Here is a 72,089-nt window from a genome sequence, read left to right on the forward strand (position 1 = left end):
CTGCTGCTATTTAATAAAGCAAAAATAAACTTAAGTTATCAAAACAGAGCAAATATTTTTTGAACTTTAATTGAATTTTATTAACGTGAAGGTAGAATTTCGTCTTTAGATTAATTTATATTGCAGAAGATATGTGCTTATGTTGCTGGTCAAACTGTAACGCGTATCGTTCGCGAAAAAGTTTAACCACCTCAACAGAGAAAGTAGTTTTATGGTGTAGACGTCATAAGGTTGTTTACCGCGTGGCAGATCCCTTACACCATTTTCCGGTTAAACTTTGAAGTTATTGTTAGATCCCTTTTCTTTATAGATGATCTAGAGTTTGGAGCTGCCAAGGTCCAAACTGTAGATCATCTATAAAGAAAAGGGATTCTACTATTTTCATTTTTACCATGTTTGTCCGTTTAATGTCTTTGTATTTTCTTTCTGTATGTCACAAACATTGAAGTATATTCTAACCGTAATGTTAAACAAAATGCTGTTCAGTAAGTAAGAGTTGTACAGTAAGATGAGACTCGTCTTCATCTTGCTGCTCGTTAACCTATCTATAATGATAAAATTACGCACTATTTTATGCTGATCTGCAAATAAGTTTGAATGCTTATTTCAGATTACTGACTGCATTTAATAAATTTCTTGTATGATATCGCATTATTTTGCATAAACCATCGTAAACCATTTTCTCCATAGCAACGTATGATATGAACCAACATGTATTATAGTCAAGAAGCTTAAATTTAGGGAGTTGTGTATTACAATAATGTGTTATAAATTTAAACAAGTGAAAAAATTAACACTTTTTTTTGTTTCGCAGATTTTATTAAAGAAATTGCCACATTTATTTATGCTTGATTAGTAATTTCCTAATTAATGCTGTTCTACAACTCGGTGATGAAACTGTAGCTGTAATCGTACCTTTTACTGAATTGTATGCAAACAAATATTCGATATCTCGAAGTTACTTTATTGCGGTTGAATGGCTCCTGCTTTTAGGTTATGATTGGGGTGTGTAATGTTGTTAACTTGAAAGATTGTGAAATATGACTGACGACGACGAAGATGTTATACATTGGGAGGCAGAAGCAAATGCAGTTATCGAAGATATAAATTCATTTGTGAGAGAAATTTCTATTGCTAGAAATGTACCCTTTACAGAAAATAAGATTTATCTTAACCTTAAAACTATGGAGAATGAACTTTTTTGTATAGAATTAAGTTATTTGGGTTTTAGGGTGGTTGGTAAATCTTTTGATGAAATTTCTAGCGTTTCTGATAGTAGTAGGTGGTATGAAACGCCATATTCATTGTTAACTGCGTTAAGTCCTAGCTACAACGCTTCCTTTGGAAATAAACTGATTGAAAAATTGAAAGCCGTGCAGAGTAACTCATAGTTAAATTTGCAAAATCAGCTGATTACTTAACAATTATTACTACTATGTCGTGTTATTTGTTGAAGTGAGGTATATAATATTTAATTAATTACAGGAAATTAAAGGTAACTAGGTTGAGTACTGAAATGAGGGTATTATAATATTGCTGATTATTAAAAAGGAATGTTATGTGTAAAGTAGGAATATAAGAATATAACAAATGTCTTTGTGGCTATGTAATATTTTTTTTTAAAGCTTCGGATTTCATTATGAAAATAATTGGAGAAGTGTATCAGTTGATAGATAATAAAGTGATAATATTTGAGGTGTTGGTTATTGTAATATTTAAAAAATAAATTAAATGGTAGCCATTGTTATTTGTAAGTTTTAATTTTATTTTTATTATAAAAGTATTTTCACTACCAGAATAGAATATTAATTCTAATATAAAAATTAGCCTGAATTACATCCACTTTATCTAGAGAGTGATGTCTGTAAAATTTTTTGTCATCTTAATAACATTAATGTACACATCATTAATATTGATAATGCACTCTAAAATGTTATGGTATGTTGGAAGTGGGAAACGTATCAAAGTTTTAATTAGTTTTTTGTGTGGTTTTTCACGTAATGTGTTTTATTTACTATTTGGTTGTATAAATTGACAATACTATTCACTTTAATTTACAAGTGGAAACTGAATGAGCATTTACTTAACCAATATAGTGATGTTTGCTAATTTATTTTATATATTATATATTATTGTTAATAGATAAGTGCCTTAATATCTACAGATAATGATTGAAAATTTTAATTTGCATCAGTTACAGAGTTATATTTTTTGTAATCATGAGTATCCCCTTTTTTATTCTATTTGTATTTCAATAACCTAAGTATAACTCTTTTTTTTTTCTATTGAATAAACAGTTAGTTTAATTTTTATAAGAATTGGGCAGCTATAACAATAGCTTGGTGCATGGATAAAGCAATGAAGTTACTAAAAGATTTGAGGGCATAATAGCAGCCCATAAAACTGGAACAAGTTTAATATTACCCACTGTTATTTTGGTTGAAACTAGGAATGAATAGATGGATTCACACTATACCATTGCTAGAGGAAAAAATCAGTTAGGAAGTAATAAGTAGTGAACAAAGGTAATGAAGGAGGTATGAAAGGTATGATAATCAGGAGTTAAATATTAGATAGTGACACAGTTTATTGGAATCTGTTACTAACTTACTGTAATATGTATTTCATTATTTAAATTGAGATTAAACATATTATGTATGATCCTGTCTGAGGAAAAATTATTTGGAAATGATTGTCCGATTTAGTAATAAAAATAAAAATTTTGCCTGTTTAAACTCTTGTTGGTGTCTTCACTCTGGCTGATTAAAATTATGAAATCCATAGCCAAATTGTTTAAAATTTTGAAGCATTATTTGTCAATATTTTATGGATTCTCAAGTTTGTGTTTTTTCCTTTCTTTATGCTTATTATGAAATTGCCATATCTTTGCAAGTTATGTCATAAAGATATGGGAAAATCTGTGTTGGCTTTATTATGAATTCATTGCTATAAATTAACTAATGGTTTGGAAGTTACAATGGGAATAAGTTTATTACAGTTTTAAAAATTTTTTTTAAAAATTCTCTTCCTTTCTCAAACCAACTGCATAATAATAAAAAAAAAATTAATAAAGAATCTGCTCATCAGTCTTAACCTCTCTGTTTATTCCATTACATCAGTTTATATAATTAAGCCATCATAGTATTTTCCATAATTCTATGAGTTGTAGTTGCAGAGATTTCACATCTTCATAAAAATGCTATAAGTTTGAGATCAACATATACATTTCAAATAGTTTTGCAAATAATGCTTCAAAATTTGAAACAATCTATTATAGATTTTATGACTTATGACTAGTCAAAGTAAGAGGTTTGGAATTGGAGCTGTAAAAACAGGTCGTTTTTGAGTCGCTTAATAAAAAGACCTGTCCTTAAAGTTTTGGTAAATTTTTAAAGTGTACAAATGTACACTCTTTAGGCTAAATTATTGCTTATATTTCATGAAAATCTGAATGGTCCAATGTATTTGTCATGTACTATACAGAATGCTTAATATGATAGTGAACAATAAATTAGAATTGGTAAGTAAAGCATAGAAGATATCGAAAGCAGATTGACTAATGTCAGGAGAGCTTTTATGTAGAAACGAAACCTGCTGGTATCACAGTTTTTAAAATTAGAAAGAAATCCTTAATAGTATTTGCATGGAGTTTTGTATTTGTTAGCAGTGAAAACTTGGATAACAGGAAAGCAAAAAAAAAAAAAATTAGCGGCCTGTATATTATATTTTTAAGTAAGAATTTGAAAAATTAGCTGAGAAGATGTACAAAATAGAGATTTTTAAGAGGAATTTGGGAGAAGTTTACAGCAGTCTTATGGAAAGGAAAGTTTTGATTTGCTGTGTTTTAAAGCTTCCTGTGATAGGAAATTAGGATCTGGAAGAAACTGTAAAGGAAAACAAAGATTAGAATATACAAAACAGATAACTGAGAATGCTTGATGTAAGTAATATTTAGATAGTAAAAGATGATGCTGAATAGAAACCTAACCATTAAATGATGTGTGACAAATATAGTTTAAATAATTAGTTAACTAATTGTTTGGTGTCTTATCATCCTTCTTTCTTTTCCAAACATTATATATCCAGGGGGTTGGCTAATGTACATTTACTAATTCTGGTCACAGTAATATATGTTAGTAACTCTTTTTCATACATTTTTTGAAATGGGAGTGACATACCATTATATTTGAAAAAGAAATTGAGATTTTTTTTAATTACTTAAAATTGTATTTAGTTTTTCACTAATTAATGGTATATTACTTTAGTCCTTACCTGTTTGAAAATTGATAATAAATCTTTATATATATTTGAAATGATAATATTTGGAAGAGTTGCTTCTGTCTTAAAAAAGTGTATTCTACATTGATGCTAATATTGTTTGTCTGTGAAAAGAAATTAATTGTTACATGGAACAAAAGTTAATATTTTTTTCCCTTAACATTTTGCTAGCTTAATATAAAAATTATGATTTATGATGTCATCCTGTATTTAATTCGATAATTTTAATAGTTAGTATTTGTAATATCTCTCAATAATTTACTGTTTTAAATTATTTTGTAAATTATTTTGTCGCTTAATTACACTGATCAACATGATTTTTGTCTCACAAGTAACAATAGGTGTACTTAATGCATCTTTTATCCGTTTTTCAAATATGTATTTGGAATTTCTCAATCACCCATAGTTTTTTATTTTAATTTTTAAAAATATTTTAAAACCCTTTTTCATCCATTTGTCCATTGTGAAGTAAAAGCTAGAGCATTGTAATTATGATTGAACCAAATGAGCTAACTCAAAAAGTAATGTTGCTACTGTTGTGCACTGCATACTGTGTACTGTATGCGTGCAGTTACATACTGTTGTTACGTGTATAGACATGTACAAATGTGATCTAGTGTAGCACACATTCATCACAATGATGCCAGTTGTGAGATATTAGTGAACCAGTAAACTGGTAATTGTGAATGCTTTGTGTCTGAATTATTGTGTATTTCATATCTACATCTTTATTTTTTTAAATTAGTTAGTTAAAAAATGCCTAGAGTTTGTTTAAATCATCCTAACAATTTTTGTTATGTATGTGTGAATTGATGCTCAAGTCCTAAAAATGAAACCTTACTCCATTAGGAAAAGAGTGTTATGAATTTTATTTTGGGTGTAAAGTCAGGGACCAAACAAGGGCCCCACATATCTTTTTGTTCTCGTGTTCTAGGCTTCTCACTCCATAGAAAAATGGCACACGTCATTTGCTATCCCTATGATTTGGAGGGAAAGATCACTCTTATGACTGTTGTTTGCGTTTAACAAACAATAAAGGATTACATCAAAATCAAAACATATAGTGATGTACTCTAACTTGCAATCTGCAATAAGACCAGTTCCACACTGCAAAGAATTGCCCATACCAAAAAGTATGTCACATGTTGTGCCTCCACAACATGTGACATGTTGTGCCTCCACAACATGTGACATCAGATGAAGAGAGCTCAGAATTTGATGGAAGTAAGGAAGAAAAAGAAACAGATTCTGGTGATACAACTTTTTTTAAACAAAGCAGTTCATCTGAGCCTCATTTACTGACTCATGAAAATCATAATGATCTCGTATGAGATTTAAAGTTACCCCAAAAAACAGTCTGAAATACTTGCTTCCTGGCTGAAAGTATGGAATCTTCCTGAAAAGAATACAGATATATACTTATTATAATTGTCATTCTGAATTTAAATAATATTTTTCTGAAGAAAATGGCTTACTGTTTTGTAATGACATTTCTTCTCTTATGGAGACAATTTGTAATGAACATAACCCAACAGAATGGCACTTGTTAATTGATTCCTCTAAAGTTAGTTTAAAAGCTGTGCTTCTGCCTAATTGAAATAAATTACCGTCAGTATCTGTGGCTCATTCTGCTAGTATGAAAGAAACATATGGAAACTTTAGATTTATGTTGTAAAGCTTCAATATGTAGTCTGTGAATGAATATTTGTTGTGATTTGAAGGTAATTGAACCTATTCTTTGTCTGTAGCTTGGTTACACAAAGTACTGTTGTTTTTTGTGTGAGTGGGGTAGTCAGGACAGAAAAACCATTTCATTAGAAAAGAATGGCCTAAACGCAAATCATTCATTTCTGAACAGAAAAATGTGAAACATGACCCATTGTGTAATCCTAAAAATGTGTATCATCTCTGTTACATATCAAACTAGGATTAATGAAGAATTTTGTCAAGGCCATGGAGAATACTCCTGGTTTCATGTACCTAAAACAAGTTTCCTAAAATTAGTGTTGTAAAAACTAAAGAAGGAATATTTATAGTATGGGTCCACAAATATGATCACTAAATGCATAAAGAAAAGTTTGAGGAACTATTGAATCCACTGGAGGAAGCAGCTTTGCAAGCATTCAAAAATGTTACTCCAGCTTTTTGGGAAAATCAAAAGGTGGAAAATTACCATGATATTTTCAACGATCTTATAACATGTTATAAAAATTTGGGTTGTAATAACTCCTTAAAAGTACACTTCTTGAACTTGCACCTAGATTTCTTCTTGGAAAAACTGTTTCAACAGGAGATTTCAGTATGGAAAAGAGGTATCAAGGCAAATGGAATTCTAATATGCTGGCTAATTATTGTTGGACCATCAAGAGAGATGCTCCACAGGTGAAATATAACAGAAAATCGTCATTTCTTACTTTCTCAGTATGTCAGATGTTTGAATATTGTGTAATTAAGAATGCAGAAAGTATTAAAATGTTTGAAATTATAAATGCCAGCCTTTCAGAAACTTTGCATGATGGGGAAAATCGATATCATATTTAAATTCAGGAGAAAAAAATACTAACTGTATTACGCATCTTTCTTCCTGAGACAAAAAAAATTATTTTTTTGTTCAGCAGTGTTAGTAATAAAATAAATCTTATATAAAATTTAATATTGCAATCCTTGTTCATTTTAGGGGACAAATGGCCTTGACTTCAAGCTCTTTTCCTGGAAGTAATTGTATTTTTTCTGAATGTAAAATGCATTTTGAAAAATAAACATTTGAATTTTAACGTATTTAAATATTTTTGGAAGTATTTAAACTTATGTAAGGGTGGTTAATCTGTGAGATTGTTTGGTTAGTCTAAAATTTCTTCAGCTATTGAATGCTTCTCATCGCATAGAATCAAATTCTAAAGTTTAGTTGACGTGCGATGACATTTTTTTCACAATCAGATTTTTTAAAAATTCATATGTTATCTATCACAAAAGGAGCAAAATTTTGGGGTGTATGGGAGGAGAGGGATTTTTTAATTAATATATAGCTTATGACACTAATAAAAAAGTTAATTTTAAAGGATTTTTCATATCTCTTCATTAGTTCTTGAGATAACCTTGAAGAAATAAAGTTTATGACTATTGTATAGATATAACAAGGAATATCCTTCACATTACATTGATAAAAATAGTTGATAATTTATATTATATCAATTAAGTTTTTTTTTTTGTAATTATTTCAGAAACTGAATATTTTTATTATCCAGAAGTTAATGAATGCTGATATACAAAGTGCATTTTTACCTCCTTGGCCTGAGTGGGATGATGCAAAAATTAATGCTGAAAAGTGGGGAAGTGAAGTTGGAACAGCAGTGGATTCTGCCAAACAAAAAAAAGAGGCGGCTGAGGTATGAATAAGTTGTATAAATATTGTGGTAATATACAATAACAAGAGATAGCTAGAATGAAGAGGAATGGTCTCTTTTTAGACAGCTGAGAATGCTAGCTTTTTCAATGACAGGTTTAGGAACCAGATAGAACCAGTAAGTTAAATAATGATGCTGTTTGTATGTGGTGAAGCATAGAAATTCACACAGAAAAGTGAATTTTGAATACTGAGTACTTCGTAACATGCAGTAATTTGGTTTAAGTAATAAATTTACTTTGAAGAAGTGTGATTGCTATAAATTATACACTTGCAATAAAGAATAATTTTGCAATAAATGTAGAACTAAATTGGTATTTTGTTATAAATAGTTAGGTATTTATCTTCATTAAAATACTAGTACTATTCATCTAAAATGTCATTACCCACTACTTAGATACAGGCATACTATGAACAAATTAACATACGAGGGTTATTTTTTTTCAAGGTCCGATCGGTCACGAAATTAAAACCACAGTGAAAATAAAAAAAAATTTATTTGTAACAAGTGGTTACATAGTTACGCTATTTCTCTACATAGTCGCCACTCCGATTTAGACATTCGTCGTAGCGTGGTACCTACCAACTTTCCAGTACCCTCGTCATAGAACGGAGCCGCCTGTGTTTTCAGCCATGTTTCTACGCTGGTCTGCAGCTAGATGTCTGTGCCAAAATGCTGTCCTCCTAGCCAACGTTTTATGTGAGCAAAGAGGCAAAATAGGATGGAGCCAAGTCCGGGCTGTATGGTGGGTGATCAAACACTTCCCAATGAAAACACTGCAGGAGCTTCTTTGTTACAGCTGCAGTGTGCGGCCGAGCATTGTCATGGAGAAAGACAATGCCTGATGACAACATTCCTCTCCGCTTATTCTGAATTGCCTTCGTGTAGATGTTGAAGAATCACGCAGTATGAGGCTGCAGTGATGGTCGATTTTCTCGAATTGCCTCATCCACTCGCTTCCTTCCCTGACCGCCTGCATCATGAACATCTGTACGTCCTGCTTTAAAGTTCCTGCACCATTGTCGCACTTTGCTGTCACTCATTGAAGTTTTACCGTTCACATTACTTATTCGTCGATGAATTTCAGCTGCATTACACCCCTCAGCCTGAAGAAATCGAATTACCGCACGTACTTCACATTTGGCGGGAGATGCTATTGTTGTAGACATGTTTACGTGCTAGCTGCATGTTAGCTTCACAACGCTAGCTGCAATCTAGCGTCACAACGAAGTGACGCGGCGTGATTGAAGACCATACTAGAGACGCTGCGCAACACATATGCGCAAAGGTTCATCCGATTTTTACGCGGGTTTTTATTTCGCGACCGATCGGACCTTGAAAAAAAACTCGTATTTTAGAAATCCATTCTACAGAATGACCATGAAGTCTCTTTTCATACCAATAAATAAATATGTTTTATATTCATTAGTTTTATTATGTTTTTACACATAAAAATTACCTTAAATCTGTGTATACTTCTCCAGAGTTCACACACAGTTTTGTTAGTCACCATGTGCGTTAGACATTCTCTTCCATATTGAAGGATAAAATCATAAAAACAATCTTTGATAGTTGTTTTCATCAACATTCCTTAGTTGTCAAAGGTAGTTTTTTTTTTTATTATATCCAAAAGGGAGTTGTCATAAGGTGTTGTGTTTGGAATTCTTGGTGGCCCCTGAATTTTGAAACCCTTACTTAATCCATTGCCTTTCAGAATGTTAATTTAAAACTTTCCTTACTGATTGAGAAAAATGAGCTGGAGCTCCATTTTGCTGTTAAGATTGCAGTTAATACCAATTAATCTAAGCTGAAGAATAAAATAATTTTTAAGGAATTTGTATGAATTCTGTTAATACTTCCTTCAAAAAAGTGTGGAATTTTGTTTAGTAACTTGGTTATTTGTTTAGTAAATGAAAGCAGCTGATTAATCTTCACAGTCAGCTGATGACATATAGTGTTTCCAATGTGTACGTTATATCATGGAAAGGGACTTTGTTATCATCTCTGTAGAGATCAAATCAAAGAATCAAAGATCACAATTATAGTTAAATTTTTAGTTATGATTACCTGAAGACATTGCTCAAATATTTTTTTAAATGTAAGCTAAGACAGCCACATTTCTGAGAGTAAAGCTTTGCTGTTGGTATTTAACAACATAAAAGCCAATAATCCAAAAAAAATAAAAAAAATACTGTCAAGTTTGATATAAACAGATTTCATTACTTTTATTTAAAAAATCACAAAATCCGTAGAGGACTAATTTTGAGTGAAGTCATGTGAATTCAATGGAAATTAAAAGTTTAAAAAAAAATACACCTACTGTAACTGAACAATTATGGTTGTATGTAACAAAAAAAAAAAAAAATCACCATTACTCACATTTGAAAAAAATTATTGCAATAGTATGGGTAAGGAAATCAGACAATGGTAATTTTTCTTCAAATTTTTGGAGTACAGTATGACCGGGAAGTCACTGTATCCATAAACTTAACAAAAAATATGAGTTTAGAATATACTAAACACATAATAGGATATGTGTGTTGAACATACAGTATTTTTGATGGGGACGGTTGGCAGCAGTTTTTTACATCATGCACTCTGAGTAAAAGACAGTTGTGCTAAAACGGCTGGCACGAATAGTTACAGCATCGAGGAGTGGTTGGTCACAAGTGTATGTGTTCATGAACGACAACGTACAAATCAATCAATGAAGCTAATTAGTGATATGTCTTGGAACACCTTAGTAAGTTGCCACCATGAAAAGCAACAATGTTGACAACGTGCACAATGCACGGAAAAACGTGCATTTGAATTAGGGCAGTGTTAAAGGTAGGTTGCAGACTGGACGAAGGTAAACGCGGTTAAAAACATTTGCTGCTGTTGCAGTATACAGTTTCTCTCTGGGCATGGTGCCTTTCAGGTGAGTTTGGCTAGGTTTCATATGGTGGATTCGAGTCAATGCCCGGTTTGTGTGGGACTGATGATACAGTAGATCACATCCTCTACGACTGTCCCCGATACGAGGTCGAACGTTCACGGGCTATTAGGGAACGTGAGAGAATACATTCCTTTCTAGATCTCTGTATTAACTGAATGATCCGCGAGGAGTGGTCTATAGTGGCTGGTTTTCTTCGCGCCCTTGCGGTGCATAGGGCTGCAGAGGGAGTTTAATCGAGGAACTCGATCTTAGTAGGATCCCAGGTGGCTAGGGTTCTGTCCTAGGCATTAGATTGGTTGAAAGTAGGCGCATTGCCCCTCAGGGCTCGGAACGGAGGGAGTGGTGTGGCGACCAGTAACGTCACAAGGTAGGTGTCTTCGCCTACTGGGTTGGGATGCTGTTGCAGTATCCATTAAACAGTCCTCAATGACATCAACTCGTAAACCATCAGCTGAATTTCGTATACTTTGAATGACAATGCAAGACCCGAAAATTGAAAAAGGACTCGAAAATTTGGCCATTTCGTTCGATGTTCATCAATGAATTGTCAGATGGAACCATGGGTATCACTAGTATCTGATTTTCTCTTCCCATTTTTTCTTCCTCTTTAACCCAAGCGATAAATAGTTAAATTATCTTTCTCACTTCTACCATCCATCAGGTCTATCGTCACCATCCGTATTTGAGATTATACATGTCCCTCCTTATATCACAAATGGCATCCTGTGTTAACTTGATCATACAGCTGATCCTATTTAGTTTCTCCAATAGTATAGTTGGGGGCGTCATCTGAAAAAAACACTTAGTCATTAAATGTTAGTTCACCTTAGTTATAAGCTCTTCTCCAATAATCATTCACTAAATATCAGTAGTGGATGCCAAATTTTTCAGAAAGCCAAGAATCTTCAAATTCTTCTGACACCTTCTATTTGACAAGATACTCAATAGTCCCACGATTATTTTGATGAGTTTTATATAATCTGGCCCATCAGGTTCAGTAATCATCACTTCTACTACCAACTCATCTGTCACTTCACAGTCAGTAGTAGTTAAAACACAGTCATCTGTGAGATCGATCAAGGAAGGATCAGCCTCTGGAACAAGTTGCACGTCATAGCAGCCTACATGTTCTGTACATTCAAATCCTACCATCTTCTATAGTTACGCTCAAATTCATCAATTAATATAAACTCAGCTGTTCTATCCTTATCCACTCCGCATTCTTCTAACACAAACCTTCCCACTTTACTAAGCAGTACATTACTCTGAGATGACTTGTTCTGTTGAGGGTTCCTTCAATATCAGCTTCATTAAAGCTTTCAGTCAGCTTGAAGATTTGCTTAAATTTGTTGACAGTGTAAAAGTACTGAGAGCTCACCAAAACAGTCTTCAAGCTCTACATATGTCACACTGTATTCTGTTTCAATTGAAGAATGAGTTTTATAAAACCACAAAATCGCATATCCGCAAAAGTGTGATAAGAATATTTCAGCAGCATTATTGTAGTCAGCAGTTGTTCAAGCATTTTCGACCATAATCTATGCTATGTATTAAATAGCAATTCACATAAACGATCGATTGGTGTCATAAATTCATCTTCATATTTCCTTCTCTTATTATGTTCGCACCTATAATCTTCCAAAATGGTGGAGAGGCTGCGGCTGTTTAATGAGAATAGGTTTCACCATATACAGTCCGATCAATCTTTAGGACCTCGTTCACTCATATATAGTAGCCAGATATGAATTGGAAATTTCAGTTTATCTGCAGAGAGATTTATTTTACATAACAAGTACTTCTTTTAACTGTACATCGTTTGATATATTTCTTAGTGCTTGTAGCATAGAATATCCGACTAAGGTCAATGACATCTTGTGAATATTGGGCTGCATGTGTTTCTGTGAAATCATTTTCTCATCATATATAGCCATAGCTGCCATAATAAAATCCTCGACCTGCAATAAAATCATGAATTAGCATGTAGCAAATGCAAACTTATAAACTTACATAGATCCAAACACCTCCCTCACCATTTTATACCAATTAATGATGGCCTGGGGAATCAATACGCATTAACATTACGCACTGGTTTAAGGTGTTTTTAGTTTAATGTAAGTGTGCGCATAGTGTTTATGTTAAATGTTAGATGTGTAGTGTTAGTGCGTAGATATTATGTTGTTCATAATCATATTGATGGCATCACACATGGACTATAGTGTGGAAGTCGTAGATGATGTAGATGAGGTCTTTCCACTACATGATAGAACATGATTTAATGTTTTAAAATGCTATTGTTTTACATTTTGTGAATCAAATATTTCATTTGTCTTTGAAGCAGATTATTGTTTTCAATTTGATATTAAACTTTATTGTTATTTTAGATTTGTTAACAGAAATTTCCAAAATGTTAGTTGTCATAAACTGTTAACAGTTGTAGGCACCCTGATGTGAATCCAAACTCTTTCAAAAATGAGATAACGATTACCATGAATAACACACATTTTATATGAAGTCTTACCAGGAAAAGTAGGGAGAAAGTGATTTGTTTACTGTTGCCTTCACTGAGCCGAGAATACTACTGCATATCACCATGCATAGCCTCTGAAATGCTGGTGATAATTCCTACAAGTATAAGGACAACCTTCACTCTCCTCGTTAGGGAGTGACAGTATAGTGAACATTATTACTTTTAGAGAAAGCAACTGGAATTTATTGTCAATGTTCGTTCAACATTACCATAAACTGAGGAAAACTGATAATGAAAAAGAAAAAAATTAATGCATTCTTCCAACAGTGAACAATGGATTATAAATATTTCTTTGCCAATAGGAGAAATTTTCAAAATAAAATAACAGTCTGATTTTGTTTTAAAATAGTGAAGTTTGTACAGGCAATGAGGTGAGGTGGTTTTGAAGAGACACACTTATTTTTGAATAAATTTCAAAATTTTGGTTGTTACACATTAATGTTTTATTGCCATTAGAGATAATATATCAAAACATAAGAAAAAAATACTTAGCTGTGAAAAATCACTTCAGTTAGGTGGCGTCCATTTTTGTTGTAGCATTTTTGTAGATGAATGGTGAAATTACCCATACTCCTTTTTTCTTTCTTTTTCCTGTTTAGCCTCCGGTAATTACCTTTCAGATAATACTTCAGAGGATGATATGTATGAGTGTAAATGAAGTCTAGTCTTGTACAGTCTCAGTTCGACCATTCCTGGATGTGTGATTAATTGAAACCCACCCACTAAAGAATACCGGTATCCACGATCTAGTATTCAAATCCGTGTAAAAATAACTGACTTTACTAGGACTTGAACGCTGGAACTGTCAACTTCCAAATCAGCTGATTTGGGAAGACGTGTTCACCACTAGACCAACCCAGTGGGTTTATTCATACTTCTAAGCATGGCATACAGAACCCTTTGAATTTCTATGTTATGGAATCTGAAGTGGCTTTTAAGAGTACGTAGTTTATGTAAACTTGAGCTTTTAGGTAGCCCCCATAAGAAATAGTCACAAGGTGACAGGTCTGGTGATCAACGAGGCCAACTGTGATACCCACGCAAAAAAATCAGGCATCCAGGAAAATGTCTCAATAAAGCCATATTTTTTTATAGCCGCCTTACGTGGATCAAACGCATTAGAGACTTAAAATCAAAATGTTCCAAACTTTTAGATATGCTGAGGACCCTTAACAATACCAATGGGGTGCCGATCGGTCGTGTATGATATTGCGTTTTTACTATTGCTTAGTTTGATTCTGTTTAGATAATGGTTGTGCCGCCTACTCTTCGGCATAATACCGTGCTTAAAATGCTGGGTGCTGTACATCATGTTTTCTTTCAGCTTGCTATAGGTGCCTTTAGATAAAGTCCTGTCGTAAGCATCCTTGTTGACTGCGGTGAGTCATCACTTTAGAATAGACGGGATTAGGTTTAAGCATCTTATTTTACTCGTCTTAAAGGACAGCCAAATCACCCGCTCTTTTAACGCAGTCCTTAGAAATCCTTATTTTTGAAGGTATGAGGACTATCCACGTTATACTGCGCCTGTAGGTATTCGTGCCCAACGTTTACTATACCTTATAAACGTTGACGCGGCTTCTGTTTTTCCAGTTTATCAGTGTTCATATCCTCCATTGAGAATCAACCTTATAAATTGTATGTTTGATCTCGCAATATACAATAAAGAATCAATATCACCTTTTTTCTTTTGGCAAATGTTTCACAATATTCTCTTCAAGACAAACCTAGACGCAGTAGTATACACGTATGGATCGAAACAGAACGTTACCGTTGGATGCGCATTTATTGTTAATGGCCGAACTTATACGTTTGGTCTACCTGGTGTTACGATTGTCTTTACTGCTGAACTATACGCTATAAATAAGGCTTTGAGTTTCATTAACCCTAAGTACCATCATATCCTTAATTGTAGCGACTAGTGTAGTGCTCTACAAGCCTTAGAAAATTCGTCGTGAGGAAGTGGACCTTTACCGATTGCGGATAAAACAGACGAGGGCTACTCACGAGTATCCGATGTTAATAGTAAACGCACCAGTATGCTTACGATGCAACTGCTGCTTAACTGTGCGCCACATTCTTATGAAATGAATACGTTATGCGAGCTTGCATCGTAAATTTAAATTTCCCAGGAATTTTCATCAAGAGAAAATCGTTGAAAAGGTCCATGACATGATTCTTGCTGATCGCCGAACGAAAGTGCGCGAAGTAGCAGAGGTTGTAGGTGTGTCGTACGGAACGGCAATAATCATTTTACACAATAAGTAATGTATGAGAAAGCTGTCAGCCCGATGATGCCGCGATTGCTCGTTTCGGACAACAAGCGGATACGGCTGCAACTTTGAAACAGTGTTTCGACCTCCTTAAGCGAAATCCGCAGGAGTTTTTTACGTCGAATCGTTACCATTGATGAAACTTGGATATATTACTATACGCCAGAGACCTAACGACAATCAAAACAATGGGTTTATCCAGGCGAATCCGCACCAAAGAAAGCCAAGGTCCGGTGGGCCTGAAAGGTAATGGCTATTATTTTCTTGGGATGCGAAGGGAATAATCCTCATAATCTTTCTGAAAAAGAAAGCACATCCCAACTCCGTAGGGGGGACCTTGTGACGTTACCGGTCGCCACACCACCCCCTCCGTTCCGAACCCTGAGCGGCTTTACCGACGGTCGTCTTTAGACCCTCTAACTGATTACATCTCACAGTCATCAGCCAGGCCTCGGTCGGGATACCACCGATGTAAACGCCTCAGCAGACATTTACAACAGTAAAATACAAATCAAATTTCGCCTTCATGTAGGCCTCAAACAGACATCTTCACATCCAACCTAACATGATTCCCTCAACTAACTGACCGAAAACGCGGAAGCGCGAACCCCGCGACTAGTCCGTATTTGACAGCACAGTTCGTGATTGTGAATGCCTCAGAAAACGAAGGAGCTTAAAGTTAAATTAGAAATTCAGACTTGCACCCAAATAAGTCTACCGATTGAGGTCAACAAGGGGAACGTAACCTCATTCCGGTCCACGCGGGAGCCGGGGACAAACCTCGCACACCATCCGGTCCCATCGTGGTGTCTCGCGTGGCATTACAAGTCACGATCAGGACCGCCGGAGGAGGGAAGCCACGCCCCCGGTCGCACGGGTTACAATACTCCGGCGGCGCGGCCTCCCCCACCAGCGGAGCCCCAAAGTGAATTACAAACAATAATAATATAACCGTGGGAAGATGCCAATGTGCCTACTTCCAACCAGTCCAATGCCTAAGCCGGAACCATAGCCAGAAGGAAGCACAATCATGGGCAATACTACAATGAACTATTGGACTGATTTAACGAGAAATTGAACAGAAACGGCCCCACTTTGCAAAGAAAACAGTGCTGTTTCATCACGACAACGCAGTGGAACTGTCGCAGCCAAATTGCATGAATTGCACTATGAATTATTGTACTATGTCGCATCCACCGTACTCGTTTGACCTAACTCCCTGTGACCTCTTTCTGTTCCCCAACATGAAAGCATGGCTCGCGAGAAAAAAGTTTCAGCTTAAACAGAGAGGTCACAGTCGAGACAGAAGCCTATTTTGAAGATTTTGACAAATCATATTTTTAGAGTATTTAAAAAAAAATGGCTGGTACATTATGAAAAGCATATCTTCCTAAAAGTAGATGATGTTGAAAAATAAAAAAAAAATTCTGAAAAACTTGCAATTTCATTCCTAACACAGGAACTTACTGATCCATCTTTGGTGAACCACATTGTATACATTCAGTGTACAAATACTATCAAGTGTTTGTAGCCAAACATTTTTATTTAACTAATATTTAAGAGTGCACTAATTTTTGTGTGAAGTAGGGATTCCATAATTATAATTACTTGCCATATTAGTGGTTCAGAACTATGAAGCCAATTAGAAGATAGGAAAACAAGGTGATTGATATATTTCACATGACAAATGCTCTTATTTTTTACAGGAAATTTGGGCCCTTTAAACTATAAATAAACTAGCTGATTCAATTCATAATTCCAAAGCTAATGAAAGCATGTTTTTGGTCTTGGTTATTTTGAAATGTATTTTTAAGAAAGATTTGGTTCCGGTTCTACAAACTATATTATTTTTAAGAGTAGATTGCCTAGTGGTTCTTCCTGTAACTTTCTGTAGTGAATGTATCGAGAATAGACTTTTCTGAGTCCTTGAGATCATTAAAGTTAAAATATGAATATTGTATCGGTAGTATTGTATAATTACATCCTGTGAATAGGGTTTAACATTTAGTGTTTGTATTATTTGTGATGTGCAGTGAATTTATCATTTTTATTTATTTGATCTGTTTCTGGTCTGTCTTGTTGGTTGATAATATCATCAAATAATTAATGTAGTCTGAAGCAGTCGGAGGTTACTAAAAATTAAACTTATATTGTTCATTATCAAAATTGTTTTTCTAAAAAAAAATATTACATGGTACATCAAATAAGTCTTTAAGCATTTACTCAATTTAGTAATTTTATTTATATTTAGTAATAGTTCTTGTTCTGAGGGTAATATTTAAGTGTCTCTCAAATTGCATTCCATATAGTACAAGGTAAATTTATAGAAGTAATTTTTTTATTTTTTATGCAATTTCATTAAAATGAATATGGATCGTGTAACATGCAGATTATATGAATTTTTGTGGATCTCCTGCAACTCAGAACTACTAAAAGCAAGTATCCCCATAGGCAAACACCATGAAAATTATTGTCCAAAAATGTTACTGAAAGTCCATGTTGTAATACGGATTATCTTCTGAGCCCTTGTACCTGGTGAGTTAAGTTCGAATGACCCGTCTGTGTCATGTGCTTATATCTGGAGGATTGTAGATGTAGGTATATTAGATGATATAAAATTATAAATCATAATGCTCTTAATTATTTTATGTTTTAGCAGTATTATTTAAATGCAAAGATTATTTATGTCAGATTCCTTTATTGATTTGAATATTGAGATTTGAGTACACTCACCTCACACGATTCTAGAAATAAATTTTGTTGAACAGAATTGTTCAGTTGGTGGGGTAGAAATGAATTGCATTCTCCAATATTAATTAAGATGTTGTTGATTTGTTCAGAGATCAGCATAATCTATCTTATATTTTTCATTTGCGTAATTACATTTTACCAAAAAAAGAGATTATTTTTTACTGTTTGTAACTCGAAAATTAAATGTGTCTGTTTAATAAATGTGGGTTTATTACGATTATTTTAATTAACAGAATACATCTGTAAGATTACCACTAACCTCCTGGAACAGTGTAGATTATTTGTTTATAAATCTGTATGGTCTTGTACTTTAAGATCTAATAATTATATTGCATTTTTTAAGACTTTTAGTTTTATATATTTTTAAAATTTAGAGATTTTAATTTTATTTGAAAAATATTGTAACAAAAAATATTAATTTTATGTAGCGCATGAATGTAAATTACACCATGTTTGAACAACAATTTTTATCAAATGTAAGAGTTTATGTTACAGTTCTAGAGATATTAATACTTTTTTTACAGTAAAAAAAACTAATACAAACACTCATCACAATGAAAAATATTTCCTTATTACACCTATCAGAATTACATTTGTAACCACCCATTATTATTATTATGTTTCATTTATATTTATGGTAGAATTTTTGCTACTTTTTATTCCTTGCTCATCAGTTTGTTTTTTTTTCTATATGTTTTGTATTCTGTTATTTTATTTTAATAATCTCCATATCTTGAAGTGGGTCGAAATTTTCCACCAGCTGTCACTGTATGAATACAGTTGAATTTTAATAATGTTTAATTTATATTATGTTAAACAGGTTCTAAATATCATGATCCTTTATAAATACAATCATGGATTAATAAATTTAGAGCATAAAAACCAGTGATTATAAACCATCATAATTAAAATAAACCAATGCAGAATAAAATTTTAAGAAAGGCACCTTGATATTATTTTCTTGTGTTATTTTTTACCTGTTTCAAATAAAACATAACAGGAAAGAAAAAAAAATTGTTAAAACATTCACAAAAGCTTATTTGTGAATACAATATGAGAATTTAATGAATAAAACTACTACAGGTAACACAAATTGGAAAACTGGATTAGTGTCTGTACAACAGAAAAGTACTGAATTTTAAAATAAGAAAATATAAATTATTGCAATTAAAACATTATACATATATAATAAATTATATTAATCTGATTAACCCAAGTACAGAATTAATAAAATAAAATAGAATTGTATGACACCTTCCTTATTCCATAATTTAAGCAAGAGCGCTTTCGCTACTACTTTGCATCATCAGTTGCTCTATAATTTTTCAAATCTTTGATTGCAAATTACACATTAAAATTAAAATTGTACGTTGCAAATTGCACATTAAAATTAAAATTGACACATAACTTTGGCTAGCTAGTCTACATGGATTTCTATTTTATTTTTATTATTAATTTTAATTTTTAATTTAATTTTTTTATTAATGACTTCCTATTTTGTATATATGCAATTTTTAATTTTAATTTACAGTTTAAAACTTTGAATAAAAAAAAATAGTTCTATTTCTGTATTTCTGTTTTGATTTATTGGAAAAGGATCTTTGAACAATTTTAAATCTCAATTTTAATTTTAATGTATAATTTGCAATGAAAGATATGAAAAATTATAGACCAACTGGTGATGTGAGGTACTCGCAAAAGTGTTCTTGCTTGGATTATGGAATAAGGTGTAGGTGACATCCTATTCGATTTTATTTTATTAATTTTGTACTTGGGTTGATCAAATTAGTGTAATTTGTATAGTGCAGAGAAATATGATTCCCAAAAGGATCGATTTTAGAAAAATAATATCTAATAAAATGTTGCATTTTTATGTATTTATTATCTCTTCTTTTTCTTCTAATTAAAATATTGTCTCATTTCTTACTGATACATGTTAAATCTGGGAAGTGGAATTTATTTTTTTTTTATTACAGGTGAAATCTTTTTTTGAAGATCCTTCTGGACATGGCGTACTACCTAAACTTGTTACAACTGAGTGGAGACGTCCCAAAGAAATAAATCCTAATATAAACTACACCGTTAGTTCAAGTAGTGATTTGCCAGACATATTTTCAAAAAATACTCACATACTTGGGTCAGATGTAAGTTAAATATTCTAAAATGTGGGTATCAAATTTACACAGTTTATGTAGACTACTATACATTTTAGGGCATATGAGCTCAGGAGGTGGAACACTCTGTGCAGGTAGTTTAATGCTACGGAACATGGTAAATACTTCTGCATTCTCTCATGGTTTTACAGAGTTTGATTATTTTCTTTTATAGTGACTTCTGATGTACGGATTTTTCTTTTCATAATTTTGTTCATTAATATGTTTTTTTTGATTACATCATTAAAAAATATGATTGTTGCACAATCAGTATTTCATGATGTAAACTAATGTATTTGCATAGAATTAACATAGTAAACTACAGATCAGCATTTGTGTTAAGTTTCAGTGGATAGTGGATAGTGTTCTTATAAAATATGTCTCACCAAAAATATATCTTGAAGTTTTATCAATGTGTGACTGATAAAATCAACATTCATGAAGATATTGAAGATTTGCTCTGAGGAGAAAAATAAGAGAAAACTTCATTTTGTAGCCAAAAATGTTTGTGATATTTTCTAAAAGATCCATAGGGTTATCCACCCTGAATTGGGCTGATCTTTTAAGACATCTGTGTTTTATAAACAGATTTGCAGAGTAACATGCTGCTCAATGACATTCAGATCTCATAGAATACAGATTAATTCTTATCAGGATATTTTGTTGAGAGTGCAAGATATGTTGTTACTGTCTGTGTTTGAGTGTACAAACCTATTGAGATATGGTCACTGTTATATCAAAAATTAAACTTATTAATGTTACAGCAATTGGATGCAAGCCTTCAAATGATGAAAAAAAAGCTGCTAATGTTATTTCCGGATGCTCACAAGAGTTTACTTGAAAAATGTTTTAGGGATATGGCAGGGTAGGCGGGATCAATCCTCTGCAATATATATAGACCTGGGAATTTGTGCTTCCAAGAACCTTTTAATAGTAGAGGGCTGTGCTGAAAATCATAAAAGGAGATTTCCAAAGAAAGCTTTATGAAGGAAAAAGCTGTGAACATCATTGATGCAAATGCTTACTGAGACATTTAATAGAAAACTTCATGTCTTTAATGGCTTGAAATGATGGAGACTGTGCTAATTAGTATAGTCACATGGTGGATACCTCTTTGTGGTATTAGAATGCTTCATTAATATGATGTTAGAAAATTACAGTAAGGCTATTATGCTAATGCACTTTTCGCCTTTGAATTTTTTTCTTAATATTTATTATTTATTAAAAGTATTTTTTCATATTTAATCATTTTGTTTATATTATGATTTTATTGTTTTTAGAATGCTTCATTAATATGATGTTAGAAAATTACAGTAAGGCTATTATGCTAATGCACTTTTCGCCTTTGAATTTTTTTCTTAATATTTATTATTTATTAAAAGTATTTTTTCATATTTAATCATTTTGTTTATATTATGATTTTATTGTTTAAGATTGATTTTTTTAAAACAATTGCATTTATAAATGATTTTACTAATAAATTTAACAACCTACAGTTACTGTAAATAATAAAATACTAAGATTATAAGTTTGTTGAAATTTTATTATCAACATATTTTAAATAAAGATTAAACGTTTTTTTAATTTCTTTGTTTTTTTCTGTCAGCCTTTTCATTTGATGGTCTCGCCATTCTCTGCCATATATAATACTTAATCTCACAATGTCTATGACATAGACCTTAATATATGTCCCACATCTTCATCTATGATGAAAATATCATAGTTATGTTATTGATAAATTAATTATTAAACTTTATGTATGAGTGGACACATTCAGTTTCTTTCAGTTTGTTCTGTCTGTATTCATCAATTGCATTTTTTCCTTTTGAGCTTTATCTAGCTATTTCATTGTGTATCGCATCTTACCTGCTTTTTACGATCATTTTTTCATTGTAAAAGGATCCCAGGACATGAGAGCAGTAGTATAAATCAGTTTAATTTTGGTTTTTATGAATATTTAATCTGCACTTGTGATTGAAATGTATTTTGATTTACTTTGATTCTGAGGTAACCTAGTTAAATGGTTCTTGAAATACTGCCAAGTGCTATTTGGTAAGGTGAAATTATGGTTATATTTAGACGCTTATTTAAAAGATATATTTCATCTAAATTTTATTTAGATTTTCCTGCATCATTTCTTAAATTGACTATAGAATTAATTTACAATTAAAAGCACTTATAGTATTACAAAGAAATTAAATTAGAAGGCTCAGTTGTTTAATTTCACATATTTTTTTAATGTAAAATATCCATATGTTAGAGTAAGATTTTCTTTAATTTTTAATTAAGTTTGAGTTTAATTTTCCTTTCATTTGTTATTGTCACACAACAAAATATAAAATAAAATTTTAGCTTCCTAGGCCTGAAGATTTTTTGGTTCCTTTTGATGATTTATAGGTAGTTACGTAGGCCAGTCTTCTTTAGTAAGGTAAGGGTTTGTAGCACTGAAACCCAGTCTTAAAAATTGGTCGTAAAAATTTTATCACAAGTAAATTTCAGTTTTTATTTTTTTCATACAGGAGTTAAGACAGTTTTACTGGAGTCTTTTAAAATACTGAAAGGCAATATCATTTTAAGATGAAAATGAATATGTTTTTTTGAAAAGTTTGAATTAAGTGAACTTAATCCACTAACTTGTAATAGGTATGTGCTTATTATAAATGTACAATTTTGTTATAAGTAAAAAAACATTCCTTAAAAAGACTGGACACCTAATATGCGATTTGTTTTCTAGGAACTTCAAGCCATAATGCTGTGCATTCTATTTCTAGATAAGGTAGCACAAACATCTCCATTTCCGATTGAGTTTCAGAGTGCAAAATTTAGTTTTCCTGATGGTATACCATGGAAGCCATGGCATCATATTTATTCAAACTGCAAAATTGTTAAAGGTGCTGTCCATAAGCCTGAATACAACAATTATGGGAAGTATATTGTCAGGTTGTTTTTCCTTGTAAGTAAATATTTTCCTCATTTTCTGTTTTATTTTGTTTAATGTTAATGAAGAATAAACTCTTTGATAAGTTGTACATTGACAATTTTTTTGGTATTTTCAGGTGTAGTAATGACATACTTATATACTCAGACGTTTCTGCAATCCAAACTCCTGTATTTTAATGAAAGTTATTGTTATACTATAGGAATAGTTATTTTAATCTGAATCCAACGAGAAAAAAATAACATTTTGATTTGAATTACCATAGGCAGAATATATCTCAATGAAAAAACATTTGAAACTAAAAGAAATGAAAAATTCATGGTAAAGCAGTAACTACTTAATGAAGAAGTAAACTAATTTTACCCACGTTTTGGGCAAAATGGCTAGTGGGAACTACAAATGTAACACATGGCATTTCAAAATGTCATTCTTTTAAAAGAATTTAACAAGTGGATAATGCATTTTAAATTACAACTCATTTATTAATAGGGGTTTTAAACAATTTATTTTATATGAAATTTACATATAAATTCTAATGAAAGGTTACATTATGTTTAAACAAAGATGATACATCTACAGTAGGATAATTTCAATTATTCTTGCTCTGTTTTTCATATTCATTTTTTTTTTATTGGATAGGGGAAAACCTCTGCATTAAATTTAAGAAAAAAAAAACATTTAATGGGTTTTGGGAATCACCAACTAAACAAAATTTAGAAACAACTTTTGTGAAGTACAAAAGACATTATTATTAAGTAAGGAGATATATAAATTGCTGCAGGTATAATGATCTAAAATGCAATGTTCATTTTATTATTTATCAATAAAGCAGTGATTTATGTGCTAACAGATTTTAAAAGTCATTTAGAAAAAAACCATGCATGGATATAACACATGAAGTGTTGCAATTATATCTGTGGAAGTCTACAAAACAAAATTATTCAAAGTTATCTATTCCTTAATTACTTATTAGGGGTTTATTAAGCCCTTTTTGAAGGTAGAGCCAAAGTTTGTGTATAATTTGCCTTGTAATAATAGAATCTGTGGTAATATAGACTCTATTTGTGAAATATTAATTTGTTTTCAAATGAAAAATGTTTGTAATATATAAAAGAACTCCTTTCCCTTCCCAGCAATGTGGTAGTTATGGTAAAATAATTTTTATAATAAAGTAAATCTATAATTTCTATAGTTTGGTAAAATTAAAGTAATTCTTTATAAAATTAATAATAATATGTTATTAAAAGAAAAACTTGTACCTTATAGGTTTTAAATAATTAGCAATGAAACACTGCAACAATTTGCAATGAATTAGCATGAATAATTAAGAATTGAAACTCTTTTAATTAATGTTTAATTATTTATTTAACTCTCACCTGCTGTAAGGTTTAAATTGTTTCATTGTTAGCAGATGCTATTATGAAAAGCAGACACCATTAACTTAATTCTGTTTTTACTTTGAGCTGGAGTTTGATTTTTAGTGGCATTAGTATTCTAATATTTAATATTACTATAATTCTATTTTTTAATATTAATATTCTTTATTTTATAAGTTTTCCAAAAACCGAATGTGCCTTTTGTGAGGGGAGTCAATGACAAACAAAAATCACATAAGTATTAAAAAGAATGTATAGATATTGCATTAGAGTTCATTTACTGTCATGATACTGTCTCAGGAAAAGTTGGTTTTAAGTGAGATGACCAACTGTTAAGTTGAGTTTTCAATGACAGCTTATTGTGAGGGACTGCAGTTTTGTTACCTTGAATAAAAAAACCTGCTGTGAATTTTTCTGAAAATAAAATTTTGTAAGTGTGAAATAAGTAAAACATTTTGAAAAACTGTAGTCAGTCTATTGAAACTCAACCAAACTTTGAAGGATATTGCTCAGCCTTGACCTTCTTGTGTATTTGAATCATAAAATATTCTTTTGTGTAATACATATATATATATATATATATAAAATAATTATGTATAATTATATATTACTATTATATCTTTTATAATACTTATTTGTATAATCTATTTAAATTTATTTATTATATTATAAATGCAAGGGTGAATCAAATTTAAACAGTAATTTTGCTATTCTATGCAGCAAGCAGTTCTGAGCTGGATGGCAGAGTGGGAGTTTAATGTTCGGAGTGTTAGAGAAGGGGGATCATCTCAGTTAGCTCTTCCGCTCTGTTCTGTCATCAGTACAGCCATGAGTGAGTAAGAGATTCCGTTGTTTGTTGCACAGCGTATAATCATAAAGTTTTTAACTAATGAATGCGTTAAACCAGTGGAAATTTTAACTTGTTTAAACGTACAGTTTGGGGATACTACACTGTCCCAGAACCAAGTGTATATGTGGGCCAGACGATTTAAGGGCGGATGAGAAAATGTAGAAAACGAGTCATGATCAACGCCCAAGGTCAAATATCATAGCTGACAACATTTGTGCCGTTCGAGCGCTTATTGAAGGTGATCGCCGGTTCACTGTAGAAGAGATTGTCAGAAGTGGGTATCAGTTGTGAAAGTGATCAATCCATTATCACTCATCATCTCGGCTTTTGAAAAATTAGTGCTTGATGGGTTCCAAGGTTTTGACTGAAAATAAAAAAAACAGGTCAGGTTAGAGATCTGTGAGATTTCTGAATCAATTTTGGCAAGAACGGATATGATTTTTTTAAGGCACATTGTTACATATGATGAGACATGGGTCCATCATTATACTCCGTAGTCAAAAATGGAAAGTAAGGAAGTGCAAAGGAAGGATGAGGACTGTCCAATGAAGTCTGTCAGCTGGAAAAAAAATTCTTGCAACTATTTTTTTTTGACTCAAGGGGAGTTTTACTCATTGATTTTCTTCATAACCACTGAATATTGAATGTGGCTTACTATTGCCAACTGTTACAGTCAACAAAAGCCGCCTACCGAAACAAAAGAAGGGGTTTGCCCATCAGAGATGTCACATTCTCCATGTATACTGTGATTTTGACAAGGGATAAATTGGAAAAAATGCACTGGGAAACCCTCAACCTCCCTCTGTACAGTCATTTTTGCCCCCTGTGACTAGTTTTTTGTTTGCGCAATGAAGACATCATGGAGCATGTGTGCACTTGGTTGATGACTCGTCCTCAAATATTTTATGAACAAAGAATATTCAAGGTTCCAAATCATTGGCAAAAGTGTGTAGATTGTGCAGGAGTCTATACAGAGAAATGATGAAGATATGAATTTTGTATAATATTAATCAATAAATTTATAAAAAAACAATTACTGTTTATATTACATTCACTCTCGTATAATAATAAAATTTATTATTATGTATAATTATATTAACAATTTTATTATTATATTTATTATATATACAGTCAGCTGGAATTCTTTGGTGGCTGGGTTTCCATTAATCACATCTCAGGAGTGGTTCCAAATCTTCTAGGTTACATGTTGTCTACCAGTACATTTACACTAACATTGCACTACTAATATGCAGCTACGACAGGCCTGGTAAGCCAGTAGCAGTAATTGCATTTGCTTATACACACTAACCCAGAATTTGGCACTATGGGAAATATGATATATATATATATATATATATATATATATAATTTTTTTTTAAATTCTATAATATTAACCACTTACTACAAAATATTGAGATGACATATATTACCCTAATTTTGTCATTAAAATACTTTTACAGGATCCCACATTGTCAGCCATGATTGAATTATTAATTATGATTGAATTTGAGTGATTGAATTCTGCAAATTAAAAATAAAAATACTAAAATAAACTCTGTACATGGTATAGTGTTTGTTACATTACTTTAATATTAAAATGAAAAAGAAAATTGCATATTAATTTATTACATGAGGGCTGCTATGGTTGCAGTTTTTATAAGACTTTTTCCCGCAAACATTGTCTGCTGGTTTAGCAAATTGAAATTTTGTTTATTTATTTATGTAATATTTTTCTAATATACTTAAATTTTTGTCATCTTTATTAATTTCTAAATTTGTGTTCATATCATAAATGGAGTGTTTATTTATTGTTTATTAGATGGTCTGCCAAATTACATAAAACTAATTTATTATTTCTGTAATTTCTATGATTTTCAAGAAATCAAGTTTTAAAGGATCTATTTGTGTTTCCTATATAGATACCATCACAATTACTACATTTTTTTTTGTCTTCAGTCATTTGACTGGTTTGATGCAGCTCTCCAAGATTCCCTATCTAGTGCTAGTAGTTTCATTTCAGTATACCTTCTACATCCTACATCCCTAACAATTTGTTTTACATATTCCAAACGTGGCCTGCCTACACAATTTTTCCCTTCTACCTGTCCTTCCAATATTAAAGCGACTATTCCAGGATGCCTTAGTATGTGGCCTATAAGTCTGTCTCTTCTTTTAACTATATTTTTCCAAATGCTTTTTTCTTCATCTATTTGCCGCAATACCTCTTCATTTGTCACTTTATCCACCCATCTGATTTTTAACAATCTCCTTTAGCACCACATTTCAAAAGCTTCAATCTTTTCTTCTCAGATACTCCAATTGTCCAAGTTTCACTTCCATATAAAGCGACACTCCAGACATACACTTTCAAAAATCTTTTCCTGACATTTAAATTAATTTTTGATGTAAACAAATTATATTTCTTACTGAAGGCTCGTTTAGCTTGTGTTATTCGGCCTTTTATATCGCTCCTGCTTCGTCCATCTTTAGTAATTCTACTTCCCAAATAACAAAATTCTTCTACCTCCATAATCTTTTCTCCTCCTATTTTCACATTCAGTGGTCCATATTTGTTATTTCTACTACATTTCATTACTTTTGTTTTGTTCTTGTTTATTTTCATGCGATAGTTCTTGCGTAGGACTTCATCTATGCCGTTCATTGTTTCTTCTAAATCCTTTTTACTCTCGGCTAGAATTACTATATCATCAGCAAATCGTAGCATCTTTATCTTTTCACCTTGTACTGCTAACTCCGAATCTAAATTGTTCTTTAACATCATTAACTGCTAGTTCCATGTAAAGATTAAAAAGTAACGGAGATAGGGAACATCCTTGTCGGACTCCCTTTCTTATTACGACTTCTTTCTTATGTTCTTCAATTGTTATAGTTGCTGTTTGGTTCCTGTACACTACATTTAATTTTACAAATTCCCCAAAAATTGTTTATTTTTCATTTTTAAATATTTTATTATGTAGTTAGTAGGTTTGTATGCTGGTTTAAATATTTCTTTATTATTAGTTTTAGTAATGTCTTTAATATTATTAGTTAAAAAAAATTTTTAATGTTTCTCTAAGAGTGATACCATTTCTTGAATTGCTTTTTTGCATACATTACAGATCTGTAAATACAATTTTTCTATCACCCTTAGTTTTAAATAAATTACGCTTCAAAAAAAATTAAGGGAAAATATAGTTAAAATCTGTAAAATATATAATTTTGCACGGCCATACCTGTGTTAGAATGATTTTGCTGATGCTTTTCTTTCATAAATAGCCTCAGGCACACCGTGAATTAATGTTCAACAGTAATCAGCTAGCTTGTTAGTATTCCATTTTCCTTTATAGCGGGTTTCCATCACTGAAATGTCTTGGTGGAAACATTCACAGTGTTCGTCACTTATGTCTCCAGGTTGTCCAGGAAAACATCCAGATGTGAGTGGAGGAAATGTATTTTCAAAGACATATTACATCCCATAGCTCTGTATGAAGTAAGAGGTTGATTAACAATATCGTGGTAATTGTCAGATTTTTGTTTGCTGACAAACCTTTTGCAAATGTCTTTAAATGAAGCTCAAGCTGCACTTTCTACATTATTTTAACATTGAGTTAAATATATCATCTTTGACCAACTACTCTCTTCTTTGAGGACCAACAAATATTCCTTCTTTAAATTTTCCTTCACTTACATTCATAAATGTCTGCCTGATGTACAAAAAACTGGGACTATCTTTCTTCATTGCTTTTAACAAATTTTTCATTAGTCCCCTAGCTTTATATGGAGAGGGGGTAAACATTTTTTTTTTGGTTCAACTAAGAGCTCATGAATAACATTTTTCCCATTTGGAGTTAAGTTGTCTCGTTTCTTCTACTCTTTGGTAATATAATATTTATCTCTAGCTCGGCTGTCCCATTTGCAAAGAAAACACATGTATAGCCAAACTGCGTGCATAACAAAATATCTATAACTTTCAAATCACCACATTTGTTCCATCTATGTTTTTTATAATTTATTTATTCAAGAACATCTGAAATCACATTGTATGTCTCTTTCAAATTAATACCATAAACAATTAGTATCGAAGGTTATTTGTTATCATTGTGTAGTAGAACCACTTTTAAACTATACTTGGACAAATCTATCAAAAGGCACCAGTCCTGCGGTTTATGAACTTGTCCTAAGTGTAACATTAGCTCAGCAATATTTGTGCAATAAACCAAATTATTTTCATTAATAAAGTACTGAAAAAGTTCTTTTTGTCGGCTTCAAAAGTCCAAAATTTTTGTATTTTTTTGAAGTAAATTCCAAACTTGCAGTCTTAATCCTTAACAGTTCAGCTTGATTTTTTGATAAATTTAAATCCCTAACCAAGTCATTTAATTCACCTTCTGATATAAGATGTGGCTTATTGGAAGATAATTCAAAATCAAAATCATTGTTGTTTTTTTCAGTACTGCCTGAATCTTCATCGCTGCTTTTGAAACATAGATTCACACAGGTGGCTCAGGAACTGGAATAATTTCACTGTGAGGTACAGTTCTGATTGCAGATTGCAATGAAGACTATTTTACAGTATGTTTACATTTTTTAGAAATTCCAGATACACTTGTTAAACAAAAGTAACAATCGGTTAAATCATCCTTTGGTTACGCCAAACCATAGGTATACCACTGACAAAGCCTTCCGTGTACCTTTCAGCCATCCTCTTAAATATACAGAATAATTAATGCATAGTATATGAGGAGCCCACACCTTATCCTGATCACCAATTTTACAATGAAAGTACAAATATGATTTTTTAATTAAAGATGTACTGTTTTTTCTATTTGATTTTACGGTAAATTCACCACATACATAATAAAAGGCATCCTCATTTACACAATTTTGAGATATTATGACACTGCACTATTAACAAACTTAAGACAGCAGTAAGATTGAACAAAATTAATTCATTCCTAAATTTAGTGCTTAATATAAACAACACAACTGTGTTTTTAGCTAGATATTTTGGCCTGCACAGACATGATTAATCTTGTTCGTGAAGGTTCACTCTTCAGTATTAGATATGTGACTATAGTATAAATATGTGGCTATGATATGATTTAATTCTTTGTCTAGTATTGTTTATTTATCACTTACAAATTATGTTAACAAAATTAAATATTAAAAAATGAGGTAACAAGATACAATATAGGAGCTTAAAATGCTAATTACACATTGAAAAATGAAAAAAATCCTTTAATAAAAATTAAACAATTTTTCAAAAATAGTGGGTGATAGAAAGATTCTGAGTTCATATTCGTTTTCAGCATCAAAAAACAGATTAAAGTCATGTATCGCATGTTAGGAAACAAAAATTATGTTTATCAGTGTCAACATTATGTTTATTTATTAATTAGTGTCATAAAAAATCAAATCACATTTGGTGTCATAAAATGAACACTTATACAGATATGATTTCATAGAGCAATCAAGTACACACAAAATAACAAAGAAAAGTTAAATAACAAAGTAAATTTAATAAAACATGCAGCAGTTTATGATTACTACTTTATTAATAATATTTATAAAAGAACAAGTATCAAAACATAATAACAAAATAACTGTCTTACAACCAATACATAAGAAGACACAAAAAAGTGAAAATATACATGAAGTAATTATAAAATACCTAAAGTATTATAATAATAAAATAAACAATTTTTGTGGAAACTATAAAATTAAAGGTAATATGATTTTGATGAAATTTATGTAGGAAAAACAAATAGATCCTTTAAAACTAGATTTTAAGAACATTATAGAAATAAAAAAGAATAAATTAAGTTTATTTAATGCGGCAAACCATCTAATAACAATAAACTTTCTATTTCTGATGTTAACAGAAAGTTAGAAATATATTAGAAATTTACAATGGCGACAAAAAATTAAATATATTAGAAAATTATTACTTATATAAATACAAAAAAAATTTCACTTTGTTAAATCATCAGACAGTGTTTGAGGGAGAAAGTCTTACAGAAAGTGCAACAGATAGCAGCATTAATTTAATAAATTAATCTGCAATTTTCATTTCATTAAACAAATTAAAATACTAAAATAAACCATTTATTTGATGTAATGTTTATTACATTACTGTAATAATGTTACAAACTTTTACACCATGTATACAGTTTATTTTAATTTTTAAAATGCAATTTTATTAAATAATTCAATCAAATGTGGATGTGGGATCCCACAAAAGTACTTTAATGATAAAATTAAGGTAAGATATATTTTATCTTAATATTACTAGGTTGTTTATATTATAGAATTAAAAATATAATTTAACTGTGCAGAGGAATAATAAATCTTAAAAAAAAATAATTTCTGTAAATAGTAATATACACACTTATACATATACACACACATAGGGTGGCGCACAATAAGTTGGCCCATTTGAATTTTGGATTAAATATTTATTTTTAAATTTAATATGATTACAACTTTACATTCGAAATACATTATTTGTGGAAAGTTCTTTTACTGCGTAACATGTTCGCCATTACACCTATCAATCTCTTCAAGGCAATGTGTATGTTTCTGCTCTGTGACACAAGTTTTCTTGATTTCTTTACACTACTGATTCACAACTTTGTTAAAATCCCATTCATCTGAAAATAGGGCTCACCTGAAAACCAAGTGTTGAATAGAACATAATCTTTCCCTTCCAACTACTATGTAATATTTTATCTTTATTTATAGTTTTTGCTTGTTAGGTAGTGTTAACTTATATGCAGGACAGTTAATTTGTATGGAAACAGCTTAGATGATTGTGTAACATTCTTTGCACTGTACGTTGAGGTATTCCCATTTCTCTTGAAGCTTGCTGTGTACACTTTCCTGGACTACATTGGATGGCAACAAAGTGCTTTGATATTTTCCAGAGAACAAACAGGAGCTGCTTTAGATTGTTTACCTTCTTTTATGCTGTCTTCTTCCTCAAATTTATGGTATTAACGGAGAATGGTGTTTCTTGCTGGAATCCAGTGAGTGTTAAAATAAGTTCGACATTGTTGCTGAGTCACTGTAACACTTTTTGATTCATCATAAAGAAGCACAACTTCAGTGCACTGTGAATTAGACAAACATCTGTGATCGGCCATAGCTCAATAATAACTGATGTATTGCAGAATCAAAAGTGAATTCAAAGACTAGGCAACATTTACTGTTATTTCCAAGAAATGAGAATTACACATCAACAATATGAAACACAGGTAAAATAACTTGTTTATAATTAAATTATAAATGTGTCAACTTATCATGTACCACTCTATACAAACACATACAATTTTTTTCTTATGCTGCAGGGAAAGTGGCGTCAAGTAACAGTTGATGATTTTATGCCTCTTGATGAAGAAGGAAGAGTGCTGCTACCAGTTACAAGGGATCCTAAAGAGTTATGGTTACCCATACTCACCAAAGCTGTACTTAAAGTACTTTTGGTCATTGATTCAAACTGTATTATTTGTTCCCTTACTGGTTGGTTAAAAATACCAGTTAGTTACTTGTTAGTATTTTTTTCACATTTTCTTTTTTGATGATATTTTCTTAGCACGGTTATTAATTATTTAATACTTTTTTAACTTTCCTTTGTCGGAATAATTTAATTTTCCTTTGTATTGTGTAACTATTTCTTAATTTAATTCTTTTGTCTCATATTCATAATAGTCATAGACGACTTGGCATCACCACAAGTCACTCCCAAAGTGATATAGCTATCCATAAGAATAATAAGCATCCCAATACCATGCTTACTAGGGAAAGTGAGGAGGAGTGAAGTGGTTTCCTGTTGCCTAGTAGTATAGTGTTGCCATAGTGGTATAGTGAACATAACAGTTATCCCAACAGAGAAAGTAACACCATCTGGTGCCTTTTGTATATTCAGTGCTTTGGGATATGTAGTGTGAAGAAACAAATTAATGTACTCCTGTTTATAATTTATTAATTGATATTTACATAAAATCCTGGAATTTCTTATACAACCAGAGATGAGCAAGTGCAATTTTCAAAATTGAATTTGGGATTTGTCTTCTCATTCAAGCTGAACTTATGCTATTAGCTCGTTCAAAGTGTGCCAGAAAGGTATTCACCAACAATTTTCCATCACTACTGAACATATGTATGATTTCTGAATAAAATTTCATGAAATGATCCAGATCCCAGTCTAATTCATAGGTCTTTAGCACTAAGTATTGTGGTAACAAGACTTTAATCCTATATTATTTGACCCACAGATACTCCATATGACAAAGGAATTAGTTGACCAGTTCGTGATACAGAAATATATTTATACTTGTGCAACAATCTGGGTGGATTTTCAAGTTATAATCATCCAGAGGTTAGGCCTTTAAAATCAGAACTGTGAAAATGACTTGTACTCATTTTAGTCCAAAAACCTCTCAAATGAAGTGTGAAAAGTTTTTAGCAAAATTTTTATGAAATTCTTTATTTAAAATCTTTATAAAATTCTTATGGTCAATTTCAGAGATATTTTTCTTCAAACTTGATTGAACATAATAAGTAATTCACTAATATTTAGGTAATTTAATTGTTTACTTTAGCAGTTAAATGTTATCAGGTTTGTAGACTAAACAAACTGTTGTGCTGCATATATTATATCTTGCAAAGGTAAGCAAGATATAGTTTCTACTACCATTTTAACAAACATAACAAAATTAAAAAAATTGTCTTAAAACTTAACTGAAAATGAAATCTACTTAATTTTTTACGCATTTAACAAATTGAATTTTAATTTGCCCTCATTATTAAAAAATCTGACCTTTTAAGATGTATTTATTGGTCTTGATATTAAGACACCCTCACATAGAAATTATGTTAATTCACTGAACATTTGTTTAGAAGTTACAGTGTTTCGAGACAATTATACTGCATTCTGCCAAAATTGTTACTAGTTAATATATAGATTATTTCAACTAATAAATTTACATTTAACCTTCATTGAAAAAAAAAATTATGTGGAATATTTTTCTCTTTATTATGTTGGTGTATTTTCAGGAAGTTTTATGATAATTTTTTAATTTTGGGCATGCTGTTAAAATGATATTAGAAGTCATATTTTGATCTTCATGAGGAGTTATCTTCTATTAGATATGATTATATAATTTGAATAGGTAATGTCAAATTATAATTTAATATTCATGAACATTTTTTTTTTTTTTGAGGGTGTAATTACAATGAAACCTATTCAAAACAGAAACCAACAGGATCAGATTTCTTTTCCATTTTGGAGAAGAGATTTCTGTTTTATCCAGTTATGACAGTAATGATGAACATACTGTGTACTATTTGTGCTAAGTGTCATGCTAAGAATACTCGCGCCGGCCTCCTGGCATGAGTGGTAGCGTTTTGGCCTTTTATCCAGAGGTCCCAGGTTCAAATCCTGGACAGGCATGGCATTTTCACACACGCTACAAATCATTCATCTCATCCTCTGAGCAATACCTAACAGTGGTTCCGGAGGTTAAAAAAAAAATAGAATACATGGCAACTTATCTGGAATGCTATAATCCACTGGAATAATACAATATATAATTTATTAAAATAATTCAATTTGTAGGCTTAATGGATATTTTTATTACACAATTAACGTTACACTAATTAACTGCAAAAACTATAAAAATACAGTATGATTAAGTTACATTTTTATCACCATTATTTGTGATTTCAACACGTCAGCCAATGTTACCTGCTTTGTCTTTTTTTTTAATAATTCAGTACAGTTTTTTCTTTTGGTGAACTTCTGTAAGTCACTTAAGCTTTGGAATGCATCGAAGTACAAGTTTTATTTTGATGGGATCTTCAATGTTGCTTGTTGAATCACCATGTTCAGTACGGTCTTCTTCATTTTCGTCAGTCGGTGGTTCAATGTCATCATTATCTTCCCATGGAACTGACAAAACTACCTCAGTTGCATTATTAGCTGTAATACTGGTGGCCAAATCATTGTCAGAGGTTACATATGTATCACTATCTATTTCAAATTCATTAGTATTGCACAGATCTTTAAAAATTGTAGTATTTTCCTCTGTTTCATCTAAGACTTACAGTTGTTGCATCAAGAAGCGATAAGAGTTTTTTAAAACATTTTGTTATATAACTCTTTTACGTTCTTTACTGCCATATGAATCCAGTAGACAGCATCAAGTACTGAAATTGATTTTGCGAACTCATTACCACTCTTCACACCATTCATTTTTGTAATAATTGATTGCAACACCATTCTTCTGCAGAGGATTTTCATGGAGTAAATCACTCTTATCCAATGATATGCTTGTAGTGTTAGGTGTAAACCAGACTAATTTAACATCAGAAAAATTGATATGAGGAAGACAAGCTGCATTATCAAGGAATAACAGGATACGGCTGTTTGAATTTCTATTTTAGAATTAAAATTGTTCACCCACTCCCCCATTATAGCAGAAGTAATCCAAGCTTTTTTTGAGACACCAAGTCACAGGGAGTTTATTAACATTAATATTAGCAAAATACATTGGTCTTGCCAATTTACCAATGATGAGGGGTTTTAAAAGTTCCCCAGCCATGTTTGCACTAAGGACAGTAAGGTGTTCTTTTGACATCTTTCCACTGACACATTCTCCTCCTTTAAACACTAGTGTTTTAGTCAGCAAAGTTTCTAAAAAATATTCCTGTTTCATCACAGCTAAAAAAGTCTTTTTGGAGAAATTTTGGTAACTTTTAAAACAAAAACAAGTTTATAAAATTATGATAAACCGATATATACACAGTAAGGTACAGCACAGTAATAATAGTAATAATATGCAGATAACAATACTGAAGAATACAATAAAGCACAAACACATTAATTGTTACATAGCAAAAAACTTTTAAACGTACATGACTAGTTTACAAGCCAGTAAACATGACAGAAAAGAACCATCGACAAATTTTCGCACAGTAAACAATGGCATTATTTCTGTGGAGTATGTATAGCTGTTCTCTGCTTGTGTGTTCAACTGCCAATTCACATACATCTGTCATAGCTACATTATAGGCTACTGTCATTTTTAATCATCTTCTAAAAATTCTGATAAAATAATCAGTTTTCTTCCTTAATATCTGTAGTTCATACAGTATATTTTCCATATTATTCAGGATGCCTAAATTTTTGTTTGCGCATTGTGAATGTTTCACATTATACAGGATGAGTTACATTGATTTTTCCACCTTTTAATGGGAACAATATTATTTTCCAAAACAGGGAGGTTTCCGTCTTGTTCAGAGTCCGTTTTGAACAGGTTTCACTGTAATAATCCAATATTTCAAAAAATGCAGTTACATGTTCGTGTTTTGTGAATGATTTTTCCTGATATGTAAAATATTTCTTATGTAGTTGTCATATACTAATTGGGGTGGCAATTATTTTAAGATAATATTTCTATGTTTTATCGTTTGAGATTGAATTCAACCAGTGATACAAAATATAGCAAGCCATACCTACGACATTGATTGTACTAAACCAATCGACTGTTCATTGGTTCTAATTATATTATTGATCTTTTATGAGGCATCTATACTGTACATCTATATTTATACATATCTACATATGGCGCACGCACGTGTGTGTGTGTGTGTGTGTGTGTGTGTGTGTGTGTGTGTGTGTGTGTGTGTGTGTGTGTGTGTGTGTGTGTGTGTGTGTGTGTGTGTGTGTGTGTGTGTGTGTGTACAGTAGCCATCACGTAATTGCAAGCTTGGATGATCAGCTCGCACATCACTGCTATACCACTGTTATCTGAAACATTGGTACACCATTATTAGTCATCTCTTAGTAGCATAAACATGATGCAACTTTTGTATATGAAGCCATGTATTTTTGTGTGTTTACAGTATTAATAAAGTGACATTATGTTTCAAATACAAAACAGTTATTTTTATTTTATTTTTGTTTCTCTTTTGCTTTTCTGTGTAAATAAACTTTAGTTCTGTGGTTATAGATATGGGTCTATTGGCATGTATTGTGTATTTTCTTACCTAGTCAATTAATGTATGATATGATATAATGTAAAATGTTTTCAGCATGGTTTACAGTTCAAACTTTTTACAGTAGTTTCTTCACTGTGAATAGTTATGGCTGAATTTTAGTCTGTTGTGAAAGATAAAAAACTTTGAAGAAAGGTGTGAAATTATAACGTCTATGTAGTTTCATGAAGAAAGAATCTTTAGCTGTAGGGAAATTAAAAAAATGACAAGTGTTTAATTATACAGAGGTGTGAAGAAAGAATTGCAGCTGCCTGTGGGATTTCTAGGACTCAGGCTCAAAGCTTAAGAAAAGAAAAAAATAGAACTTCAATCCAAGGGGTCAGAGTGTTTATTCATTACCCTGAAAAAGAAAAAAGCATCAAAACCAGTTACCGGATTAGATGATTTTGGTAAGGTGTGGTTAGGTGAACTGTGAATGAATTTCAGTCAAAGATAGAGGAGCTGCCAACAGTTATCTTAATTTATCAAAAATATCAATTCTTTAGAATTGAAAATTAAGATAAATTTTAATTGCAGTGAAAATAGTTTAAGAAGAATTTTGAAAGAATTAGGTTTTAAGTGGCACAAAACAGAAAATGAAAGGAAAATTTTCGTTGAAAAACATGATATTAAGCAGAAAAGGATTTCATATTTGCAGGCAAACAGTGATTTTAGAAAATGTAATTGGGCGATCGTATACTTAGATGAATCCTCTGTTTCATCAGTGGTGTAGGACTTCATTTAGCAATAAATAAAGGTGAACGCTTAATAAAATTCATGCTAGTAGTAAAATGAGCTTTATTCCAAACACAATGTTAATTTGTACAGCAAAATCAAAAAGTGGCAATTACCATGATAGCATGAATACTAAAAATTATTTGAGATGGACTGAAGAAAAATTAGTTCCTAACATTCCTCCTGAGTCTGTAGTAGTTATTAACAATGCTTCTGTGTCAGAATACCCTTTCTGAAGTCGGCCTCCATGGCGCGAGTGGTAGTGTTCCCATGTTTGCACGAGTGGTCCAGGTTCAAATCCTGATCAGGCATGGCATTTTCACATGCTACAAATTATCTCATCTCATCATCCTCTGAAGTAATACCTAACAGTGGTCCTGGAGGTAAAAAATCTACCCTTTCTGAAAAACTTCCATTGCTATTAAACAAGAAATAAGACATGACTGTTTGGCTACAGAAACATCATATTCTATCTTCATCTCAAATTCTGAAACCACAATTGTATGAACTAATTAAGTTGAACAAAAATAACAGAAATGATACAAATTTGATGAATTGTTGGAAGGAAGTGGACATCAAGTTCTGCGGCTTCCCCTTTAGCACCCTGATTTAAATCCAATCAAGATGATATGGTCAGATGTGAAAAGGCATGTTGCGAGCCACAACACAATGTCTAAGATGTCAGAAGTGCAAAGATAAAATGAATTCAGTGAGTGACAAACATTGGAAATGTTATTGTGAAAAGGTGAAAAAAATCTTACAGTGAAAAAATCGAAGGTGAATGTCGGAGCCAAGAATCGTTAATAGATTCTCTGACAGACTCTTTCATTTTTCTATTTAGTGACTGTGATAATAGTGAAAATTTTACTGAAGAAAGTGATGATAATGAGGAAAGCATTCTAGCTTAGGAATTAAATAGATAATTCATTTTCCAGTAAGTAAGTAAAGTTACAGTAATAACCATCTATTGCAATATTTACCTTGTAATTAGTAATTGATAATATTTTGTCATCTGTTAATACATTTCACAATTATTTGGTAAGGGATTTACTCAGAATGAGGAACATGTTCTTATGTTGGGTAGTAATCATCGCCACACCAAGCTCGCCGTTACTTGGTGGTGACTGTATATATTATTACCTCTTTCACAACTTTGTGGCACGTGGTTGCTGGTGATATTTTTATTTTTTTATTTTTCAGTTCCTTCTGTGGCAAATGATGCGCAGTTGTATTTGCATTAAAAGAGCTTCTTTTTTCAAATATTTCATCCTCATTGGAATATCCAGAAAAAAAAGAATTATCTATTTAAATCTTTTTTTTATTTAACATCTTGAAACCTCTTCTAAATACTGTCCATTAGTATGCATTTGTTCCAATGGTTTTTCCACAGTTGAAACGTCTTTTATATTATTCTGAATTAATGCATTTAAATGCCTCGGGTAATTTTTTTCTTAACCTCTTCTACATCCTGAAAACACTTTCCCTTTAGTTTTTCTTCAATCTTGGGAATAAGAATAAGTCGCAGGGGGCTAGGTCAGACGAGCAAGATGGTGAGGAACTGTTATCATGCTGTTTTTCGTCAAAAACTGGTTGATTTTTCCAAACTTGGTGTGATCAGCCATTTTATCATGATTGAGCAGCCAGTCTCCTGATCACCACAATTCAGGTCATCTTCTTCTCACTGTCTCACGCAATCGCTTCAGCACTTGCAGATAGTAATGTTGGTTCACTGTGGTGCCCTGACGAGCAAATTCAACGTGAATGACTCCTTTGATGTTGAAAAAGCAAACCATTATGGACCTGATATTTGATTTCACATAGCTGTGTGTTTTTTGATCTGGGAGATGAAACTGTTTTCTACTGGCTGGACTGCTGTTTTGTTTCTGGGTCATAACTGTAAATACCAAGATTCATCCCCTGTTATGACTTTTTGATAAAAATCCGGGTCAGTTTTGTACCTGTTCTTTTAATTCCTGACACACTTTCAGATGGTTCTCCTTCTGATCATCAGATAGAAGTCGTGAAACAAACTTTGCCATGACGTGTCTCATGTTCAGATCGTTAGGTAGGATTCTTTGGCATGAACTCCAGAAAATTTCAGTTATTTTCTCCAATTTGCCAATTGTTTTGCGATAATCAGTTATGATGGCATCATGCATTTTTTTGTTTGTTCAGGACGTTAAGGGGCAACCTGAATAGGATTTATCTTCCTATAACATTTGGCCACTTCTGAACCAGCCAAATCAGTCGTAAATTCTTGCCTGGCTTAGAGCCAAAACCACTGTGATAAATAGAATTTATACAGTGTAATAAAATATTTGTAAATTTTTTACAGTTTCATTTTGTGTTTAACATGAACCTCAAACGAATATTAATTTATTTATATTTAACATGCTTTTCACATGATTTTGGTATTAATTGAAATAAGGTGTTGATAACTATTTAACCTTTTTGCTTCTTTTTAGTCCCCATATTGATAAAAAAATTTTGTGGCAAGCTTTAAAGAAACACTTAAATGGAGAAAATAACCAGACTCCTGAAATTGCTGGACCCAGAGTGTGTGTTGTCCAAGATTATCTTCGGTGTGTCAATGATAGTGAAAAATTTTCTTCAAAATCTGTTCAGTCTAGTCTAATAATATTGAAATTTAATGTAAGTGTGTTTGGAAAATTTTATTTATATAAAATGACAGTTGCATATTTTTTATTGAATGAATGTATAATTTTGTAACACTTTAAATTATTATCAGCCTCGAAGACAAATTTAATTTCTTCTGTTGTGTTCAGTTTTTAATAAACCCAGTGAACTTGTATAATATTATTTTTTGTTTTTTTTTTTTTAATTTTGTCAATTTCTGTTTAGAATTCTGCCATTGTTAAGTCTTATTATTTTACAACACATCTGTATTCATAATTATGGTAAAATTCTCACAAAGGAGTTTGGAGAATATAGATTAAACTGCAATGATAATAGTAATACATTTTCAGTATGGTCTTTACTTCAGAGAGGAAGAGCAGTAATTTATGTATCAGGATGCTATCAATTGTTGGTAATGAGATGATACTCTCATTCAAAATAACGTTAATTTCCTTCATTTTGTGCTGAAGTTGCTTAAAAAACGCTACATAATATTAAGTTTTTAATAAAAGAGAAACTAAATTGATTTAAACTTCAATAGTATTTACTGCAGTGCTTTTGTGACTAATGTTTTTTTTTAAATACTGCATCATTAAAAACCAGGAATTTCTTAATTTTATTAAAATTGCACATGACATTCATTATATAAAAAATGGGCTCCCTGAAGTATCTAAATGTAGACATATATTTTGGTTAATTTGATTTTAGATTGCTTTTAAGTTAGTTTTGAAATATTTATGGTAATTTTGGAACCTGTCAATTTTAAGAGGAAAATAGAAATTAAAAATAATTGAAATTTAAAATATTTCACTATTTTTGATGTAGGAGTTTCTAAAAACATTACATTGAACACTTATAATGTTTATGTTATTAATGATGACTGGTTTTGAGAAAGTGTGCCATGAAATGGCACACTGGGTTAGCATGCCATATCAAAACCCAGCAGAATTACCAAACTTTTAACTGTAAGGTCAACTGTTGAAGAACATATTAGTTTGCATTTGAATGTGCTATTGTGGAACTAATCATTATTAATCTCTCATTATTGTTACCCCATGTTTATCGTTTAGTTACAAAAACTTCAAGTGAGAATTGTTTCTCACTTGAAGTTTTTGTAATATCATCAATGCTGAAAGTTTAGTTAGTGTCAAGGTCTTCGTTTCTAATATTGGTCTTGTTAATAATTAACATGTGCATAGTCAAACTAATTAAATTTTCAGTCGCATTCTTAAGAATATTTCCTTTTATCTCGACTGAAAAAGTGTTTTTGACACCTTTGATATTTGGTATCGAATTGTAGATGGTGATATTTATTAGATCCAATTCCCATTGTCCATTTGAATTGAGGATTCCGAGCTATATGCTTGATAAATTTTTAGCTCCATGCTGAAGTGTATTTTGGACAGGATTTTTGGTGATTTAAGTGATTTGGACATTTGAAAATTGTTGGTGGACATATACTGGATGTGTGAACAAAATTTGGTGAAAATCGGATGATGGACTGACCAGTTATTTAGATTTTTGTGAAGTGCAGTATTTTACATGTTAAACTGTAGAATAGGTACAACATAACCTATTTCATAGCAGAAATATTCTAATTAGATTGACTAAATCGGACAAAACAGTGATGTCATCAATATAAGAGAAACAAGGACTTACAAAAATTTTTGCAATTTATATTTGTGAGTAGGCTGAAATTCTAAATGCTACCTAGTACGATTATAAGGAAAACTTCAAATTCCTATTTCCCCGCAACCCTTCTGAACTTGGTCAAACCCTTTTGGATCTTCACCTATCACTACCCAATCCCCCTCCCACAAATCCGACAACGGATTTGGAGGGATACACTTTCAGACCCTCACTCCCCTCAAACCCATCCCAAAAATGGGTTTGTGGGGTGTCTAATTTTGCGGAATTGAGCGCTCTAACCGATTCTGATAATTATTTGAGAGGTAATCATTTCTTAAATTCTGAAGAAATGGAGGTTCTAGGCACTTCTAAGCCGCTGATTATGGTGAAGAAGACTGAAGTTAAGTCTGCGAAGAAGAGGATCCAACCGCCGTCGTCTGTGGAAGAGGAGGTGAGTCCGGGGAGCATGGATGATCTGGTGAATCAGCTGGGATTGTGTTTATTTACTCTGAAGTAGCACTTAAGGGCTGAACTAGAAGCTTATAATCGACCATGTAAAGGAGCTTACCAGAATATTCAAAGAACTGCAAGCGCTGAAGGAAATGTCGCCTCCTTTAGTCAGCATAACACAGGCGACTCAGACTGAGCATATCAGACCAAGCACGGAGATGTTACACGGGACGGTACAAAAATTATGGGTAGAGGTTCGCCAGCTGTGAGCGACGCGTTATACAGTGCACCGCGTTGGCGGACGGAGAGCAGAAGATACTGGCTGCGACACTGCTGGGGATCAGAGCGATTTTAAATGAATCACTGAGACTGATGTTTATCATACCGTAAGGTAGACTTGGCTGTATGATAGAGAAGATGGTGGCATATGCAGGCAGAGGACGGGAGGACTCGATTAGAATCTTTACCGCCCCTTCGAACGAGAGGATACAAAGAGCTAAATCGCCGGGAGTTGAGAGATTTACGCCGGCGGTCGAGGAAAGTAGAACTCTGGTAGTGAAAGCTACTGGTAAGACTTATGCTGATCTCCGTAACATAGGAGGAGGCTGGTGAACTTCTCTCGCTCAGAAGAGGAGCGGGAGAGGAACTTTGTATAAGAATTAAAGGATCATAGAAGGCAGAAGAGTTAAAAAATACACTGCGCAACAAAGCTGTCAATCTTCATACTGATTTCAGGACAAGAGGGAGCCGAAGAGCCATACTGCACATTAAAGACATCGAGAGGGAAATAACTAAAGAGGAAATCACACGCAGTAGCTCAGGTGCTTGGTGAGGAGGAATTTAGAATGACATCAGTACGTCCTGCCTTTGGAGAAACGAGGAACGCCGCAGTTATTAGTCATCGCGGAGCGGTTAACTTATTGAGAGTCGAATACGCATCGGATGGGTGCACTGTCGCGCTTATGTGTGAGAGACGGCCGATAGATGCTGCAGGTGCTGGGGGACGGGCCACGTGGCATCAAATTGTCAAGGTTCCGATCGTAGAAACCTCTGTTTCAACTGCGGGAAAGCAGGACATAAGAGGGCAGAGTGTAAGGACCCAGCAGCCTGTACGTTTTGTGGTGCAGAGAGCCACTCGGCAGGCAGATGCACGACAAAGTGAGATATCTGCAATTTAATGCGAACAAGAGCCGGCGGGCTATGGACCTCTGTCATGAAATTGCACAGAGAGAGGAGGTCGACATAATACTTGTGGCTGAACCAAACGCGGCGGTGGTGGCGGGCCTCAAAGGGCAAGGCGGCGATAGGGTTCCCAGTGAATAGTACGCCGGTAGTAGCAAATAATTTCTCCTCAATAATTTCTCGACATTTCTCTCGCCACCACCCCATACGGTCACCCTAAAGCATACGACCAAATGTCTGTACCACAAACGGCTACTGAGCCTCGAAACAGTTTAGCGACCAGTATCCTAAATAGCTCCTAGAGCTTATCTAACAGCGTGAGCAGACTAAGCGCGATGCCATACACCACCGGCTTACGTGTCCAAACCACTCACTTGTCATGTATTTGCTAAAATGGGTAGGCGCACCCGTCAACTACTAAAAATATATATATATATATATATATATATGACATCCATAAATTAAAATTCATTTCGTCTGGACAGCAATTTGCTGCCACGCCTAGGTCGCTGAATGCCAGAAAGTACCTGTCCACCATATTAAAGCGCTTGGAGCCTTAATTGGCTGGTGGCCAGCTATATATATCTCTAGGTTAGCTTCCCAGTAGGACTCTTTTCCCCTTAGGTAAACTACTGATGTCGGTTGAACAAAGCAACCGCGTCAAGGAACTCCAACACGGTCCGACAATGCGGCTCTCGTCACATTGACTTGCCGCTTGTGAGTGGCCAATTTTCCCCTTGAACTCTAAGTTCCAGGGTGGCCCGGTCCCTGGTCCCCCGCAAGAGCAGGGCAATCAAACACCAGGTGTTCATTTGACTGGGCCTCCCCCACAGAAAATCGAGCTTGAGGCATACCTTCCCCCCAGGTTCTGTATAAATTTATACAAGGATCTTGCCTTAGTCGTGGTGTGCCATTTCAGCTGCCATACATCCATCGCGAAGCTCTGCAGCCTCTTCCGTAGGCGGTAGATGGTCAATTGAACGATCCAGCCGTTGATCCAACGGCATTGTGATCGCTGTTCCGCTCCGGTACTGGCCTGGCTCAAAACTGTATCCCAAATATCTCGGCCTCCCGATCGCAATTTCCACATAGATGCCCGAACTTTCACCTCTAAATCGGTTGGGAGAACCTTTCCCAATAAGGTGGTAGCCTCGTAGGAGTGCATACAAGTGCATACAATTAATGCTCTGCGCTGGGCACTCCTTAAATTTTGAAGAAGTGATCTATTCATAATCAACCTATGCGCCCAAACGGGCGCCGCGTAAGAAGTCATGCTTTCAAATAAACCTAGGTTCACCATGTATATTTGACGGCCCGACAACCTAGCAACAACCTAGTCTTTCCTAGCAATCCTCCTAAGTTTGTTCATCACTGAGACGGCGTCCGCCGCTAATTGCTTAATGTGGTTGCTAAAAAACAACTTCTCATCAAACAAAACACCTAGGTACTTATGAATTCTAACTCGGCTGATTACACAGCCTTTGTACTTAATGTAGGGGTTACGACTGTACGATAATTTGTCTGCACCCTTGAGAAGCATGTAATTCGTCTTAGGCACAAAAAAACTTAAATTTTGCATGTCTATCCAGCCCTCTGTGGTTGACAAAGCCGATGTTCTAGCTGCCGTCGTGAGTTACCACGAACTAATAGGAGACAGTCATCAGCGAAAGCCTGAGCCGTGACCCCTTCTGGGAATGTCAATCCCAGAAATCCGTGAAAGACCAGGTTCGACAGAAAGGGACCGAGAACGGAACCGTGCGGGCTTCCCCTGGTTATGGATTTTTCCACAACTAGGTGCGCATCTTTAAACAGAGCCGAGTGACTACTTGTATCTTTATACAAGTAGTCACGTACTACGGCCTGCAGGGCTACGGGAACATTGTGGCGTTCCAACTCATAGAGAACAGAATTCCAACACAAGGAAGGGCCCTATGTCAATAAAAATTGCCAAAACATATTTACAGTCGGCGCTTTCTACCTCGGCAAGAGCATTTAAGATGCAACTTCGCTGCCAACCCCTTTCATGAAGTCATACAGGCCTCGATTTAGGAAACGGATCATATCGATGTCTTCCCAAAGCCGTTCCACAACCAGCCTTTCCAGCAACTTACCGATAACCGGTAAGTGGCTGATGGGTGGATAACTTCTGACCTCACTAGGATCTTTTCCTGATTTTAAGAGCATCCTCACCAAAGCCACCTTCCAGCAAGCTCCAGCTTAGATACCCCGAGAACAGCCTGCTAAGCGGCTCTCTTGTGACAGGCAGCAGAGGATAGAAGATATCCGGGTCAAGTTGGTCAATTCCGGTGCCTTTCTCAGTGCCATTCGATAAACCACTCGGTTTACATCTATCCGCAATTAAGCATAGAACAGTGTAGGGGGGTTGTCCTTTCTACTCTAACGGCCCTTTCTACATACCGGTTGTACGTTCAACATGTTAGGTCAGGTCGCCGGTTGGATCTTCTACTTGTTTTTTTAATACACTTTTAGTTCAGCTAAGCGGAGTCTTATCTTTTTCCTTAAAGTTTCCCGCCAGGGGTTTTCAATCCATCATCGATAACAGCTCACCTCGGCGAACCGCCTCACCGGATCGAAGCTCCCCTCTCTATCTGACTTAGGTGGTGCTACCCTCTCGCGTCATCGTTATTCTTTTCCTTCCTCTTGAGGATATTCGTGATGTATTCCCTCATGACAGTAAACTTCAATTCACTAATGACATAATCGGGACTACGGTTTCCACAGATAATGGCCCGTGACTCTCACAATGTCTTTGTACATCTCATCGTGAACAGTAGAAAACAACATGTTCCGGGTCATCGTGCTCCCCACAATATAGACAGTTGGGATCTGCTGCCCTGTTCCTACTATGAAGATACTCTTTAAAAAAACCTTGTCCAGATAAAAATTACGAACCAGAAACTAAGCTCTCCATGAGAACGCTCCATCCATGGTTTTATCTCCTTAATCAATCTGTGGGTCCATCGGCCGGTTGCTGCCAGATCCCATCTCTCTTGCCATTCTTGAAAAAAGTATTCTCTCTGACGACTCCCTTTACTACCCTACTCCTCATTCTCGCCAATTGTCGAACATGTGGAAATTCAACAACCACCAAAACTGCCTCTATCGATACCGAAGAAAAGGCTGACACCGTACGCAGTGCAATTCTGCGTTGTACACTCTCTAGTATTCTTCTATAAGCCTAGACTTCAACTGCTTTTTCCCAGACGATAACACCATAAAGAAGTATGGAATTTCTTATACTAGTATATAATTTCCTCTTAGATGTTTTAGGACCAACTACGTTGCCTTAACAGACTTAATGATTTGACCATTCGTTCTGCTTTCTTCGATGTCTCTTGTACATGCGTAACAAAAGAGCGTTTATGGTCAAGCCATATTCCTAAATATTTTGCAGACTCTGTCTGCAGTATAACATGTCCATTCACTGATATTCGTATGGGAGACAATGGGCGCCTGCCAGTCATGCAAACTACCTGAGTTTTATCATAAGATAACTCTATTCCTTTCGTCTTCATCCATCTCTGTACGATTCGAATCGCAAATCCGGCTTTCTGTATCACATCCTCAGTCATTCTTGCACTGACCACCAGAGCTAAATCGCTAACGAAGGAAACTGGTATCACTCCCACCGGATATTCTAGCCGCAGGACTCCGTCAAAGACAATGTTCCACAATGTGGGTCCAAGAACAGAGACCTTGCGAAAGTCCACATGTCGCCCTAAATCTTAATTTCGAATCCACCAGTATACCAGATATCTTTCGTCTAAATAGGATTGTATCATTCTTCTTAGCGACGAGTCCACTCCTCTGTCTCTAATGTTTCAAAGATTGCCTCCCATCTAAGGGAATTAAAGGTATTTCTGATGTCTAATAAAACAACTGCATGTATTTTCCTTGTACGCCATGTTCCCGATGCTGCCTTGTTTACTAATTGGACAACCTTACCTACTGCTTCCGGCGTAGATCGACCCTTACGAAATCCAAATTGGGCATTTGCAAGGCCACTATTATCTTCAATGTCTTTATTGAGTCTTGTGTCAAACATTTTTTCAAACGCCTTACAAATACTATTCACCAAACAAATTGGCCTATATGCACCCGGCGATATCCTTCACAACTCCACAAACAAATGATCAGAAAGAGCTTTTTCCTCCAACACTTTCCAGTTTATCCATTCCACAATCCTGTTTGCCAACACAAACGTTAAATCATTCGCCGAACTACCTGAAGTTCTCACCAGCGTCGCAGACTGTGTATCTAAGCAAACTATCCCTAATCACTCTATCACGAAGGTGTTTGCCACGTAAGTTGCTCACATCACTGGAAAAATTAGGGGACTTAGCGTTAAAAGTCTCCTGCCAACAGCAAATCACTCCCCCTATGACGCTGAAGTTCCAAGATCATAAAAAAATGTGATATATTCCTCAATCCCCGAATTCGGAGAAAAATAACGCGAAAAGATAGTGACCTGTCCTATATCAGCCCACACGTAACCAAAGCCAGGTCTACTAGACTTAACCGGTATTCCAGGTCTTTGTAAGCCAATGGCTGCCCCAGAGCAATCATCGATCAACCAAACGGTTCTGTAACAGTTGCCGGCGGTTTTGATAAAATTATGACATCCGCCATCCTGTTGAGGGCGACCTCCCAGCTAACATCTAGGGACCGCCTACTCCTACCGGTATCTAATTAATATTATTATTTATAAACACTGCTCTCGGACATAGGAGGTGGGCGCGGCGGGTATGGTGTCACTTCAAGTCTTACCTCTGATTGATTACGTTTTTATACGAAGTAGATTATTATTCAAATTTCAGTCGCGATAAGACGGCGGTGACCAGCTGACAACAGTCAACTGATTAAGTTCTACCAAGCTTTGAAATCCCGGTTCTTCAGAAACAGCTGGACAGGGAACTGAGGTACGAGTTGACCTAGGTTCAAACCGGTCACGGTTACTTTAAAGGTTACCTATACGCGCGGGCATTGATACCTTCCGCCGTGAGACTACCGTGAAAAGAACACCGCAGGACGCACGATGTTCGAATGCGTCTGACCCTTGTAGCGCAGGAAAGCATGCCTGAGGGAATGCGGCTTGCTTACTTCCTATAACGTATGTGGACTATGCTGCAGATCTAATGAACGTGGTACGCGGTGTCAAAGATTTTAATTAAAATTATCCGGACAATGATGGAGGAAAAGGAAATGATGGAGGAAAGGGTGAATTGCCAGTACATTAAATTTCTCCGATTTCCCTAGCGCTCGATTCAAATTAAGTGTGACCCCAAGGAGAAGTAATAGAGAAAAGGGAGGGTGGAAAAATGAAATTTAAAGATTGCTGCCGAGAGGAAAAAAGGAAAAAAAGGAATTACAAGTAGGCTTAAGGTTGCGGCTAGGTCACGTTACCCAAATCCTACAATTCTACTGGCACATATCACAGAGCCGGTATTTCCTAATTACTTTCATTGAAGTAAATACAATTTATTTGCCGACTAATACTTCTATTATTACTTCTATCGTTTGTTAATTAAATCTTTTTACATTCTTACTTATACGTTTTCCTCAGAATAATTATAATTGTTTAACAATGAAAATGGCCAGTAAATTTTAGATTTCATGTAAACTTGTTTTAACAGGTTTTGAGCGTGGTCTATCTTTCAGTTTAATACAATGACCTTTAGCGTATCTCTTTATTTACAGTTAAAATAACGATTAAATTAAACGTCAGTATACAGCCTAATTTAATTCATTCGTATCTGTATTCTCTGGAAGTTATCTTAATTGTAAATAGTTATTTTCATTCAGAGTATATTACACAGATATTAGCCTACATGAATTATACGGGAAAAAAAATTATACAAGTAAAATTAATATCATATTTCACTTATAAGGTTACTACAGTGTGACTTTCTAATGCGTCGGTAATGTTTACCGACGCATATCTGTAACCAACGCATGATTACCAACGCTGATGATGTTGGTAATGTTTAAGCTCCTGCCCCGCACGGGGGAGGAGCAAACATTACCATCCTAATAATATAACAAATCTTTTATGGCGTACATTAAACTGAAACTGTTTAGTATGGATTTAAGGTGTACTTTTACAAGCAGTTCTCATCAAGACTGTTATGTTTAGACGGTTTGTTAATTTAATTTAAGAGTATGGCATTTTTTTACGCTTAATTTATTGACGTTTACTTAAGCCATTAGATGAGATAGATTTTTATTTTTGTTTAATCTTTTGGTGGTGGTTGTTTTTCTGGTAGTTTTTTTTTTTTAGAAGCTGGTTGAACGTGAAGATCAACCTAATTCCAACAGTGCTCTCGAATGTATGGTTTGTGCATTACTTGAAAGCAGTAGCGAGACGAAAAATATTTTAGCAGAAGAACTTCAAAGAAAAAGATGGAAAGAGTACCGTTGGGTGGCTTCAGCGATTAAAAAAGGTTTAGTAGAAGGTAGAGGAGTAATTTTTTTCAGTCTCTTAGATATGTAATATCTTTTTGCTACTGTAGTATATTATCGAATTTTTTTATCTATTTTGCAGAGATTTACGATATAATTACAATTTTTTTTACTGTATAGAGAATACTTTTTTATTTATAAAAATACATTTATTAATAGTCGCAATTAATACTCTATTGAAGAGATGAAATGAAATAACTTTTTTATGTACTTTGTTATTGTAGGTTAGCTACACGAAGTCCTGTTATAGTTTCTTTCGGCTTTAATAAGACCTCTTTTCTTTAATTTTTTAATTTTTCTGTGAAAAATGTTAGCATTTCTAAATAAAAAAACCTGAAGTTTTATATTCGATAGTACAAGTGCGACAGAAGTTTCCAATATTAAATTGTAACGTCAGTCAGAGAGGTTTTCTCTGATGATAATCGAAGACAAATTGTTTACGCCATTGCATAAAGCTGTTTTTAAGTTAATTCAACTGGTTTGGTATATGATTTGTTTTCATCTAAAATTTAACAGTATTTCGATTTAATGGATAATTTAATTATAAATAAGAAATTTTTTCATACACTGAAATTAATGCATTCCATTCAACATACATAAATATATTCTCAGTTGATTTTATTTATGATTTTTGTATTGATTATTTATTAAAATTGAATTCTGTATTATTTTTTGTGTATAATGTTTAAAATAAATTAAAATAAAGAAGAACTAAAAGTAAACATGTTACATTCACTCGGCTCCTTTTGGATGCACTCGGCGCCTGACGATTTAGCGGCTCCTCACCGATCACACAGCTCCTTTCGGATGGACTCGGCTTCTATCGACATCACTCGGCTCTTTACAGTTCACTCGGCTCCACCTACCCTTTATAAGCCGGCTCGCCTCATGTGTTGGGTCACGTGCGCGTAGGGGAAACGATTTCCTCTACCAGAGAAATAGCCGCTGGGGTTCCCCAAGGAGCAGTACTTTCCCCGTTCTTGTACACTTTGTACGTGAACGATATGCCGCTGTCGGAAGGGGTCAAAACGGCCCTTTACGCAGAAGACACGGCATATTTCTAGGAATCCGCAAATGTGGATTACGCGGTCCGGAGGCTCCAAAGGCAGCTGGACTTAGTGGAACCGTGGCTCGACATGTGGAGAATCAGGGTCAACGGTGAAAAATCGGTGGCCGTGATGTTCACATGCAAGACACGAAAACCGACCAGAGAGCTGGAAATCTCAGGGGAGAAAATCCCTTTTGAGAAAACAGTTAAGTACCTGGGGGTGGTGTTGGACAGGCGGCTTACCTTCGGCGAACATGTAAATTATGCGACCCGGAGGGCTAAGGCCGCCAGAGCCTCGCTATACCCAGTGCTGAACAGTGCCAGCCCGTACCCACTGGCAACTAAGCTCCTCATTTTTCGGCTGTACGTACTGCCGATTCTAACATATGCTTACCCGGCATGGGGAGCAGTGTTGAGCTCCTCGCTTCAAAAGAAGATCGAGGCCGTCCAAAACATCGCGTTGCGGACGATCTTTGGAGCTCCGTGGTTCGTCAGGAACGCCACTCTCCGATCTGATGCGAGATTTCAATCCGTGTCCGAGGTGGGGGTGGCGCAGGCGCGCAGACTGTTCGGGAGAGCGGCTGTGTCCGAACACAGTCATCTTCGGGACATCTGCCGAGAGGACCCAACTCCGACAGTTGTAAGGAAGCGGCCTCACGCCGTACTGGACGAACCACCGTGATGGTGCGGTGCGGTAGCCGAAAATCGACAAACCAGGCTTAGGGGCCTCCATATCGCATGAGCCATAAACGGAATAGTACGTCAGACGCGTCTCCGGGGTCGCGAGTGAATAGTTTTCGCGAGTTATATAGTTTGAAGACGTCAAACACGGTAAGTCGCGCATAAAACAAAAACGCGGTCAAAACTTTTGTTTTTTTTTCCGCGTGTGTTTTGTTCTGTTTCTCTTGTTTCAGAAACGGGAGAAACGTGTATGTGGAACGACTCGACGTGCCGTCTCATCCTGCCAGTCGAAAGAAAAGTAAAAATTAAATTTTTTTTTTTTTTTTTTTTTTTCGTGTGTGTGTTCTGCTTCTTTTGTTGCAGATACCAACAGCCACCACAAAAACAAATGGTTTCTTCACTGCGGCCACGCGGTCCCCCCAACCCCTTCTCAGACACACGTGTGTCTGAAGGTTAATGATTATGTGGAGTGAATAATTACTGTTTACTTCTTCCAGAAAATCGCCGCCCCAAAACCGCGATCGCGAATAGGTGTCACCATTGTAAGTTCCCTATTACCTTCCTTTCCTTTCAAGAAAGAAGAAAGAGGGAACGAACCCAGCAGCCATCAGCCCAGCAGTCGCAAGCCCAGCAGCCACCTGCCCAGCAGCGACCTGCCCAGCAGCCACTGACAGCACAGAAGAACGAAGAAACCTTTCCCCCGTTCAGCCATTCGGGGCATCGGGAATTTCAAGGTTAATGGTATGTAACTTCGGTTACTACCAATTCTTGGAAAGTGCAGGCCAAAGAAGAACGAAGAGGTCTTCGGAAGAAGAAGAGGGAGAAGAAGAAGGAAGACCAACCACTCGCCTCAACATCACGGACTGGAGTCCGGAACAGAGCCCAGCAGAGATGCGTCCTGAAGGGCAGCCATACCAGAAGCGGATGAAGAGCTTCTACAACACCTCTCCTATTTCAAAACTTACAGTAAGATAAAATAACCCAGCAATTGCGACTCCTCCGGAAAAGGGGACGCATTGCTCCCTCCTTACAGGTAGTGCCCCGTTGTGGCGTATTCCTGCTAGCCTATTAAGAGTTACCGAAAGGACTTCAGTGGACGGTCTGAAGGGGAATTACGTCGGAAGGACAGGCTTTATAAGCCTAGCCTTCCGCGGTCGGCCCATGAAATGGGTTCGATAACGCTGGTTTAACAACGGATTGGAATGCAATTAAATCCGTCTTAAATTCACTAAAATAATAATAGACAAAACTTGAAAAATTAGATCCGAGATTAAAACAAATAACCTTTTTAAAAAAACAAGCCCGATTAGAATGATCCAGCAGCAAGGGACTCTGTCCAGGTTCTGCGATAAAGTAGGGAGTAATAGACTCCTGCCAACTTTGCATTCCATTCCATTCCGTGTCGGGTCACTACTTCGTCACTTCACTGCGGCCGCCTCTCGTTGCGTGTTTTTCTCTCAGTGTCTCACGTTATATTCGTCGCCTTTGTGCACTCATTAACGTATGTATTCATGTGTACTTTCATTCACGAGTTCATCTTTTACGTATATTTATGTGTGATTACGGCAAGTTCAAATTATTCATTATTTTCTATATTAATCAGTTATGTTATTAGTAAAATTAATGAAATACTCAATTAATTGTACTCTATGAATTTGTATTTCAAGATTGGCTTATAAAACCATTTCTTCATTCAAGTGTAGTCACGATAGGTGGCTTAGATTAAGGTTATGTTATTATTTCTCATGTGCAACATATTTTATGTGATCAATGCCAACTTTTATTATTATCAAATCTACTTGTAATATAATACTACTTCAGAATTATAAAACATATGTGTGACACTAACATTAATGAACATGAATGTGTTGGTTAATAACATTCTATATACATCTTAGCAACTTTCAAGAATGTTTCCTATTGCACTTCATTTGACTCTTGTAATTGCACAACCTCTTGTTTTCTTTTGGATAATAACAAGTTCAACGAGACAATTATACTCATTTGACAATAATTATTTATAATTTTGGTTCTTTGTTTATTTTTTAAGTACTGAAATTTGTTATTCAAATTTCTTATATTTCACATAATTTCAATGTGTTAGATTCTTGCTGTTGTTAATAATTTTAATCAATGTTAAATATTGTTTTGCTCTATCAAGTATTATATTATTTTTCACAAATTAGAAAAAGGAATTCATTAACATGAGAATGGCTAAGAAACTTATGTATTTTCAAGAAAGCTCAAACACTAAATAAACTCTATATGTTTACTTATTTCAATTTGATCATATTGTAATTAACTCTTTTTTATACTGGAAATATTGTAGTTTATTTTTTCTAAGTTAATGACATTTGTTCATTGCTAATTTTCATTATCACGGAATATGTCTAATGCAACAGTTTTCCAGTTACACTATGTTTATTGATGTTATGTTTATAAGTTTATAATTGTAAAAAAGGTGTTAAAGTTTTCTTGTTTTCAGACTTTGTTTAATTGCAGATTTTCATATTATTAGCCTATATGCAGTTTATTTGTGTGATAAATTGTAGATTTTCATAATGATTATTTGAAAAGTGTATGTTTATGTATTTCTCATTTTAATATTATAATTTGATATGTTGTCTTCAGCTGATATTCCTTGTATAAATTCTGTATAGAATTAAGTTATATTTAGTTTTGTAATTCAACTTTTTTAAGTGTATGATTTAAGATAAGGTTGAGTTGTTTTCCTTTAATAAAGTCCAATATTCTTTTGGCAAAAACAAGCTATTTGTAATTTTATAACGCTTGCTCCAACACAAATTATTTTGAACGCCTCCCCGAATGTGATGCTCTATTAATCACTGGCAAACAAATATTGACGAAGAGGGCAATGAACTACGTTAGGTTGAACATTTATGACTTTGTGGTTATTGAATGAGAATGAAATGTTTCTTCCCTGAAAATGTTTAGATCATAATTACCAACATTTCATTTCTTGTCTCGAGCTAACTAAGAGTAATAGAACTTAAAACGCCGTAATTTTTTTTTGAATGTAACGTAACGATGCACTCGGGTCTTACTTTAAGGAGGGGTAGTACTTTCCTCTTAAGCTTCTCAAAATATCAGCTTAGTATTTGTTGTCGGGCGAATACATATATTTTGTAAATTAAAAATCAGACTTAATTAAAATAAATCGTCGCAATTCTGAATTTATTTTATGTTCAGCAATTAAAGTTACATCTTCTTTTTTCGGATCTCGATTTTACACTCCGGCACAATAATAAACCGTATGATTCAACAAAGTTTAGAAAACTCATTTGATGCGCAGGGGGAAGAATGATTGCTAGACTGGCGATTGGCTTCTTGCTACTTACGTGTCTCGTCGCGGTACACTATACCCTTACTTTACTGTTAACAGTACTAATACTACATCTGACATCCCAGGCAGAACTGTTCTGCATTTATATATTTACGCTTTCTAAGTTTTGATGAGAACAGTGTACTCCATCGGTTAATACAGTGCAGTTTGCAATACAGTGCAGTTAATGCTTGCTGTTTCTGCAGGATAATATTTCAGTAGGAGTTTTTAGTTTAGATAACACCTACGTTATGGTAGTTGAGGTGAGCAACAATAAAATTTATTGTTACTGATGGGTTTAGAAACATTTTTTATTTGTCATATAAGGTAAGGTAAAGTTTAATATGTAGTTTTCCTCGTCTTGTTTATTAGTGACCGTATGTCAGAATTATATGATTTGGATCTTGTCGATGTAGATTAATCATTCGAGTAAGACAGTTGACAGCAGTTATGTTCAGTAGAAGTTTCTGGGTTTTATTAATAATTTTAGTTTTATCATTCGGGTTTATAAAGTGATAGCTGTACTAACTAATCCGGTAATAAATTATTTTTGTGCGTTATAATCGGCCGAAAGAAAAATTAAATCTCCCGGATACTATTTTTTTTTCTCTTACCGTTTATAATGCTCTTTTATTTCTCAGTGTATAAACATTAAGCGCAGAAAGTTTATGTGATTACTATTTTAATTTCTATAAATATTATTTGAATGTTGATCTTATCCTACGGAAAACATATCTCTAAAACCAGAAGCTTAATAAATATACGGAGGGTATCACGAGGTTCTTTCGGGACTTTCATAACCTATTCTTTTCGTGAAAGTAATGGAAAAAGTCATTTAAACATGTCATAAAATACTTCGTTTGCGAGTTACGGCTAGTGAAAGATTTCACTCGGATTTCAGCCACCCCGGTGAACTGAGGTCGTACAGAAATTTTTAATACGTTAATTAAATGGCAGAATTAGTGATCTTTGGTTTTTTTACCTGAAAAATCGAATAAAATAGGTCCCAGAACCGTATCTTCAGTAAATTTCGAGAAATCGGGAGAAAAACAATAAATCTGAGGTGAATAAGCCCTGTGTTTTATGTTTGACGTACAATAAATTTGCTAAACGGGTAATAAATACGTGAAACTTTAAAATAAAACTTGTAGAGAATTTAATTCTGAAAAAAAATTTGCAAGATAACTTGAATAAAACGAAGCAAAATTAGAAAAACTGGAATTTTATGTAAAAACCGTATACTAGACCAAAGTGTATACGTACCGATTTTTCAATAAATGTTCAAAAATGGGCCCGTCATTTCAACACATATCTTGGTACGATTATATACTGCAATTTTTGCTCCTTTTAGTTCTTCAAGGCTGTTCTTAAGTTGCTCAGCCGCATTATGGATGCGGCTGAGCAATTAATTCAATTGATTCCTCACAATTAATTAATTCCTCACCAGAATGTATTTTGTTTTGTATAAAATATTTCTCATCCAACCCAAGGCGAAAAAATCGAAAGGTTTTTGATCAGGCGATCTTGGTGGCCAGGAATGTGGACCAACACGATCGATCCATTTCACAGGGAAATGATGATTTAAGTGAGTGGAAACAGTAACAGAGAAGTGGAGAGGCGCGCCATCGAGTGCTGGATGTACAATGCGTGCTGAATACTTTGCGTCTCAGCGTTAGAGGAAATCAGGCAGTTGCGGCAATTCTCTTTGAAGAAAGTGCAAGTAATATGAACGGCCAGGTTAACACATACGGTCCAAACACTGACCTTCTACACGGTTGTGTAGAAGGCCGCACCACACATTGATGCTAAATCGATGTTGAAAATTGCCTTCTGCCGTTTCAGGAGAGAATTTTCTTCTAACCATGTATGCTCAATGCGTAGGTTTTTGACGCCATATAGAGTTAAATTTTCCTCGTCACAGTATACTTGTAGAGTTGTGAATTTATATTCCACCAGTTGCAAAACTCCAATCGAAGCGGACCGTCTCCTGGATGTAGATGTTGAGTTGGTTGTTTATGATAAGGAAAAACTTGTTTGTTTTTGTGTCCTCCGAACCATCGAATGTGAACTCCGTTCCGCTTAGAAAGACGTCATGTATTGACGCCTGGACTTCGCTAAACTGCATCGGTAATAATTTAATCGATAACAGCGTCATGTTGGACAGACGTTCGCAGATGGTACGAAAACTAGGTAGTGAACCTGTTTCCCGAAGATTGCGAAAAGTCGCGTTATAGTTGTTTTAGGATCTGGAAGACTGATTCAGAAAACATATTTCACATTTTATAACAACAGTTGTAGTATTACCAATACACAAACCCAAAATGAAGACCTTACCATCCTCTGTTGTAAATAAGTACGGCATTACTTAAATGACAAACCGATCACGTTCAAACAAAAATTCACAGAAAACTTCGCTAATGACAGCATAGTTCACAATACCCGATATACTTAATGTACTTTACAGAATGATTTAAATACCAGACTATTTGCTCATTGTTGATTTTTTATTGCCAACTTTGAAAAATATTTTTTCGAATAATTTATTGTATATCTGTCATTAATAAAAAATTATTTAAATAATTTTTATTTATTTATTTTTATTTTAAAATTGTGTAATTAACAGTTTTTAATATTTTTTTAACAGTAAATTCTGTTTTCACATCACCAAAAATAAAAATTTGATTTTTATTTACATAAAATAAGTACTTTTCTTAAAAAATGTAGTAATGTACTGTTTCTAATTAAAATCAATATTTGTAAGTTTTCTTTGTTTTACCCAAGTTAACAAAGTTATTTTACGTCAAACATAACAGCGTTTTTTACCGCCTACTTATTGGTACTCACCTCAGATTTCTCAAAAGGTACTGCAGATAAGGTTCTGGGACCTATTTTTTTTGATTTTTCAGGTAAAAAACCATAAGAGATCTAATTTTTCCATTTTACTAACAAACTAAAAATTTCTGTCCGACCTCATTTCACCGCAGTAGCTGAAATCCGAGTGAAATCTTTCATTTGCCGTAACTCACAGACGAAGCATTTTATACATCTGTTTATATGACTTTTTCCATTAGTTTCACTAGTAGAATAGGTTATGAAAGTCCCGGGAGACCTTGTGGTACTCCATTCTGTATATATATTTGTATGTGTGTGTGTGTGCGCGCGCGCACACACACGTGTTGTCGGGCGTATACATGTACGTGTGCATTGTAGGACGTAAGTTTGCCATAATATTTATTTATGCATGTTAGTCATCTTTATTAAAATATATAATTTTTTCATTTAATACACAATGCTATTTTTAGGTCAAGACAAAAATGATGGAAGGAAGGTTTTGTTATATGGTGCTATGTCTAGCTGCCCAATTCCAATTCCTGTAAGTTGAAATGAAACTTTGTATTCTATTATGCACTCTCATTAATTATATATATTCTTCACTACTTCGGACCTCGTTTTATATCCTTCATATCTTAATTCAACAAATCGGGCTTTTTGTATGGATATTTTTTAGGGAAAAAAAATGTCCGAGTAGATCTATAGGAGACACTTAACTGAACCAGACAGTAACTCTGAAGGTTCTACAACTTGAGTGGATTTGGTGTACACCTAGTAAAAAACCCACAGAACATCAATGATGAGATAGGAATTATGAGTGAGGAAAAGTGACGATCCGCTCAATGAGGGGCCATGAAATGAGGTAAGGAATTCCATCGGAAATCTTCAATGTCCTTCCAAGCAATGGACATCTGTTCAACCTGTTATTTCTTGAAAGTTTGGGAGTCACCAACAACAAGCACACACATTTTTATGAACTCTTGCCATTATTAATTCCAGAAATATATGCCACTTGGAAGTAATAAAGTAAATGGAACCCCTTAGTGGAGAGCAACAGAAAACTAACCTCCTGTTTTATTACATTTTTTGTTTGTTAAGTAGTGCAGATTTTTAATACAGTTTTTTGATTGTTCCATGGTATCTGAAATACTGGCTGTTTTAATTTTTCTGATTGACCTGTGTAATTTACACTTACAGAAGTTGTGAGCAATAGATAAATACATTATTAAGATTATTGTAATTGAACTAACATTTTAAAGGAATAATTTATGTGAATTTAATGCACCCTGTGACTTGGGAAGTAAAATATTGACTTGGGAATAAAAATTAGTAGTAATAAAAAAATGATACAAATTAATATGATAATTGTTTTTTATTAATTACAAATTAATTTTTGTTAAATTTATGTCACTGTCTTAAAAAAATGTTGTAAAAGGATAATTGCAGTTAATAAATCTTGTCAACAGGATCCATTAAACATTAATAACATATTAAGTGAATTCAGTAATGTGTCTTTTAGTATCTTTTGCTCTGATTTCAAATCTGCAATCCAGAACTGAATGGAGACCAGGGTTTCTTTTAGTAATACAGATTTAAAGAAATTATAAGATCTTTTTTAAAAAAATTAAAGATTTTTTTAAGAGATTATACAGTATGATGTTGTCTTATCTAATATCTACTTTTCTCCTGTATTCAGCCTCTGGAATTTCTGTTTTCAGTCTCTTGCAGAAATTAGCAAGTACAATTGAACTCTTTTCTTCGATAATATGCCTCTGCCATTGATATATCCTGGCGAAAGTGTACACCGTATTCATTTCTTACATTGCCAAGGTTAGGAAAAAAAAAGATAAAAAATAAATGCAACACGTATATTTTTAAAGGCATATTACATCCCAGTTTTGTTATAGGTTTCAATAAGTTCTCACTAATTCTCTACATAGTTCTCAATCTTCTTTTTCCCAGGAATGATTATTTTGGAATGATACCCTTACTATTTTCTTAGATTCATTCTTTATTTTCTTAGATTCTTAGAAGTCCAAATCCTTCATTAGCTTAGAAATCTGTGATCCAACAAGTATCCCTTTGATTTTTGCCCCACTGATCCTGGGAAACTTTTTAAGGTATAAGAATCCGTGGCCATTACAATCCATTGCTTTGACAAAATTCTTCGTTTAAATTTAATGAGTAATGGTGAAAGATTCACATTTTTTGTATCCACAAGAGCTTGACAAATAACATTTTTTTTGACCAGTTGTGAGTGTCTCTCTTTGGCCAATCTGTAGTGCTTTTTTCTGTCTCTACTATTCCATCCATATAAGAAATAGCAGTTCTTAATATAATCGAACTGCAATCCTTATAAAATGGCTATCATATTTAGGCTCCATATATGTTCCAAGAATACTTTTCAAGTTGTGTTGATCATCAGTAAATGTCTCCTTCATTTGTGCTGCATAAGCAAGAGGAATTGATGGTTTCTCATTTTGAGTGTGAAGGAGGATTGCTTTCAAACTTGTAGAGGAATCTATAAACACTCTCCATTGCATAAAATTGTGATGCTATCCTAATAAATCCAATAAAACATTTATATCATTGCAATACACTATATTATCTTGTTAGAAGAATAGGTATTCTTGCTGTTTAACACAGAAAAAATAAATCTTAGTTTCACTTTTGAGAAGGTTCCAGCCTTTTAACTTTTGGGCCAGTAGCTCTGACTAAATTTTAGACAATTAAAATCATCAAGTTCTTTTTGAATAATTTTGTGAGGTTCAGTACCATCATCTTGGAAATCTGGATCCTTTCTTCTTATTATTTTCTAAATCACCATAGCTTCTTCACTGTCAATATTTTCTTCTAAACTCCAGGTTTCTGCTGGAATTGGAATAAGTAACTCTTCATTGTGTGGAAGAGATCTTTTAACTGAAGGAGAATTAGAATATGCAACAGATTTCTTGAATTTGCTTGTGATGCCTTTGATTTTTGTGATACAAAAATCAAAGGCCTTAGGTTTTTCCATACCATAAGGACAGGAAAAGGTATATGTTTCTCTCTTAGCCAGTTGCTTAGCAATGTTAACACAAAAAGTATAGAAGATATAAGGGAGCCAAAGCTTTTCTGATCTCCTGTTTTAAACCCAAAATAGAATTTATATGATTTTTTTTAACCAAATGAGTATTTCTTCTTTGATATTTAAAGATACTTTATCACAAAAGCAAAGGTTATTAGGCCAATTTATACAGCTATGAGGCATTTTTATACAAATTACTTACATTACACACTAAAACAATAGACAACCGTATCAAAAAAAGTAGGAATAAAACAAAAGACCAAATTTACAATGGTGTCAGCATGATCGTAAGAACAAAACTGATTCATGGTCTGAGTTATTCCACAGTAGAAATGGTGAATGAAATTATTATATCACAATTACTAATAAAAATTATAATGTTCTAAATTCAATTATGTTTTTGAAAATTTCAAAATTATTATTAATTTTTTTATTATTAAATTAGAGAACCGCCTTCCAAAATTCTGATTCCTGTAGACTATTTATCATATTTATTTTCTGCACAACTTTACATGTAGAACAAATCAATATTTTTAACAGTAACTAATTACCTTTATTCTATTTTTCATTCTTCTTGAAGTTCGGTTTGTAAAAATTTCAGAAGATTTTATCAAACTCCCGTCACATTATTAAAGTTTAGAAATATTAGAAAGTTGATGAATTTGATTTTTTTTTTTTTTTTAATTTTGATAAATTTTTATCATCACTTTAGATTTAGATATCTTTTTTGAATTTAATTTGCAAGAGAAGCAAAATAACAAAATAATTTTTTTGTAATTAATTTAATTATAATAATAATAATAATTATTTAATATGTTGGTTTATCTATTTTTTTTTTCTAGGAGGCAGATACTGACATATCTCACGATGAAAATTATTACAAATGCTTTAACTTGAATGATTTGACCAAAACTGTAAGGTTAGAGAATTCAATTTTATAATGGGTTTTACTTTTTTTTTTTAAATATGCCTTTAATATAAATGTCATGGAATAAAAAATTGAAATAAAATAACGCACCTAAGATGTGTGTTGAATGTTTCTTCTTCTTAAAGTGTCATATCAGGTCTCTCTGATGTTGACTATCAACCTGGCTTATTCTTCTTTGTTCTGAGCTATATGAAAGAGTGCTTCTGCGACTTTTGCATACTGGTCCAAAACTTAATGTTTTTCAACCTGGAGTTTCATCTCCTTCCAACTCTTTTATGCCCCCAATCTTCCCCTGAAGAACCAGTTTTTAAAAGTTGATACTGGCTTCTTCTTAAAACATATCCAAATAAAAGCCAGTTTCTTGCACTTAATAGTTGTCAGGAGCTTTCATCCAACTTCAGCTCTTCTTAAAATGTCTTCATTAGACCTCCGTTATGCTTGTTAGGATGCAAAAAATTCTTCTAAGTAGCTACATTTCAAATGCTTCCATTTGCTTAATAGTTGCTGCTTTCAATATCCAGACCTCACACCAGTATATCAATGTGTAGACAAATGTAACATTTGAGAATTCTTTGTCTAAGTTTCAAATTCAGATTCTTAATGAAAAACATAGGTTTCATTCTAAGAAAGTTTTGCTCTAGCTATCTCTATTCTTTGTTTCATCTCTTTATTAGGATCCAACCAGGTATTTTTTATGCGAAGGAGTTAACTCTTTCTGCTTGATGACCGTTGACATATGGACTACCATCAAAGTGTTGTTCGTTGGTGAATACCATGAATTTAGTGTTCGATGAGTTAACCCATCTTACAGTCCTGCTTGATTGACTCGATTCAGTAAAAGTTGAAGCTCTTCAAGTCTACCGCTTAAGATAATAACATCATCAGCATATCTAACTGTTCTGATAACCTCATTCCTACCCCAATATGTTGCCCATGGAAAGTTTCATGAAAGACTTTGTCTGACAACAGATTAAATAGTAGAGGTGTCTTAACACCACACTGAATATCACATTCAATACTTGTTTTGTGTCCAAATCTTACTTTCTCCCTTTGCTGCCAATACAAATTTTTAATAATTTGGATGTCAATATTTATGTTCTGTAGCACTTCTACAAGGTTGTCATGTTTAACATTATTGAATACCTTGTAACAATAGAACACATGAAGACATCTCTTTGTTGATCTAGACTTCTCTGAAGTAGTATATTCAAAGCAGAGTGTATCATGTGTTCCCAGATCATTTCTAAAACCAAACTGTGAACGGTAAAGACTTTCTTCACACTTTCTCCTAATCCTACCGTGGATGATATGAAGGAAGATCTTCAATGTGTGACTCATTAGACTGATCAGATGCCCTTTGTTTTTTTGAGTATGGCAATGAAAACACACTCCAGCCATAACTCCAGGATGTCTCCTGTTGAGGATATCAAATTGTGAAAAGGTTTACTGGCAAAAGTATATTGTTGTTTTCAATTTCTTTGAGAAGTTCTCCACGGGTATGTTGTCTGGCCTTCCTTGTTTTACCAGATTTAACATTGTGTAATACCTTAGATCTTGGAATGTCAACACCTTCCACCATCTAAAGATCCTCCTCAAGTATGTCTTGTCATCCTGAAATGTTGTATGTTTACAAAATTTTAATTAGTAAATAGATCTGCCGCATTATTATTAAAAAATGTGTTTGTAAGTCGTGCTGTTCATTTTAGAATGTTTTACATCTGTTAAATAACTTGCTAATTATTTTGATACAAATCACTGTTTCATGCATGTTTATGCAGTCATCTGACTGGAATCAAGACGATAGTTACATGTGATGATATTATCATCTTATGCGGTAGACTTGAAGATCTTCAACTTTTGCTGAATTGAATTAATCAAGCAGGACTGAAAGATGGGTTAACTCATCAAAGACTAAATTCATTGTATTTACCAGCGAGTAGTAATGGTTTTTTATCTTTTGCTTCTATCTTCATTAAAAACATTCATTGATTAGTAGACTGTTAATAAATTATTAATAGTAGATTATTAATAAATCAAGCGTAGGCTTTTATTTATTTGTGTTTGAAAGGTGTAGATGGTTAGTGTTTGCCTTTCCATATGAAAGGTAAGCAATTTGAGGCTTGACCAAACCAGTTATCTTAAAACGAATGGTTTCTTGATACTGTCTCTGACCATCATACTTTTGCAATCGCAACATTCATTAAGTCTTTTAAGATTATTTCCTTTTGAGTTAGTTAATGTTTTCCTACACAAACTATTTAAATTTGGTTTATAAGTTATTATTTTATTTACAGCCTGATTGTAATTGAAGTTTTATTCATAGATAGTATTAAATATGCATTTAATAATATTACATTTGAAAAATGCAATTTTAGATTTTGTTTTATTATATTTTCAAATTAAAAATTTAAACATATAAACATTTCTCAGTGTGACTTCTCCTTTGAAAAAAAATTAAAATTTAGCCTACTGATGATACGAAAGAAAACAGGTGAATCTAAGCATTTCATTTAATTATAATTATGTTAATATCATGGTTAGAGCAAGTACTCTTGAAATTTAGCATTTATGAGAACCTGGCTTTCCTGATTATGTACGGTTTAGTTTTACTAAAATATAAAAAAAATAACATTCCGGTAAATTAGTACCTTTGTCAACTATCTTAAAAGAGAACTGTAACTTACTTCATTGTATAACACAACACAAATACAAACACACAAACACACACTGCTGTTAACATAAGGAAGGATCTTTATAATGAAAAGATCTAAACTTGTAATAATAAACTTTTAATATTACAATAAAATTTCATCATAATACAAGAAAAAGAAAATCTTAGGTAACTTTTTATTGGTTGCACATTTTTCAGTGGAATTTTTTTCGTTTCTTCCATTTACTATAGTAAATGTAGAAAAATAAAAAATCTTGAAATTTGATTTTGGAGATGGGAAGCAGAAAAAAAAAGTTTTTTTAAAACTTTTTGTTTATTTAAAAAATGAACATTTTACAATAAAATTTATCATAGTTAATAAAAAAAAAAAAACACTTTATTTTTTTAGATGTGACAATATACTCGTATTAAACCCTAACGCAATTAGTATTACGAATAACACTTATAAATACACAACATATAGACATGCAAACACACAAAATAATTATTATTTCTTTTGACATAAAAACAAAATATAAATGAATATGCACTCAGGCACACATGCACGATTAAATGTAAAAATTAAACACGAATGAAAACAATTCAGGGTATTAGATTACGTAGGGAATTACGAATGTTTGATCATTAGAAAACTTCGCTAATAGGACTGCTGGTGATAGTATGTGTATATGCAAAGTTTTTTACATTTTCTGCAAAAACATTCCATTATTCAATATTAAACATAAACATTCCATGTTCAATTGATCACTAAACATTTTTTTATCATCACATTCGTACTTAACGAAAGTTTGAATTTTCAGTCTTCTCAAGCGACTTGATACGTATGTACTCTGTAACTTTTATTCAACGACTCCGATGCACACGCTCTTAATTTTCTGTATTCTACCGGATTCATAAATAACGTGTAACAAAACCTTGCACGATGTATGCTAAGAATCTTGTATTCTGCAATTTAATTTTTTATTCAGTTTTAGAATGCAAACATTCAAGATTAAACTGATAATGATTTGAATTGCAGTAATATTAATACAAAGTTTATAAAATTTAATTATAATTTGTAAATTTTATTACATTTTTTACCCTCTTCCAAATTCGTTTTTAATTCTCTTCAATAAAATGTTCAACTTAAGTTGTTAAAATTGTTGAAATTAGATATAAAGCAGTAAAGAAATGAACTAATCCCTTTACTAAATTAAAATCTGTGAAAAATTATAAACCTACAGTTTTAAAAAATAAATGAAATAGCAGGCCACTCCGACTTCTGAGAGCTACTACTTATACTTAGGCCTAACTACATAGACCGCTACTTAGGAGAAAAGTATAATAACATATTTAATTATGTAAAGTAAAGAATGCTAGTAAAAAGTTAGGTAAAAACTTTATTCTATTCTTTCAGTAAAATTTTGGGATACAGGGCCCATCGTGACTGTATGTCCTCACCCCGTCAACCAATTAATTAAATCTCAAACTTTTACTCAAAGTTTGAGATTCAGGACCCTTAAGGTTTGTATTTCCCTGTCCTATTGTAACCAAAGTTCAAGGGCATTATTGTCTCATATGCAGAAGTCATTCTGACAAATCTATCTATATTGCTCCATGCATTCTGGTGTTATCAAGCTAAAAACAGATTGACATACACACATATTTCTGAAATTTTTCAATACTAAAATTTTGTTTTTTGGTGAGAGGGGTTCTGCAGAAACCCTGATGTAAAAACTTTTATCTGATTTACATACATACTTCCTCTAATTTAGTACATTGTGTAGGCATACTGTTTTAACATACAGACAGGAAAGTAAAAACGAACTTAGAAGATTTCATGTAGAGGATGACTAATAATGGTTGGTCGTTTAAACTTTTTACGTTAACATATTTCAAGAACGATGTCTATAAACTGTGTTTATTAAAAATGTCTTGTTACAAATCTTCTTTTGTTGGGTCACAGGTATAAAAGATCCAAATTAATACGCTGAACCACAAGACATAAAAATAGTTATTTGAAAAGACTGTATTCTGTCAAATAGAAAAAAATACATAAAAGTTGTTGCTTTTATTTGAAGGCCTGTGGATGGTGTCAAGCATCAGATAGTGTCAACTTAAAAAGCAGGGAAAATTCAGTATTCTGCCTGAAAATTAAATATTTTAGGATTTCAAGATAAAAATTATAGTTAAAAAAGGCTTATTTTCTCTGCTTCTTTGTCATTTGTTATTTACTGAATAGAATGATTTATGAAATTATAAAAATTATTTTACTTCAATCAGAACATAATGTACATCCACATTGAACATGTTAAGTAAGCAGGTGATATTTAATCCATGAAAAGGAGATGGGTAATAACAAATAACTTTTATTTATTATCTTTGAGGATGTAACGGGGAACAGTGTTGATTAAATATTGAGCGTTAAGATATTTTCTTGAATAAATATTTAAAATATACATTAAAAAAAAAACATTTTTAAATAGCTTTTTTTTTACATTTTTATTTTTAAATACATTTTTAAAATATACATTTCATTTTTTTATGTTAAATTAACCTTTTTTTTTACCACAAATTAAACTAAATTGTTAATAATCAGGTATGTAGTAGAAGCCAAAAAGATACATCTTATTTGAATTGTAATGGTAAGGAGTAACAAACATTACTTACAATTTACTAACAAACATTTTTTCTTTCAGAGCGATCTATTTGTTTTTTAAACCATCTGATTTTGAATATAGCTGCAATATATTAGATATAAATGAGTTATATTTAAATAAAAATGATAAAAAAGTTGGAATTAAAAATAAAGGTACTGCTAAAAATAATAAGAAAACTTTAGTTCCGATTCCAGAAAAACAGGATTGTTGTTTCGGATGCTGCTATTTAAGTATTCCTTTCAAAGCTATTTACGTTTTTTTAAAAATATATTTTACTACTAATTTTTGCATTGCTTTATAAACCATGATTTAATTTTACACATGTCGTAGGCGAACTGAAAATCAGGCTTATTGTAAAGAGCCCGGAAAATTACCATTTGCAGAGAAATAAAATTAAAATGTAATTATATTAAGTGCCATCATTTTGCAGTGCGCCCAGCAAATTGGAAAATTATCTAGCTATTTCAGATAGGCGCGATATTTACATTATTCCTTATAAATATAAATTATAATCTAACCAAACTTAACCTAAGCTCGCTTCATTTGCCGACTTTGGCCAGCGAGCGTAGGTTAAGTTTGATTTGATTATATTTATAATTTCTCTGCAAATGGTAATTTTCCTGATTACAATAAGCCTGATTTTTCAATTCGCCTACGACATAGACATCCTAATATATAAAAGTCCTAGTATTATTAGTTTGTCCATTTTTATAATACTGAAATTACAGATTTATTTACTCGATAATGCAACTGAAAATAGATGGTGGTGGTAGTGATAGTAATGTTGATTGGTGATGGTGATGTAATGACTAGATGATGAAAATGATGATGTACCCTTGCTGTGTGGTATATGATGAATATGTTAGAGGAGCTTATTATATGAATATTTATACAGTATGCTGAATAAAAATATTTACAATAGTGTAGCGTGCAAAGATAATAAAAATGAATTCAAACAACTGAAAGAAGTATAAATATATTAAAATCTTTCTTTAAGTAGAACCACTGTGACATCAAAAAATTTCCCCTTTGGTGAATTTCCACTTTAGAGAGGACTTTTTCGTGTGTGGGGTGGTAATAAAAAAATTTCATTAAAATACTTCGTTTAAACGAGTATTAAATTTAATTTAAATTAAACGTAAAGTATTAATACTTCACTTTTAGTTTACTAAGAGTATTTAAAATATTGTAATTAATAAAAACATTACATAAATTTCAAAATATTCAGTAAAACGACAATTAAATTATTCATACCTTTTTTATCGCATTATTCTGGCAAATATTTTAACGGCAGTAATCTGAAAAATCACCTAGTTTCATCGTTGTTTTATATTTTTTCCCTATCATACTTTTACATTCTATCTGCTGACAATATTGGTATTACCGTTTGCTTTACTTGTTCTATTGCTGTTGTCGCATCAGTGTCACTGGACTCGAATCTACCTATGATGTTCTATAAGTTTTTAAAACATTTGAGCCAGCTGTTCAAAGATTTGAATTAATTTTTTGTAGTTAGCTTCTAATTAGGGCTGAAGTAGAACCCATTTTCCCATTTTTCTGTTCAACCGTTGTCATCACCCGCCGAGATTGTTCCTTTTTTGTTTCCTGCATTTTAGTTTAGAGTTATTTTAAAATTAGAAATCAAACTAATTAATTATGCCCTAACAAAAATCAAAATTTAAACGAAAATATTATTTAAATATGACAAAAATATTAAAACGGTTCCCGCTTTCAATTTTATGATTCACCGAAATAAGTGTTGATTTTACACGCATTGGAAAACATAAAGTAAAAATAGTAATGTAAAATAATTATAAAACTGCTAGATGTAGTATTCACTTTAATGTCAAATTAACTAAAACACGAGAGCGGACTAATCGAAAATTATGTAATACTCGTAGATTAACAGCAAAACATGGGCAAACATTATTTATCAATTATCCTTTTAATGAACTCGTACTACTTTACTATAAGTGAGATATAATGCACTGTTGTTTTACTGTCGAAGAGTTAACATAATATTGTTACAAGATAATTTTCAACAATTATGTTCCTTTCTTTTCTCCTATTAAATATAAGGACGATTTAACGGGATACTGTTTTTCTGATACACTAACGAGGAATTCCTCCAAATCTTCTTGCTTAATTTTGTAAAAAATAGAATTCAATCATCGGTTGAGAATGTTAAGTAAATTTTAATATTTTCTTAAAGGTATTCATAATTTTACTAAATTTGTACCGATCTGTAGTAGATATTGCTAGCAATTTTTTTAATCTGATGCTTTTATGGAATTAAGTCTTTTATTTTTCAGATGTATTTAATATATTAATGCATTAAAATACTCCTCTGGACTGTTTACATTAATCTTAAATTCATTGTATAGTTTTTATATATAGTTCCATATATTTCATTATACGTTCATAAACATTAATAGTGATATAAATTATAATCGATTATAAATACTGATATTATTATTGTTGTTTGCTGAATTTATATGTTATGAAAAGCAATGTTTTAAATCCTTAATATTACAACAGTTTCAGACTCGTTATTTTGCAAAACCTTTTATTTAACTTTCAAGGGATACTGTTCTCCAGAAAAGAAAGATAATACTGGATTTTTTATAGTCGGGGAAAGTTTTTCATGGAAGTTAACTCGTATGGGAAAGATTCTTTTTTCATCTCAGAACTACGGATCATCAACAATTCAGTTAGCGCTTGGCTCTGGGTAAGTGAAAATTTGTTGAAGATAAATGCAACCGGTTCACGGTAACGTGTGAGGTGAGTAGCTGTTTAATTGAAGATTAAAGAATAAGCTCTCAGATAAAATGAACTACCTCAATTTAAGTTTCTGTCTGACTTGTGAGCGGATCACTTGTTTGGTTATCGCCCAAATTATAAGTTACATTGTATTTAAATATCTGATTCGTAGGTCCACAGGACGATTGCTGTGTAACAGTCAGTCGATTCTCCTTGATAGTCTATATAAAGAATCTTAGGAATTGATTTGTTATTTAATAGATTTGAAAAACTGATTTTTCATGAAACTTGAAAATAACCGTAAATAAAGCATTAAAGAGACAATTCTTAAAATTCTTTAAGATATAATGTTAAAAGAAAACAAATTTTTCAAACAGTACTTCAACAATAATGATTTCTGATTTTTTGGATGTTTGTATGCTCTAATATTAGAGATGAATTATCTGGAAAAAATGTAACGCGGTTAATTGGAATTATTGCTATATGATGTGGAACAGAGAGAAGATAATAAAAAACCACCAAATATAAGGTAAAAAAATGGCACCAATGGGGTAAGCTGATAAATAAAACTTGAAAAATCTAGAAGAAACATTTATTCTACCACAAAGTACAGCATATGTATACGGAATATTCCGGAACGTATTTGCCGAACTTCAGGAACTGATTCAGGATACCAAAATGAGCAAAAAAATTCATATCGACATAAGTCCTATTTTCCTTTGTTTTCCTTCTGGACGCCATTTTGTGATTTTCATCAAAAAATATATTTCCCAGGAATGGGTAAACCTATTTTAATTAAATCTGGTAAATCTAAGACTAGTATCTTTTTTACAAAACAATCATTTTGAATCACCTTCAAAAATTTCAAAATGGCGGCCATTTAAATTTTTTAATCTTCAATATCTTTGTAATTATTTGTTTGATAAAATTTTTACTTATTACAGAATTTATTAAGCATTTTATTTTGAACAAAATGACACCTTATTTGAAAAACTCCGTTGATAAACAATCTTAGTTATTGCATAAAATTAAGCTGACAGTACGCTTGGCGCATCGTAATGAAAGCTGATAATTTTTGCCTGTTTTTATTTCCTCCCTAAATGTAATTAAAAATTAATAATAGTAAATAATAAGAGAAAAATTAATAGAAATTACCACCTTTTGTTTTAATTATATAATTCAGCTTCCCCCGTGAAATGAGGTCGTACTGAAATTTTTAGAACGTTAATTGAGGAGCAAAATTAATGGTTTCCTATGGTTTTTTTTTCATCTGAAAAATTGAATATAATAGTTTTCAGAACTGTCTCCAGTAGTTTTCATAATATCCGAAGTAAAAATAAAACATTTGTTGCCTGAAAACCGTTTTTTTTAGGTTTGCAATACAATAACTTTGTTATACGACAAATAAATTCGTAAAGTTTATTAACAAAACTTGTTGAGAATCTGATTCTAAAAATATTGATGTAAATAAGTCCAATAAAAA

At 33.0% G+C, this 72,089-nt stretch overlaps 1 protein-coding gene across 4 annotated transcripts; it reads left to right on the forward strand.

The window, feature by feature from the left end:
- The first annotated feature begins 401 nt into the window (after positions 1–401).
- Positions 402–37,416, forward strand: LOC142323793 (androglobin-like). Of its 4 annotated transcripts, none has more exons than XM_075364013.1 (5): positions 402–1,115; positions 7,500–7,664; positions 20,148–20,315; positions 23,059–23,277; positions 32,835–37,416. In XM_075364013.1, exons 1-5 carry the CDS (start codon positions 1,041–1,043, stop codon positions 33,063–33,065), a joined length of 858 nt encoding a protein of 285 aa, XP_075220128.1. In that variant the 5' UTR covers positions 402–1,040; the 3' UTR covers positions 33,066–37,416. The 4 variants fall into 4 exon arrangements, with proteins under 4 accessions (XP_075220128.1, XP_075220145.1, XP_075220154.1 ...); XM_075364030.1 differs by lacking the exon at positions 32,835–37,416 and adding an exon at positions 26,620–26,751 and having other exon boundaries at positions 407–1,115; XM_075364039.1 differs by lacking the exon at positions 32,835–37,416 and adding an exon at positions 23,381–24,381 and having other exon boundaries at positions 408–1,115.
- Positions 37,417–72,089: the final 34,673 nt, after the last annotated feature.

The sequence above is a fragment of the Lycorma delicatula genome, chromosome 1, assembly GCF_047948215.1.
Source record: "Lycorma delicatula isolate Av1 chromosome 1, ASM4794821v1, whole genome shotgun sequence".
In the NCBI taxonomy this organism is placed as follows: Eukaryota; Metazoa; Arthropoda; class Insecta; order Hemiptera; family Fulgoridae; genus Lycorma; species Lycorma delicatula.

Excerpts from the sequence above, each read along its gene's own strand:
- LOC142323793 (XM_075364013.1), top strand. The coding sequence starts at position 1,041 with ATGACTGACGACGACGAAGATGTTATACATTGGGAGGCAGAAGCAAAT. Across the intron at positions 20,316-23,058 it reads CTCACATACTTGGGTCAGAT|GAACTTCAAGCCATAATGCT; the intron begins GTAAGTTAAATA and ends TTTGTTTTCTAG. Across the intron at positions 23,278-32,834 it reads TTGTCAGGTTGTTTTTCCTT|GGAAAGTGGCGTCAAGTAAC; the intron begins GTAAGTAAATAT and ends CTTATGCTGCAG.